At 40.0% G+C, this 72,089-nt stretch overlaps 4 protein-coding genes across 6 annotated transcripts in view; 2 read left to right on the forward strand and 2 right to left on the reverse strand.

The window, feature by feature from the left end:
- Window positions 1-3,119: 3,119 nt before the first annotated feature.
- On the reverse strand, window positions 3,120-4,293 carry si:dkeyp-59c12.1 (Ras-related and estrogen-regulated growth inhibitor-like protein). Its single transcript, XM_068602547.1, has 4 exons — window positions 4,245-4,293; window positions 4,107-4,160; window positions 3,955-4,022; window positions 3,120-3,545 (listed from the first exon to the last, which is right to left on the reverse strand). Exons 1-4 carry the CDS (start codon window positions 4,291-4,293, stop codon window positions 3,120-3,122), a joined length of 597 nt encoding a protein of 198 aa, XP_068458648.1.
- An 18,524-nt stretch (window positions 4,294-22,817) lies between these two features.
- slco3a1a (solute carrier organic anion transporter family member 3A1a) lies at window positions 22,818-53,953 on the forward strand. 2 transcript variants are annotated; one of them, XM_068603592.1, is made up of 11 exons: window positions 22,818-23,092; window positions 23,238-23,406; window positions 28,394-28,850; window positions 46,403-46,501; window positions 46,592-46,864; window positions 47,346-47,510; window positions 47,632-47,830; window positions 50,054-50,222; window positions 50,651-50,823; window positions 50,940-51,004; window positions 51,818-53,953. In XM_068603592.1, exons 2-11 carry the CDS (start codon window positions 23,248-23,250, stop codon window positions 52,168-52,170), a joined length of 2,112 nt encoding a protein of 703 aa, XP_068459693.1. In that variant the 5' UTR covers window positions 22,818-23,092; window positions 23,238-23,247; the 3' UTR covers window positions 52,171-53,953. The 2 variants fall into 2 exon arrangements, with proteins under 2 accessions (XP_068459693.1, XP_068459692.1); XM_068603591.1 differs by having other exon boundaries at window positions 22,818-23,406.
- A 6,724-nt stretch (window positions 53,954-60,677) lies between these two features.
- Window positions 60,678-71,902, forward strand: st8sia2 (ST8 alpha-N-acetyl-neuraminide alpha-2,8-sialyltransferase 2). 2 transcript variants are annotated; one of them, XM_068602841.1, is made up of 6 exons: window positions 60,678-61,302; window positions 62,698-62,754; window positions 63,638-63,778; window positions 63,875-64,132; window positions 66,252-66,545; window positions 68,670-71,902. In XM_068602841.1, the coding sequence occupies exons 1-6, from the start codon at window positions 61,205-61,207 to the stop codon at window positions 68,980-68,982; spliced, it is 1,161 nt and encodes a 386-aa protein (XP_068458942.1). In that variant the 5' UTR covers window positions 60,678-61,204; the 3' UTR covers window positions 68,983-71,902. The 2 variants fall into 2 exon arrangements, with proteins under 2 accessions (XP_068458942.1, XP_068458943.1); XM_068602842.1 differs by lacking the exon at window positions 62,698-62,754.
- fam174b (family with sequence similarity 174 member B) overlaps window positions 70,920-72,089 on the reverse strand; it is a 24,642-nt gene continuing 23,472 nt past the window's right edge. Inside the window, exon 4 of the mRNA XM_068602843.1 lies at window positions 70,920-72,089. This exon is cut by the window's right edge and continues 1,099 nt beyond it. The gene's annotated coding sequence lies outside the window, so the exon portion shown is untranslated.

The raw sequence follows: 72,089 nt of genomic DNA on the forward strand, positions 1-72,089 counted from the left end.
TGAGAAAAGGCTGTTTTAAAGTGAGCTTCTAGGGTCCGAGATCTTCAAGCTTCAATGTTTAAAGGAATCCTCTGGCGGAAAGGTGAATTCAGTAAAGCAACGTGAGCAGATGCATTGTATTCACGACAGTGAACCACACACAAGCGTGTTGTGCTCACAATGCATTGTCATGACACTTGGCTGGCACTTAGGGTTGAGTTTGGCAGGGTTTTGCTGTGCTGTGCCAGGCGACTTTGGCCAATCACAGGTAATTTCATCGAGAGGGTGTTTTTTTGGCTTTTCTACAAAATGCACATGCACAGTCGGTCCGACAGAAAACTGCAAAAAATCCTGCTTATTTAGCATTGCAATGCAAGCCAAAAAAAGAAGACAGACTTAGCAATAAAAAAAAGAGTCTGACAATATCTGCTTTGTGCTACCTGTCGCTAAAGCTCATGGCTCCATTTTGGTATCAGTGTAGCCTTAAAGTTTCTTGTGTCAGAGGTCTTAATGCTGTCTAAAAGCCTCTATTATTTCAAAACTTACAATGCACGGCTTACTGCAAATGTATATATGTTCATACAATATCGTAATTTAATCATAATTATTCCAAATGCATTGTTTTCATTCAGTATCATTAAAATGGAAACCCATCTTGTGAAAGTGAACTGATTATTTTCGTCTCAATCTGAAAAGTGGTTTGCAAATGTCTTGGATGCCTACAGTGTCATTGTAGCAGCACATGGAGACACATGAAGGCAGCTCTTGCAGGTAAAACATGTCAGGCTGCAGTATATTCTGGGTCGTGTTGTGAAGTGACCGCAGACTGTGACAAGGACCTGCAGGGGCCGGACCGCCCCGTCTTACTTTGTTAACCCGTGCCTTGTTCCTGTCAGATTCCTCTTAAACAAGAATAGACAAGAGGGGGAGCCGGCACCAGCATACCTGCCATTTGCCCTCCCAATCTGCTGCCTGAGCCACACAGATGGACATCTTCCTGACACTTAGCGACAGAGGTTGAAGGGATTAAAAAAAGAATAGGGATGTCTGCCGCCTAATGTTGAGGGTCACATCAAGTTTACTGGAGATGGCCAGACATAAATTAGAGGGATTTTTCACAAAATATAAACCCCACAGCGGCTGTTGCCACTAACTCACATATTACATCAAAGGTCACATCAGAGATTAACAGTCTCAAACTGCAGAAACGTTCTCGCACACCTAACTGAAGGTCGAAGGTCCTCAGTGAACACTAAACAATGAATCACCACAAGCATGTTGGCCGTTAGCATGTTAGCTCAACCCACCATCTTTGTTATCAATAACTAACCATCAAACTGAACATGATATTAATAATATTCAGCGGGGCTTTAGCAAACTCTCTCGATTATGTTTCCTAGTTAGCGCTAAGACCCAAATTTGATATGCCTCTGTAGATCTGGGCCTTTGTAGAAACTGTTTGTGAATTAACTTATTTGGCATTTGCAATTTGTTTAGCAAGCGTAAGATAGCAAAGCTCCGTTGAGACGTCCATTCAGGCATATATTTATTTCCGCAGTGTCACCAACAAACCAATAAAAGGAGGGGTTCTTTACTTCACATTGCCAAGCCCTTAGTATTCTACATGTATCTGATTGTAGAGCATCTTTGTTATCAACAACTAACCATCAAACATGAAGCATTTACAATTTGTTTAGCAAGCGTAAGCTAGCAATGCTCTGTTGAGACATCCTATAAGACCATTATATCGCTGAGGCAAACTGCAAGGTATTAGTGTCCGGTCATGTCCTATTTAAGGATATTTATCGAACTATCACAGAAACCATCATTCAACATCACATAAGGTAAAACACATATATTGTTTATAGGGGAACTTCCCTTCACCTTTAGTATCACTGCAGAGTACCTCTGCCTCTGATTGGGTACTTACCTTTGCATCTGGAGACGGACCTTTGCCGTCTTGCGCCTGCAGACACACCAGCAGCTTTTTTTCCTAATGCGGACTAATCTCTTTTCTTCTGTTCCAGACTCAGAAGTTTATCAGGACATTTTCATGTGGCTTTTGTTATACTCTGTAACTTGAAATGTAGCAAAGTACAATACTTGTCAGTAAATTATCGCTGTTGCTTCCAACCTTGATTTCATGCAGGACATGCATTCTCTAAAACTCCAGTATTCAGTGGACATTTTCAGGTCTTTAAACCTTCATTTGCAAACTGTTTTATGCAACACATTGAATCTTGCAGGGAGAGAACGTTAAGAAATGTGTTGTAGCTGTTTGGACAGACGAAGTAGATGCAGAAAATGTAACGTAGAGTTAGTTTTGGGATTGTTGGATGATGTAATCGGTAAAGAAACCATCCTTCATCCAGTCAATTAGCATTCAGCCAGTGTAAGATCCTTTAAAGCAGATCCCTGAATTTCCACAAAATCCAGCCATAATGATCTGAACTTCACCCATCATCATCACTCCTTGCAAGGAGTGAGTATTAGCTTGGGCATCAAAGAGTAATAATGTTACTGAAAATTTTGAATTTGATACAAATAAAAAAGATGATCACATTGTATACTTTATTCAGAACCTTGCAAAACAAGGTTCAAAACAATACATTTAAGTTCATAACACAATTTAATAAAAAAAGAAATGTAAGAGCTTATAAATATAAAACACTTTTTAGACTTTAATAAATACAAATGTGTTTTACTTTAAGATTTAATTACATAATTGAGCAGGACCTTTTTGTATATTTTTCCAGTTTCACTTTTGAGCTTTTTTTCAGTCTTTGGTCATCATTTTGATAAACCTCATTGCACACAACCATGTCTTACATGTCAACTAGTTGTCTAACAAACAAGTCTCCTGTTACTTGAAGTGTAGTTAGCCTCAACCGGTCACCCCAAAAAAACCATCACATTGTTTTGTCTCCATGTTTTTCCTCCCTGGAGTCTTTCCTCACTTTTAATAGAAAAGCAGCTCCCATCTCCGCAGCGTCTCGGCCTCAGGGGACTTCATTGTTAACTTTGGCACAGTAACATGGTTATTTCTTACCAACTGTAATCCATCCAGTCAAATACACACAATGTGTAACCTCTCTTTTGAAGATTTATAGAAAAATCCTTCCTCTTCCATCATTGTCTCACTAAAAGGAGTCAGTCCGTCTCCTGGCAAACACTGCCGACATGCTTTTCACTATGCCTCTGAACCCCAGAGGCCTCTTTGAGGTCAGCTTGGCGTCCTTCATCCTGTCCACCAGTCCGTGAAACACCATGAGCACGCTGTGGTAGTTCTCAGCCGCCGACACCTCATAGAAGTGGCAGTCCGTGTTGAGAGCCAGCAGCCGGCCTTCCTCGCTCAGAACTGTCCGCCTGTGGTGCAGGTCCTTCTTGTTTCCCACAATCACTATGGGCACTTTATCTGCACTCAGGTAGTCTTTCGTGGACTTGATGGTCTGAATGAGCCTGCTGACGGCGTTGAAACTGGCCCTGTCGCAGATGCTGTAGACAAGAACGTAGCCGTCTGCCCATTGGACCTGCTTCTCAAAGAGTGAGGTCATCACAGACAAATCCTGCAAAAATAAGATCATTTGAGTACATGGTGGAAAGTAACATTATACATTTCTCCAAAAACTGATCTTAAATACAAAGATACCTGGAGTTTACGTAAGTTTTTACATTTGTACTTCTACACCACTACATTTCACAAATATTGTACTTTTACTGCACTACAGCTTTAATTATTAGTTAATTTGCAGATTAGGACAGACACACAATTGTATGATCATCTTCTAAATGATGGAAGATTATTTTATACAAAACTACCCAAAAGTATAGTTAAACATCATATAACACAATGAAATTAATGTAAATTTATATTTAAATAAAATTTCACAAAAGGAAAAAAAAACACTTTTAATGGAGTATTTTACAACTTTTACTCAATTTAAGGACTACTTAATTTTGCGACTCTCTCCTCACCTCAGAATAAGGCGAATCCCAAATATTGAGAGTGAATTCCCTCCCAAAACTGTGACTGTAGATGGATTCTGCAAAATAAAAGTTCAGTCAATGGAAAGTTAGATGAAGCAAAAATGCTGCATTGCATCCATGTTAGGAAAACAGACACTTACCAATTTCTCCATACTCTCCGATGAATCTCCGAGTTAAGAGACGCACAGTAATCGCTGGAAAACAACAATATTTAACGCCTGTGCACCAGAAAAGTCTCTCTATCTCTAACTATTTCTCTGCTGCAGACATGTTCTTACCTGATTTCCCGACGCTTTCTGTCCCCATAACAACAATGTTGGCATCCATGTTTAGTGAGACAGCTGTGTGGAGCCGCTGAGCTCAATGTGAGCTTTCTTATAGGACACGCAGGTGGGCGGAGTAAAGAAAAAACACCCACAGCAAGAAGCAGAAACAGAAGCAACTATTTCACTCACGTGTGGCCTCGCACACGCGCCTGTCTGTGGCAGAAACCCGCTGCAGGTGAATGAACATTGAAAAAGATTTATGAATGGAATACACGTTACAGGCTTGATTTTGTTATATTTTATGAAAATTAGCGATGGAATATACTTAAGTACATCTACTCAAGTAAGCTGACTTGTACTTTATTCAATACTCATTGTACTTCTAAATTTTAAAGGGAAAAAATGCACTTTTTACATTTGTTTTGACATATATATGACACAATATGATTTTAAGCGCAAATGCATATAATAACACATTTTGATCAATTAAATTACCCAGAAGTGTATAAAATAACTGCACCTCAATCAACTACAACATTGCCGCTTATACCTGAATGCATCAGTAATGATATTGATCATATACTCACATGGGTCTTTTTTATTGATTTAATTGACTTTTACTTAAGTAATACGTTCAATGCTGGACTTTTTACTTGTAAATGAGTATATATCTTCTGTCCACTGTTACAGGGTTCGGCCAACATCTGTTTTGCCTCTCGCTGAAGCTTTCACAAAAAAAACACATAAAAACGTCACATCCTTTTACGTCGCTGTCGAGCGCTAATCATTTGGCGCCTGCATTGTTGCTGCAGCATCAACAGCAACCACCAGGGGGAACCGGAGTGCTATACATCATGTCTTCCACGAACAGATGACTTTATTTTTCCCCAGAAAAGGCTGAGGAGTCCGGCTGGACACCGATTGGCTGTGTGTGCGTGTGCGTGTGTGTGCGTGTGCGGGCTACACTTTCCTTTTTTAATCAGATGTTTTCCCAGTAATCTGGTTTATTGTATATATATATACATGTACAAGTTGTGCGTGATTGCTAAAACTTCTGTGTATCAATCATCAAAGACCAAATCAGGTATCATTTTAAGGTAAGTCTTTACTAATCATGTTGTTTTCTTTTATATACCACTGATTTCTTCCACATTTTATATTGCTGGAGTAAGAAAAGCTCTTTGGCAACACTAGCCACTTATTTCACAGCAGTAAAACCAGATCATAGAAACCTTTCATATCATCTCTGATATCATGTCCTCTCGCTTATCTTGTAGAAATAATATTATTCCGGGACTGGAAGCTCCAGGAAGATGTACTGAAATATTTGGCCGTTTCCATTCTATATATGATGGTTATGGCTGATTTCCGGGCATATATTTTGAATACATAATATGTGGAATAGCTTGAGCTTTACCCTTAGAGGTTTTGTTGGAGTTCACTGCAAACACTGCAGTGTTCAGTGTGTCATAAAATAAAGTGCTCATTATTTATTTAGCATGTATGTTAATTAGAAATATCTTGACATGTATTTATATTTATACATAGCTAAATGTTTTTGCGTTACCTCTGTTGTACTTCGTTGTCTGTGTTTGTTTGTTTTTTGTTCATTTATTGTGTGCCAATAAAGCTGATTCTGATTCTGATTTTGAGTAATCGTAATAATATCCTTGTATCCTTGTTTGTTGGTGCACTAACTGTGAACGTAGTTTTAATACAGAACCCGATCAAGTTGAAGTAGTAGTTCACATGGCTTTCAATTGCCCATATGTATCATTATGACAATATCATTTCAAACAAGGTAAATAAAGCCATAATGTACAAAATTGTGCTCACAAAGTATATATATATCAGTCAGAATCAGCTTTTGTGGCCATGTATGGGCATACAGACAAGGAATGTTCCATTGCTCTCAATGTACATACACAGGAATAGACAAAAAACAAGGACAACAAACTATTCATGAGAGAATGTCATGTTCTAGTGAAGTCACGTTGGTTTGTAATGCTTCGAATGTCCTTACATCAATGACTTTTACCATCTTGACATGTCTGTGTGACATTCATCACAGACATCAGAACATTACATTTCCTGGCAAGAGAAGGTGCCACATTCATGAAAATTCATAGTTGTGCAGCTGCAGCCATACTAGAGTGGTGAGATAGACATAGGTTATAACCAAAACAGAAAAATGAAATGCATATATATATATATATATATATATATATATATATATATATATATATATATATATATATATATACACACACACACACACACACACATGCACAACACAACAGACATTTTTTACTTCCTTATAGCTGTGTAACTGTTGTTTTTCCACTGCTCTTCTCAAATGGCCCTCAGCCAAAAAATTAAAATCGTTTAAAACAACAAACTTCACTGACATTTCATTAAGTCACTGGAAATAATTAATCCAAATGTGCTTAAGTACTGGTGAGGGTGCTCACACTTCTGTTAGTGAGTTATGTGTCAGCAACCTGAACTTTAACTTCATCCTGTCAAACTGTATAACCATTTCCAGCATGCCATGTGTAAATGAACATGAACGACACAACATCAAACACTATTTTCAAGAGTGGCATATAAGGATTTAATTAAGCAAAACATCTTTATCTGGCATGTTCCATAATTCATTTACATCCTCCAGTGACTTTCAAAAGAGAGACATTTGGCGGTTTAGTCATTTTAAAGGACTGAGGTATCACTGTAGGTATTAACGTTATCATCAAACATATTTATTAGTACTTTGAAATGCATATTTTTATAATAACTTAGATGAATAAAGACACAAACCTCTGCAATACTCAGAAGTGCAGTACTTATATACTCCCAACAAGGTCTTATTTTATCAAAAGACGTTTCACAGGAAGCTGCTTTGGCTGTGTGTGCTTATGCAAATGAATCGTCTTAGGGACTTAACTCACTCTCACTGTATCTTTGTGATAATTCCACTTTTCCCTGTTTAAGGGCTGCGATAAGGAAATAAACTAAACACTATCCTCCCGATTAAAGACGTCAGATGGCAGGCCTTATTTAAATTTACACTTGATTTGCAATTCCGTTTGAAATGTGCCACTTTAAATGGAGAAGGATGAAACTGAACATGCAGTAGTACAATGTTCAGCTTGTCAGAGATGTGCACACATTAAATTCACATTCATGTTCAGCCCATACAACTATGAAGGAATATAAGTGTTATACTAAAAGACAATCAGATTTTAGTGCTCAGTGTTTCTTACCTGTATCGGTTTAGTTGTAATATGGCTGCATGCACTCAATCCATGCAAGTCATGTATTTGTGTATTCACTTGTCATCACACACATATGATTGCAGTCAATAGATTTGACATATTGTTACTTTATAAAGTTGTCAAATGTGTCAGAAATCATGAACCTTCATTTGGAGTTGTGTTTTTGGTCACCTGATGAACATTCAACCTCTTTTTAGTCCTACTTTGATCCACGCCAAACCCCCAAAAGGGAACAATTTGACTCTTCAACTGCTAAACACTCCACTATGTTTACCAGTTGCTAACTGTGGTAGTCCGCTGTTGGCGGCTAAGCAGGAAGTGTACAGCGGGTTTCTCAGAGTTTTATTGCTAAAAGGAGTTTCCTGCTAAACTATACAATTACAGGCTATAAAACCAAAACAAGAAGCTGCACGACCTTAAAATGTTTGTAGGGCTTATGGGAACTTCAGAGTTCCAACACGACAGGTGACCCCTTTCACATTGCACAGTCAGTGAATCCTTGTTGGTAAAACAAAACTATGAGTCTCTAGCATGCTAGCAGCTCTGTGATGTTGTGGTCAGGCACAGCAGTGCTTTTAGATAAATACTAACATTTACTATTCAATAAACACTACAGCGCAACTAAGGCTGATGGAAATGTCATTGGTTTCACATGTATTTGGAATATGTTAAATTATAATTATTTATCCTGAAGGGAACATGAATAAACCAAATGTTATGGGAATCCACCCAGTAGTTTGTTGAGACATTTCACTCACAATCACAAATGTCAACCTGGTGGTTATGAAAGAAAATACAGAGGCTCGCCAAACGCCAGATGGGTTCATCTCCTGTGATCCATGAATGTCTGTAAAAGAAAAAAACAATGACGCAATCCATCAGACGATTTTTGAGATGTTTTATTTTGGACCAAAGTGGCGGACTGACTGTCAGACAGTCATTGCTAGCATGCCTAAAAAAAAAACAACTTTAAATATGTGCACACTGGACGAATTAAACTTAAAAATGCATTTTTTTTTAAATTTGCATTTTGTTAAACAATTACATTTTAAATGAGATATGTCTATCCCGATGAGAATGCGGAAGATACATCTATGTTTAAACATCTTCAGAAAAAGGCAGATTAAGAGTTTCGTCCAAAGCAAAAGGATCATTTCTTCAGAGCTAATCAGTTGCTTGCAGCTGATGAAACTCAAGGCATTCATCATCAGCAGCCACTTATACGCTGATGCTCTCATTAGACAGCTGTGATACAGGGCTAGAGAAGAGGGAAGAGCAGGTCATTAGCACGCCATTTCCCAGACAGGAAGGAAGCTTCCAGACTCGCACTGTCAGAATTACAGGATGAGGAAGAAGACCAGAGCACACTAGCCTTTATACAGAGACTCAAATAATTATTCCTCACCTCCTGCCAGCGTTGGCAGCGACATAGGAAGAAAGAGGCCTCTCCGAACAAAATCTAGCAAATACATAGAGCCTCGGTTAAGACCTATTGTAAAAGCCTTAACAATGTCCTCTAACTCTGTGTTTTGCTTGCTTCTCATTGAAAATATAACACATTTGAGTTGTTGCCCGTGCAAATATGATCCTACTTAATCATATTAAATATGGGATTTAATGGCACACACGTACAGCACTGACTAGTTTGCCAACGTCCCCAACGAAAGAAAAAAATGTTTCCAGGCAGCTGTCCCACTGCGGCTGAGTTTTTCAAGCGACCATATGTTTACATGTTGCTTTTAGTTTGGTTGCATTTGACTTCAATAAGGGGTTGTGTGCTTACTGGGAAAAGTGCTGCTTGAATATTTCATGATATAAATATGGTAAGTGGTTTGTAGTAGTTGTCCCTGGAGCCTCTTCAGAATTCCACATAATGTCCTCGTCCTTTCTCCCATGTTTCCTCTCACTGTGCCCCAGGGCAAGAGAGCTGCTGAATGTTTTCTACACCTAAACCACTTTTTTGTTGAAAATATGTACAGATGGGACAGCACAAGGTTCAGCAAAACACTCACTATATTAACATTAGTGCACCTAAAAGCATGAAGATTGATCAAATAATGATTTTTGGCGATAGGAAAAAACAAAATGTTTGAGCTGCCCTAATCAATATTTTTCAAATTTCAATGGAAAGGTTAATCTGTAACGTGAAGGGGGTTGCTTGTTGTGACAAACTTGCATGTAATAGTCTAAAATCTCCATAAGCTCTCGCAGTGTTTTGACATCTTTTAACCCATTGTTTTGGTTTTACAGCCAGCATCTTTACCGACTTGATTCCCTCTCACAGCTCTCATTAGCATAATTTCAAGCAGCAGGCAGCTGTTTTCCGCCAAAGTGCTCTATTCACTGCATGCCGCAAGACACAACTGGTAGGACTTAGTGGAGCAGTTCGTAGCTAAAGAGGTAGGTGGAGACCAAAACAAAGCTAAAAGTGTAATAACAGTAACAAAAAGTAATCTAGTGGCAAAATGCACAACCCTAAATAAATGATAACATTGCTCCAGATGTTTAACTAAACAAAATATGCTTTGTTTACTATAACAACAGCTTGCTGTTCTGCTCAATAGTGGCCAAATCATAACGCAGAGCAACTTTTTGTGTAGATCAAAGCAGAATTTCAGAGACAGGGAGGTTCCTGCACATTAAGTAGCTCTTGTTTATTTACATACATATACTGTATGCAAATGTACAACAACAGACTGGAGCATCGTTACTAACCCATGACTCTTTTCACTTATGGTCTGTATTTGGTCATGTTCTGAGGCAGGATTGCAGAAAATATTTTTTAGTCTAGTCTTGAAATATTTTTTTTTTTGCTGATTAGTGATAATAGCAATATTACATATTCAAATGCTGCATACTATCTGACGAAGCTGACACTACACTGATACTAGATGTACCACTGAGGCCAGGAAAGTCACATGAATATCTTGTGCTGTGCTGAGCAAAATGTGTAAGTGAATTATCTCTTCAATTGCATGAAATCATCCTAACTCTGGACAGCCTCCAGTGACAGAGAGCCTTTTGGATGTGGTGCCCAATTAGTCAGCTTTTCAACATGAATTATCAGCCCACCACATGCCAAACACTGACAATCAAAATGTCAGCGACTAAAATATCTCCCTTGCAAAAGGATCGATGAAATCTGCTGAGTGAACGGATGAAGCCTACAAAACGGCTTCGCTGTTACTGTGAACTGTTTTGAGCAAAAAGTTTGCTAAGACCATACTGCAGAGGAATGTGCTGGTAACTGTTTCTCATCAGGGTGACTGTCAGGTCCCACCATATGCATAACCACACCCATCTTAAACAAAGCTTTGCTTAAACTTCCCCTTTAAGTGCAGAATGGCGACATTTGATTTAGGAGTCTTTTCCTTCGTAGTTGCCAGTTGTAGCTCAGCCACAGAAAGAAGGCTTTAATTAAAGGGATTATAGGCCTGCGGTAAGAAGTCACATGACAAAACATATACTTCACTGCACTAAAAGCTTTTTACCCATAACCCTCTATTGTTAAAAGACCATTGTGAAGCATGTTGAGAGATCTATAAGCACAAATGCAATATAATATTCATTTATGTTTTTAATAGTGTATAATCACCTGAAAGGCTTTTCGTTAGCTTAGAATGAGCCTTTCATGTCTACATAAGAATTGTGTCTTCTTCATGGAGTCCGCAATGTTGCTACAGTAGCCCAGAGCAAATAAACCAAACACTGGATCTAGTGAGAGTCTTTCATGTTTTTACATTACCTGAAGGCCACCATAGATCTCCAACACACTTGTGAAACTGCATAACAGAACTAACTGGAGTTTTGACCTCTTCAAACTGGTTCATTCTATACCACCAGACATGAATACATGAAAAACACCAAGATTTATAATTAAAAAAAATTTAAAATCCCATAAAAACATGCTGACTGTGCATGTGTCCCCTGAGGGCATGCAAAATGTGTTTAGGCTCAACTGTAGTACATTGTGGTAAGAACATGATCCAGAGGCATGTGATCGCTCCTTCAGCCTTTTTTCTTCTTTTTAACACAATAGACACAGTGTAGAATATTCTTATGATAAGCTGTTTAACGAACTCTGAATGTTAGGGTTGGATCTGTTTACTTTCAGCCTTGTGACACCTCAATTTGCATAGCAAGCATAGGATTATTCTGTGACAATACACTTAAGAGTATTCTCAGGGTACATTTGTATATTTCGGCATCACATCATTACAAAGCAAAACAAAAATGATATCATAAGGTGACTCATGAGGTCATACAAGCTTTACATGAATCAACAAAGTCTCAGTACAGTCGCTCCAGGTTGTACATGTTCATGACCTCATGGTGGCTCAGCTCTGTGGTTTTTGGCTTTGGGAGCAAGTTGTTCCTGTTTGCAAATATTGTTTTGACAGACAAATACAGGCCGATGTGAAAAAAAGAGACTCAGATTCTGACTGAAATGTCCTCTTGATGGTTCCCCAGGGCTATCTGTCCTTCCTTTGTTTCCATCTCACCCCATTTGTAACTCAAAACTTTGTTCTGTGCATTCCCATGCTCAGCCAACTCCCAGTGCTTCTTCATCGCTCGCTCTTTGTTTAAATGCCATTAGACTCTCTGGTTCTAGCAGCTTTGCATTTTTCCTCCCAGTGAATGCATTCTTGTGTCACTCCTGTGAAGCAGGTTGGACCGGTGTTATAAAGTCCATCACATGAGATGTGAACAAATATGTGCTTTTGAGAGTGACACCTTGGCTGGCTGGAGTAGTTTCTGCTGCTCTAATGTGGTTTTATTATCTCATGTTCCAAGGTAAGATTTAGATGATTGGCTAAGTGAATAGCAGTTTCATGAGGCGAGGTTGCGCATGGAAATAAACATGTTTTTTTTTACACAGAGGAGAAGACTGGTCCATGTTGTTTTTTCCTTGCTTTGGTTCAAATCCTATATCCAGCAGCAGACAGTATTACTCTATTTTAAAACCACAAGCTGCCCTCTCTGTTGATATTGGTGTAAAAATAGACAGCAGAGCAGCGGCATGAAATGGTTTAAAATCTAGAACAGACAGCAGCATGCTATATTTAGACAGGACACAATCGAAAAGAAAGTGCTGCGTGACATTTTAGTAGCTCACCATTGAAGCTGCAAATGCCATTTCACTGTCCTTTAGTTCATGCAGTATGTATGTGCCCCTTAAGATATCTGCTGATATCTGAGGAGAACATTGACTTTGAGGTGTTATTTCACTTCTGGTCACTGCGAGTGACTGCAAGCAAATGGACTATGGCACAAAATATTGGTCGGCCCTCCTAGAGTCTGACCACTTCATTACTCTTCCTCTTGTCAGTGTTATGAGCAATGAGGGGGGATGAAAGCTAATTGAGAGCAGAACATGGGCACAAAGTCTATCAAGTGCTGCAATGTTAAAAAGCAGATCAAAGACTGAACACAAATTACAATACATTTTTACATTACATGTCTGTTAGCTGACACTTTTATCTATAGAAACTTACAAAATAACAAAAATAATCAGGAAAGTACAATTTCTTCAAGAAAGCCAAACTACAAAGTGCTAGTAAGTAAGTGGCATTTAAGCGCTTCTAAAGTGCTAATTATATATGGGTTTTTTTGGCTGTGCACTTTATTTTAATTTTATATTATTGTATTGTAAATTTAAATTGTAAATGTCATGCTTTTATTTATTTTTGCCCTGTGTTTAACTTTATGCATCACTTGCCAAGACAAATTCATTGTACGTGAAACCATACATAGTTGGTTCTGATTTTTATTTTCATTACATGGCATCATTCCAGCAGATGAAGTAGCATTTTTAAAAAATGAATATTTAAGTCAACAGCGGAATTCCTATTCTTCCTTCTGCAGGCGATTTTTGAAAGCTCGGGCCACAGAATTATCTATCGCTCTTTCCAGATCCAAGTGTTCGTAAACACAAAAACAGTCTATTGCTCATTCAGCGAGGTTGGGACCGTTACCAAGGTTGTTTCGGGTACCAAAATTGTTACCTCCTGCAGCAATGGAAGTACGCACTGTGAAGGTGTGTGGGGCAATATTTATAGCCTTAATGTCATGTCACAGAGTACTCTGTGGTTCCAGTAGGCCAAGCAGCCACCTTTTGGTGCTGTAGACATTAGGGAAAAGGGGAGATTTAAGGCTGCTGATCCCCAGGACCCTCCGACAATGAAAAGGATTTAAAAACTGCGCTGATCTACAGTTTGAAAAACAAACTAAGCAAGATGGAGAAATATAAGATCCAATCTGAGATCCAAAAGTGGATTTTGGAGTTTTTCCGCAGAGTACACCCAGGGGAACTTAAAACAGGCCACCTGGAGAGGAGTCAATAGCTCACTGAGAAGGTATTGACAAATGTGCTGAATCTTCAGGAGCACAAAGACACGGAAGATGGTAAACCTACTACAGGAGGTAAAGATGGACACTGAGCAATGCAGCAACCAACTTACAACGAGATGGTTGCAAAGTTTGAAAAACCACCAAAGACCTTGGCAAAAATAACTAAATCTTGGGAGTCCAGTAAACAAGCTTTTGAACTTTACTTAGCTGGCTGACTAAAATTAAAACGCTGATGAAGACAGAATGACAGAGGTAGAGAAGATGATTCTCTTCCTTTGCCTTCATTTTCCTCATCTTTTTTTCTGAAAAAGAAAGAGTGAAAAAATACCATCGGGAGGAGAAATTCCCAGAAAGACACCACATGATGGCTATGGACAGCTGGAGGAGGCTGCAGCTAATGTTGGACTCCCTCATTCCTCCATCTTCCTCCCTCACATCATCCACCCAACCTTCCTTCACCCCTTTCATGTCGGGTGTACTATAAATAAAATTATCAATGTAATAAAATAAGCATTTTAGTTTACGACAGGAGCTGGTTCTGTAATGAACGTTGATATTCAACAGTTACAAACATGCGACCTGCATCACTGACGGGTTTATGGACATTTTTAATACTCACATTATTTACCGCTATTATGATTGAATTACTAGTTGAACCTGTTTTCTTTGTGAATGTCAACCACTGGTTTCTGTGTTCTGTGTTGATACATGAAGCTGGACTAGCAGAGAGACGATCAGGCATCTTCCCTGGTTGTAGAAGTTGTATGTCACTTCAGTTGATGACCCTCAGGAAACCATCCAAGTTTTCAAAATTTGACTGAACATAAATAACTTAGGTTTGAAAATAACATTGATCCTGAGGTAAATTTGTATTATGATTCTAAATCAAATTCTGAATATTATACTGAATGTATAATATTATATCGGTATAATATAAGTGGAGGAGTATATCTAGAGTTGAAAGCCTTGGTCATCTCCCTCCAGTTAAATTATTTTTGTAAAAGTGTGTTCGTGGAACCAGCAGCTTAACAACAACTTATAACACAAAAGTATAATCACACGGCTGCTCCTTTATAACTTTGTATTAAACAACTCGTTATACACTGACAGACATATTATTTGTTGTAAATCCCTTTGGACTCCAGTTTTGAGAACAATCTACAAGAAGTTCCCAATTCCATTCTCTGAAAGAAAAAAAAAAGGAGATGACTGGGCATCTGTCTGATGGAGACAGCTTTGCGCTTTCATTCTCTGCAACTAGTGAATAAACCTTTCTTATCAATTCACATCTTGTCACTTTCCTGCATTTGAGTGCCGGCTGATTGCCAGCAGTGCATTTTTAACATTTGAATACTCGTCTCTCTCCTTTTAGCGACTTATCACTTAAATCTAACAGTTGTTTTTTTTGTATCACATTGTTAGTTCTGATAACGTTAGCTACCATATGTTAACTGAGCAGCTAGCAATAGCTTCTTTCTCTACCTCTCCTGCTCTCTCTTGCTCAGTATGTTACATATTTAGCTATTCCCCCTGCCTCACAGTACATGTAATAAATGTAGTTTATTTGCCATGTTGGAGGCAAGTCTCTGTGCGTCAGATGCACAGTGCCACACCATTGAAGTTCAGACGTTAGCTAGGTTAGCCGGCACCTCCCCATAGTCGGTGTGGACCAACTAGCTTTAGCTTCTGCTAGTTGTTTCCTGGTAGCTAAGGATAAGCTTAATACAGTAAGATTGTAATACACATTGGCTGTAACGACTGCCAAATTCGCCGCTCAGAAGTCACTAAAATTAATGTAGAACCGGTGTGTACATACACCAAAACAATGTTCGACTCTGTAGTTTTCTCTGGCCGTCTCCCAAATTTGTTCAATGAGATGTATAGCCTGTGTCGTTATTCCACCGCTGTTTGTTGAGGTAGTGTACAGCAAAAAATGTGGACTTCGTAGATAATTGGCAGACTTTCTGGGCAAATCCTGGTCTGATTAGGAGAGACGGCATTCATCCCACTTTGGAAAATATGACCACGTTCAATTAAATTAAATTCAGTTCATTTTGTATCGCCCAAAATCACAAATTAGCTTTTGGAGGACTTTACAATCTGTACACATACGACATCCCTGTCCTGGGACTTCATCAGATCAGGAAAAAAACAAAACAAACCCTTTCACAGGTAAAATGCAGGAAAAAGTTGAATAGCGGATGACAGCGCTGAGTTCACACCCAGAAGCAGAGTTGTTGTCTTACACCCTTTTCTGTGTTTCCTTTAGGTCAGTTTCCCACCTTAAAGTCTCGAGACTGTCTCTTGTAACAGCCACCTAAATTAATTAAATCAAATATAACCAGAAGAGCCGTTTTAGAACATAACCTCATAAAAATCTACACCACTATTGCAACTATGCAACACAATAGGATAATTAAATTTGGACTCCTAAATATTAGATCTCTGTCTTCTCTGTCTTGCCTGTAACCAAGGTAGAGGGCAGGGATCTTGGGCTTCAAAAGGTTGGTGACCACACATCTTAATGACATGAGGCAGTAGTGCCCATGGGAAAATGCATTCTTAATTCAATTCAACAATACTGCTTTTGTCCACAGGGGCCACCAATATCAACACAAAATAATAAAAAATCCTGTCGTTGCTTTAAAATGACAGGTAAAGTTGAACTTGTGTGTTTTTTAAAGCATTTTACATCTTTGTGTGTCATAAGGACAGATCTGCAGATGTTCCCAGTCAAAGTCAAATTTGATTTGTGCTTTAGGTTTCAGTTGAAGAGACAGAGACTGAAACCACTGTTGACAGCTGCAAGTAAGTAGAAACTGTCCTGAGCCTTTTACTGCAGGTGGAACCCTGTGTGGGACCAAAAGGGCAGTGAACCTCAAAAAAATCTGACACAGTGTTGCTTTGTGGAAGTAATGGGTTATGGCTCTTTTGCACAGGAACTGTACTGTTCATAAAGGAAATAAAAAAGGTTCCAGTCAATTCAGTTTATTTTGTACAGCCCCAAATCACAAATACAATTTTAGTAATTTCTACTGAGGTCTGTAGGAATACACGGCTCGACATCGATGTGACTCTCTGTGAGCCTGGCCACATTGCTAAAGAGAAACCTGGGGTTGTGCTTGTCTTGTTTTTCTGATGAGTAATAGGCTCCTCTGACATTATGGAGGACCTTCCTATATGTTCTCAGACTATGCCGCCAAACCAACCAGGACTCCTCCAGACCGTTGGAACGGGATATGCCCTCAAGCTTCCGTGATGCTTCAATATGCGGGTCTGAGGGTTATACCATGGAGCCAGGTTCTGTGGAAAGACTATAAAATGTTCTATGTTAATGACATATGCAAGAACAAGGTGAAGGGTGTGGTTACAACAGTGAGTCGGTTCCTGAACTCTCTGACAGAAGCCAATTGAATCCAACAATGAGATAAATGCAGCACTAAGGCTATCATTGCCGACATCCACATGAATATTAAAATAACCTACAATACTAATCAAATATTTTTTTAGGACCAAACTTGACAAAAACTCAGAAAATTCAGATAGAAATTCTGAATACGGACTAGGTGCCCGCCTGGTACACCACAACAAACATAATTGGCTTCACTGTTTTTAAGGTTGGACGTAAAAGACTAAGAACAAGGATTTCAAATTAGTTGCAGTTCAATGCAGGTTTAGGACCCATTAATACATCCGAGTCAAAGATGGCAGCAACTCCTCGGCCAGTGCCTCGAGGAATGTGAGTATTTATATGACTTGGAGGAGTAGGTTCATTTAGGTTGACATATTTTTCGTGTCTCAGCCAGATTTCAGTAAGACAGAATGAATCAATGTGATTGTCTTATGTTAATTAATGTACTTATACAGTTTTAGAAGACAAAGATCTAATATTTAGGAGTCCACACTTAATTATCCTATTGTTTTGCACTGTTGCAATAGTGGTGTTAACGTGTAAGGTTATTTTCTATAACTCCTCATCTGGTTTAATTTAAGTGGCCGTGGGACAGACACAGTCTCTATAGAGTCAGTCTCTACAGTGCCAACACTTGTAAATACTGAACTCATTCAGGGCCATAACATGTAAACACCCTCAGAATATGACCGAAAAATTCCACCTCTATACTCAATTTTTTCAAAACAATAGTCAGTGAATACTAGCTCAGTTGATGTTTCTAAGTATACAGGATCTAGTTTCTTAAATGCCATATAATATGAACCATAATGTTGTAAAAGCAATACTGAGAATGTTTTTAGCATATTGTAGACCTAGTGTGGAGGAGTGCAACATAAACATCACCTCATGTGCTTCATGACATGAAAGACTTTTACAAAAAAGTTGACTAAAAAAAAAGAGATTTTATTTGTTTAAGCAGTAAAAGTTGCCTCGCAGCAGCATTGTTTCTACTCTCAGTTATGCCTCAGACTTCTCCCATTTCCCAGTTTCTCCCAGTAGACAGGCTGGGCTTCTTTTCCACAGTCAAATCCTATAAATAGCAGCTATTTCATAAGGCAGAACAATAGTCTGCAGGGTTTTCTATTCATACATTCCTGGCACTGGTCTGAGGCGTCTCCACCCACTGCCTGTTACTACCTGACTCATGTCCATGCACGTCTTCTGTATGTAAACAGTGCTGCAAACACACACACTGACTTTATGATCTCACACATACTGTACATTTCTGCTCTAAATTTTCCATTTTACAATTATTTTTTTTTCTGAAATGTTAACTGATGTGAAAAAACTAACTTATTACAATAATAGGAGAACTGTATAAATATATTCAGCTACCACAATGAACTTTAATGTAATGTTTCTGAGCACCATAGTCTCTTTAGAAAACTTCTCAATTCACTATATCAGAACTGGGGTTGTTGTAGTGGTATGGTATACCTCTCAACCACTCGGCCACCAGCACAACTCAACAAAACATTTCTGTTCAACAAATTGTATTAATGAATTAATTTTTACATTTTACCTTTAATTTCCATTTTTACTTGTGAAATACCAGGAACTTGCTTCAAACTGATCTATGAAACTAGAATTACCACTTTGTGGTTGATTGCTTTTATCATGTTGCAGTTTACATCCATGTCAGTCCAAAATACCCATCATTTTATGCTATTAGCCATTTGTGGGAAATTGTTATAATTAGCTAAATAATTCTTAAGTTACAAAAGAAAATGTGTTTGTGAGGTCACAGTGGCCTTTGACCTCTAAAATGTAACCAATTTGTGCCAAATTTCCTCACGGTGTTTCTGAAATATTGCACTAACAAGAATGAGTTGGACAAGTGTTCACATTGACCTTGACCTTTAACTTCCAAAACTTGAAGGACCATTTATTTTCAAAATTTGAAGGAATTCCCTCTAGGTGTTGCTGAGATATTGCATTCACTATAATGGACCTGATAAACAATCCTAAATTACAATGTCTTAGGCCATGTTAGGCTATCAACATGTGATAGGGTCTTGCGCTGCACTGATTCATTTTAAAGCTTCCACACACATGTGAACCAGCGACACAGGTGTTTTCACTTGGACCTTGATCCCCTCAGGACTGTGTGGCTGCATACAGACTGTTTGATTGCCATCTCCCTGATTTTCTCTGAGTCCAGTGAGTTTTTATGGTTTTGTATACCGTATATATATTGTGTCTGTTAACACGCAGTGAGTCCAGTGACTTTTACGGTTATAAAAAACATTTTCAGACTGAACTTGTATACCATTATTGTTATGAGTTCTTTGAACTTTCATTTTACAGATGTCCAGTCTCAGATTTTTCATTGTGCACTGCACTTTTGGTCCCATACAGGGTACCACCTACAGGCTCAGTATCGTCTCTCATTGTCTGTCTGTCTGTCTGTCTGTCTGTCTGTCTGTCTGTCTGTCTGTCTGTCTGTCTTTCTGTTACCTGCAAAAGTGTTTGTGTCTGGCTCACAAATTCAAACTTGACGTGAGAACATCTGCAGCTCTGTCTTTATTTAACTCACTGAGGATGTTTCCACACCACTCAGCCAACCAGCTACAAATTGCCTCCAGGTCTAATCAGGCAGTGTAATTGAAAACACCTGTGTAGTAAAAGTATAACTGCCTTCAGACACACAGAAGTTACTATTGCAGGTTACAGGGTATTTTAACTAATAATCTTAGGTTGGTTTCAAACAATTTAAAACTACACTAAATCACTAGATTTACATGTATCATGAGGCTGTTCCTTTAGATTCCAATATTTACATACTTCAGCTTTGGCACATCAGTGCTCAGTGGGATTTTAAAAACTGTCAGCTTGACAGTCAACATGTTGCATCTCCCTGCAGGATGAACGTTGGGAGCAGCAAGCAAAAGCGTATGAAGAATTTCTGTGTGGGAGTGTGCGCTAGTGCTGGTCGAGAGGGAGGCAGCGTCTACGATTGATGACCATTTTGCATTGGACACATGCCAAAAACACAGTCTGAGAATGAAGGGGCCACCCTGAATCACAGTTGACTGTTGAATCATGCAGTGATCATTTCTCGTTTTTGTCATGGGTTCATTGGTTGTTTTAATCTAAGACTGTTTCAGGTCCTCTGGTTTACTATGATAGTGGAACTGTGTGTCGAATGGACAACATTAATCTCAGAGTTATATTGCAGAATCCTCTTGATAAAAGATTGTTTTTACTACGGTTGTCACTCAATCCATGTTTTGTGATTTATGAGAGGAAAATGTTGTGTATCAGAAAATATTGTTCTCATGTATTTAAGATCTCATGTGTCTTGATTAACTAAACTAACTCAAATGGCAAATAAATATGAAAATAGATATAACTTCGAGACTAACCTCTTGACAATTTTATTAATTGCATTACTTATGAAGGTATTTGAGTATCTTCACAGGTTGAACAAGTCAAAATAAAATAATGGTAACCAAGGAATAGTGATGATGATGTAATGGATATTAATGTATAAAATGTCAGAAAATACTGAAAAATGTGCATCACAATTACCCAGAGTCCATCGTGGTATCCCCATTTGTCTTGATTTGTTCAAAACCCCATAATATAGTTTACAACTATATATATATATATATATATATATATATATATATATATATATATATATATATATAAAGCTAACCATTATATAATGCTTGTAAAATTAAGTAAGCAGTTGCCACTGAATATTCTGTCAACTAAGTTGTTCATCAACACCTCTAATAGCCTTGATCTGAAATATCCAAACATAACCTTATAAACCGTCTTGCATGTTAAGTTTTTGTTTTGACCATGTTTTTAAATGTTCAGTTTGGTTCAAAAAATTTCACAGTTCATCAATTACCAGCTCATCTCCTTGACCTTTACATGTCCTCATGCTGCTGCTGCTGTTTTCAAAACAGAGCCAACCCTCGCAGCCTTTACACAAGATTTGTTTATCATCCTGAGCAGTTCCACCCCATCATCATCATTAAATTATGTGGTTTCATTACATCATAACCACCGCAATACCTCATCCCAGACATGCCGACAACAAGATAATCCCATAATAAACGTTGGAAACATATCGTGCAAACATCACATCTTCTGCTACAACTTCACCATCGTGCTGTTAAAGGACAAGAGCTGCGTTTATAATTCGATTGTTTAGCAACTACTTTCATAAATTGATTGTTTTTAAAAAATCATTTGGAGAAATAGTACTACTCATTCTCTTTTTTGCCAGTTTCGATGAGCTGATTGATACCACTTTCAAGTCTGTCCGATAAAAATAAAACTACAGCCAGCAGCAGCTGCTTAGCTTAGCTTAGCATAAAGACTTTCGCGCATTATGGCAATTATGATGATCATTTGGACAGAGCCGGGTTGCATCAAAAAAAGTAACATTAAGGCTACCAATGATAAAAAATTAGTCATTAAGTACAGTTATTGTCTGCACAACATATGTATTGTTCTCATGGATTGTCAAGTTTGACTTGTGAATGAAAATGCTCAGGGGTAATTTTAACAATATACAGTTTGAAAGACTTTATGGGAGGTGAAGTTGATAATCCAAAGATATTCCATTTACAATCAAATAAAACACTTACCTTTCTTCTGGATTCTTGCAATTTTCAGTCACCAAGTCATATATGAATTGAAAATCCATGTGGTCAGGTTTCAAGTATTGTTTATGTTCAGTAAACCAGAGCACGGACCAATTAGCGTCCTGTGAGGAGCTACTAGCAGCTACAGGTTGATTAAGAGTGTGTGACGAACCTGTTTTTTTCCAAACAACTATGGTGTTTTCTAAAGACATTAGTGTAGATAGATGCTGCAAAAAAAGTATCAGTTATATCAGAGAGAAGAGAGTACTTCATTAAAAGAAGAGCAAAAACAGCAATGTAGGCTTTTCTAAATGCAAAAGATGGTTTAGCCTCTTTTTTTTTTTTTTTTTACCAACAGATGGTTTATCAAATCACCTACCAAATATTAATTTAACAGTGCCTGCCCTTTTCCAAACTGTATTTGAGGGCTTCTCTGGTTGTTCTGTGTCAAACCACCTGGCAGGTTAGGTTAATGCTGCAAACTGGTGAAGTCTAAGCAACAGCATGTTTGCCATATTTCCTGGATAAATTACTTAACTGAAAAAGTGGTTATCAAAACAGTTGCCAAATAAGTTTGTGTCAAAAGCAAGTGATTGATTTAGCAACTACCCTCAGTTAAACTAGTCCCTGGGACTCAACAATCATCCCAATCACCACCACAGATACTAAATATATACTCACATAGATTTAATGTGGGCAAATCAGACATGAGAAAATAGCAGTGAGTCACTTTAAATACAACACTCACACGGGGCCGCATGGGACTACTGTAGTGATTTCTCAAGTCAGAGGCGAGTCGAGCAGACTTGTGATGCTGCCACGCAGCGCCTCTAGGGCCGGGCACGTGCTGACAGAGAGGGGGGGCGGGGGGAAGTGGGGGCGCAGACACGGAGAGCAGTCATTGTGCGTGAAGGACCGTGTCAGTCCGGAGCGACAGGAGTTAGAAGAGAAGAAGAGGAAGGACCCTTTAACCGGGACCCTTTTCCTGCACTTGAGACCCACAACCCCCCGCGACGGAAACATGCGATTTGACAGAAATTTGCGCGCTCGTACTTCACTTTTGCCATCGGTAACACCTTCAGGGAGTTCACATGTTCGTGCGCGTGGACGACGCGGCAATGTTTAGACGCAGACTACCGACAAAGCCCCGCGGAGTTTGGACGTGTGTTTTGTTGCGTGAGTGAAGCCGAATTAGCAACGAGGAGCACCGCGAATGTAGTCTTCAGGTGGGAAAGCGAAACGCTGTACCTGCCAGTGTCTTCCCCGACGGTGACCCGCCTCCTGTGTGTTTCGGTTTCTCGCGGTGCTGTGTGGGTGAAAGTGAGGCGAGGATGCAGGTGAAGAAACAGCGAAACTCGGACCGGAGCGGCGTTGACATGCTGGAAGGAGACGGCCCCCGCAAAAACTCCTCATGTTTCTCAAATATCAAGATATTCTTGATATCGGAATGCGCCCTCATGTTGGCGCAGGGCACCGTCGGAGCATACCTGGTGAGTGCAACGACAAGCCGAGCTCATCGTGCAGGACTCGGACTGTTACCGAGAGCCTGCCGCCGCTGCGGGTCCTAGTCAGACTCGTGTCATCCCAGGTCCGGCTTTGCGTTTGTAGTTTCTGCTGCTCTGCTCGCCTCGGACTGAGTGACACGTAGCAGGACATAGAAACCTCTCTCCTTTACTGTAACCCACAGTCTCAGGATATATTTCACGCCGCTCCAACTGTAATAGTACTATACTGTATGTAATAGTTGTGAGAAAATGCAATGCTGCTTCTTTGCAATGACAATGTATATGTATAGACTGTATAGCCCTTTTTCAATCAACCAGGCAGCAACAACTGAAGGCTGATCTCACAGCTCTGCTTAGCATTGCTATTGGCAGTGTTATCATATTCAAAAAGGCATCAATAGGCTAATTTTACCCAAAATGTCAATTCAAGGTCAAGGACCCCTTACCCTCCTTTTTACTTCCTATTTATTTGAGTTTCGTTTTTACTCATTCTTTAACTTACAATATTAATCACACGTATAACTAATCAGGGTGGTATTACAAATAAGGTCTTTAATATGTCCCGTGATCGTATAAAACCTCTAAATGTGTATTTTTGTTTTGCGGTGGCCGTGATAACATCAAAACGTAAAAATATCCTAACTTATCTTAACTCTAATATAGATTTTGTGGAACAAAGCTCCAAAGTGCTCCCAAATATTCCTCTAAGCATCCCAAAGGAGCTGCGCAACCTCAGGTGACCAGTGTGAATGTTGAGTTTTGATGTGTTTATTCTCCAAAGAATGATACCATTTCCTTGGCTTGCTAGCAATTGATAGACTAAACCGTGAATGCAGTAGCCATATTTGGAGTGGAACATCTTATCTTCTCTGTAAGTGGACCTGCTGAGCATCAAGCATCCCGCAGCTCAGAGCAGCGACAGCAACTCAGAGTCAGTTAGGATAAGTTCCTAAAGAGGACTTCCTCTTTATTGTTCATTTCCAAAAAGGCATTTGTTCTGCTTTTTTTATATTGCATTGGTTTTGGACACCTGTTCAACAGTTTGAACTATAAACCAGGTGATGCTTTTAATGATATACTAAAAACACATGATGCTTTCTGGCATGCCTTAGTTCGTCAACACAACAGAGCTAATTTACCTGGAGCTTTATTTACATGTTGAAGGTAGGACGTTGGATAACTGGTTTGTTAACTATCTGGTGAACTGGCGTTGCCCTACAGGGGCTATTTCTGATTGGATGATGGAAATTAAGAGTGCTTGCTGGCAGTGAAGGGACAAAACTCAGCTATCATGGCCCTCTTTGCTTTCTCTGAGCTGCTTACTGTACAAGACACTTAGCAGCATGCTGGGCGTCCTGATTTAGCAGCCTGACTGGAAATGAGCACACAGTCAACCTGCACGGGCAAATACCTCAGAAGTACAGATTTATTCATTGTTTCTAGCTTCATTTGGGGTTTTCTTCAGAAAGTCAATTCGCTATATTTTCAGTTAATGTGTAGGAGATGCTGAATTGAAGCATCTTGTGATTTAAATAAAATAAAATAATTTATAAAATAGAATAGGGATAAAATCCATTCACTATATCCTTTTTTTTCCAAACAGAAGTCTAAAACCAGAAGGTATTTGGTTTACTTAGATGTATGACTAAAACAGAAGTAAAAGAGAAATGTTCCTCTACTTGTACTTAAAGAATGACTGAAATGATTAATCAATTATTATAATAGTTGCAGATTATTTTCCAGTCGATCAACTATTTGATTGTCAGCATTTTCAGCTCACTTGGGCATAGTTTTTTTTTTAATTGCAGAAGGTACAACACGATCAAGCTATTCCTTTATTTACAGCTAGTATATTGATCACAGACCCATCATGCGATTTGATAAGGTTTACCAAGATTACAGTCTTCCACACTGTCTTGTTTTACCCAATAATAAAGCTACAGGGACAGATGTTTCCATCACACTTTTCTGCAGTAACTCCATCAGATTTTAATTGCAGTCTAAACTATCAATGATGTCTGGAGAAGCTTAATTTGTGACTTCTGTGTATGCTGGTTTATTTAACACCTCCCTGATTAGAACCAATTCTGACACGGCAGAGCTCGAGCTGGGAAGTGCAACTAACACCTGAACCTGAACTGTGTTCGTCTCCGCTGAGCAAATCTGTCAAACTGCGGTCGCACTGAACCAGCTGAGCTTTGTGAGAGAAGCCTCAAATAGTTTCAGGTCAAATATACAAACATCTATCACCCAGGTAATTTATTATTGCTATTTTAGCCTTTAGGCCATTGACAGAGTAGCTAGCGCCAGGTGCTGTTGAGAATGCGGTATATGTTTGAAAATCAAAAGGGCTGATTGCATTTTAAAAGCAGTCAGAATTATTTCGGTGTTAAATATCAGTAAATAGGCACTGAAGATAAAGAAAAGTATGACACTGAATGCACATGGCATGTATACACTATAGATGTAGCTTATTTTAGAAGCCAATAGAACAACTATTTTGCTTATTCAGAGCAGGTAAAACACCTTTAGCTGATGTTCTGTAGGTTTCACCTCATAAAACTGAATGCAAATGATTCTAGACAGCTGTTGTGCCTTCACAAATAGCACCGATCCAGCATTTTCATATCGGTGCTAAACCTTTAATGTGATTAAGTGAATGTTGGCATTTAGCTGCTTTTCAGCAGCTAGCTGGTAACACAGACCCTGTCAGTATATCCTGAAAAACAAAGTCTGATAAAGTGGGGAATCCTTGTATTTGGGTAAGACTCGTCCTTCTGTGTTCCACAACATGACAGTGTTTGTTGTGTTGCCATGGAACAGATTAAACATTTCCCCAGTTTAAGTTTTCTGGAGAAAATGTAGCTGTAACCACAGACCAGTATGCAATCCACTCGATTTTTCCTATGTAATTTGTTCTTGGTTTATTTCTCCTGGAAGGCGGTCTGTTTGAGTCAGAGTGGAAGAGCATAAACATGTTGAACCTGGAGACGAGGGCTTAGCTCCTCCAGAGTGTTTCCACTGCTCAGCTGATGGGATGTGCTTGGATTGCTCTGCTATAATTTTGCTGCAGTGTCACTGTCTGTGTCGATCCAAAGCCACAGTGTCAACAGGTTGTTCGGGGCAGGCATCATTTCTAAGAGCTGAATGATGAGATCGCAGCCCAGACAAGCGTAAATGCAACCTGTCCAGTATGTTCGCATTTAGTGGGAAAAAGCCACCCGTGGGGACATCATGACTCAGCCTGAAGTTTTCTATCAAGTCAACGTCATCAAAAGGACTTCTGCCTGAATGATCATCCCCCCCAGAGTCACTGCAGCTGTGTCCAGAGCAGCTGCAGAACGACCTGCTGTCATATTTGCTTCTCAAAAGTCACAGAAGACGACTCCTTTTTCACCTGTAATTACAAAGAAAACAGGCTGTACAGTGTTTGTTTCACTTACTCTCCTGTTGTGCGTTAAATATTGACCTTAAGTGGACATACTGTGAAGAACAGGGAGGAATGTTGGATAGCATTTGTAGAAACTGCTTAGGTTTTAACAGGTATCAATAGAGACGAAAGAGTAAAGGGTTTCCACTCTGCTTCAGGGTTGAGGATAAAAGAAATTGTAGCAAGATTTAATAGTAATGTGAAAGTAAAATTCAAATGTAGTTGCATGAAGAAAAATAGTTTTTTGATGAGTCACCACCACATTCGGCCTCCATGGAGCCTCAAAGGTCATTTCCTTTTTTAAACACACTCTGATCTAATCCACATCAACTGTGTACATTACGTTTACACAATTGAGCATTTGAAAGCATTTTCCAACAGCAGAACCACAAGTTGATTCATCAAGCACTGAATGAAAGGGATGTTTATGCTGGCCTTTTTTTAATTTTCGGTTGAGCTCAGTCAAATCTCTTTGACGGAGCCAGTGAGGAAATGGAAAATTGTGATGCCCTTTCAAGGGCAGTTTGGGACAGATCTGAAAATAGCTTCATAACTGTTTAAATGTGAAGCTGTGGTTCACATGGCACAGAGAGACTGTTCCCACACATCAGACAAGCCAACTCTGCTCCGCTATATAACAGATGGATTATAAAGTCTTTAACCTGGAATAATATGAATTTTGTGTTTTAACAAAGTTAATGTACTCACACACACACTGGAAAATCATATGATCGTGTGTGTATGTGTGTGTACATTTGCGTGTGTCTGTGTGACTCTGTGTCTGTCCACGGCTAATCTTGCATCCTTCTGCAGCAAACTGCATAATAATTTGGGTGCCAAGTTATGGCTGATATGTGAGTAGAAAACTTGGTAAGTTTAATTATGTCTTGGCAAGAATATCTTTTAATCACCAAATACAGCAGTGGTTGTTGCATTGTGTGGAGTTCTGAACTCTGATAAGTGCACCTTTTTCTAGTTTATACTGTGAAAACTACAGTTATCAAACAACTAGGTGCTGGGAGTTGCTGGTCGGCTCGAGCGTTTGTCTGAATGACAGCTGGTGAAGGAGAGTGAAGCTTGTGATGAGCTAAATGTTGCTGTGCCCGGCTAATCATAAACAGAGGTCTGTTTCCAAGGAGGAGCTGCTGTGTGGAACATCTGAACCGCTTGTTGTTCAAGAAATTCCAATGGAAACTAAAGTTTAGAACATATGAGGAACACATGCATGGCCTCTCCAAGAGTAAAGGCCCAGTGTTCCTGGCAGAGACATGAGCAGATGTGAACTGGCAGATCTGATCACGATCTGGTCACGATGTGTTTCTTTATCCAGATGATACATCCAGACACAGATTGCTTGTTAATGCTAGGTATGAATGGAGTCCTGGAGTTAAAATGCTTATGATACTCTATATTGATAAATCATATAATTTTATTGATATTTTATTTTTTCAGTTGGCGACGTTTGATTCCAACGTGCTTGGTTTTGTACTTGTGTTTGAGTGTTCATGACCCTGCTTTGATGTTGTGTCCTGTTGTTTTCAGGTGAGTGTGTTGACAACCCTGGAGCGGCGGTTCAACCTGCAAAGTGCGGACGTAGGAGTGATAGCCAGCAGCTTCGAGATAGGGAACCTGTCTCTAATCCTGTTTGTCAGCTACTTTGGGGCCAAAGCACATCGGCCCCGTCTGATCGGCTGCGGGGGCATCGTCATGGCGCTTGGCGCCCTCCTCTCAGCTCTGCCTGAATTTCTAACGAAGGAGTATGAGGTTGGGAAATTGCGGAGGACTGAGGTGGGTCGGGACGTTTGCTCCAACACCAGCATCGCTGAGGCCCAGAGGGCTGAAGACCTAGTATGCAGCAGCAGGACCAACACCAACATGATGTACCTGCTGCTGATTGGAGCCCAGGTCCTGCTGGGGATCGGAGCCACACCAGTGCAACCTCTCGGGGTGTCCTACATCGATGATCACGTTAAGAAGAAAGACTCATCACTCTATATAGGTGAGCCACATTCCTAAAACTGTGCAAACAAAATGTTAAAGACCCAGATTATACCTAATCTGTTGGAAAAAAGGTAACTATCAAAGTCAAATAACCAAAAGGCCTCTGCTGAAGGATGATTTAATAATCTTTAACTGAATTAGCTGTTCAAGATAAGCAGGGTTCAAGGAAACGGATAATTATCACACTGGAAATTAAAAATCTATTTGCTGCAGCACGCTGATTTCCCAGGGCAACGAAAACCGGTAAGGCGTAAAGACAGCCATGAATGTATTTGTTCGTCAGGTGCAATGTTTGCACACTTTGAGTCCACAAAGTATGTGTATGTGTGTGTGTGTATGCTCTTATGCTGCACACCAGATGCCTTTGTTCCAAGAACAAGCCTGATCACGTGAGTGCCAGGTGAGCAAATCTTGGAGGTTTTTAATCTCCATTACAGCAGTTTCAGTGGCCAGATGCAGGTTAAATGTCTCTGCTTTGCTCAATCCCATCTCAAAGGCAAGATGCTGCTGATGTAGCTTCTTAGAGGTTTAAAGGTGCATTCAAAGTGCTTTCTGTGCAAAGTTCTGAATACACAATGGCTGTTTAGGGGATGTATTTGCTGTGACATGTATATTTTTCAGTATGCAGAAGGAAGCTTTAATGCTTGGCTCATTAAGCCATATAGGATTTTCACTTCAGTAGCTTTTTCTGTGGCTCTATGTTGGATGTTAGGGGAACAACCACCCAGTGAAATGTGTCAATGCAATATATAGTCTGCATGGAGAAGGGCAACATCATTTGGGAAATGTGTTTATTTTCTTTCTTGCTGAGAAAAAATCGATACCACTCTCAAGACATGAGAGGGTATCAATCGTCTCATCTCGCTTTTGGCACAGAAGCAAATAATCATTTATATTGTCACAGCAGTTCAAACAGTAACTTTCGCAGGCTACCGTTCCTTTATAGTAAACCTTTTCCCTTTTTAATTTTGTTGAGTTCAGAAGTTAGCTGCGAAGCCGCAACCACAAATCCATGTAATAGTAGGTTTCCTTGTTTTGACGTGGACCTGCCTGTTTGTTGTCCAGACTGCCACATCAGCCTTTGATGGAGTGGATGAGATGTGTCTGCAACGTGTGTGCTGTTTGTTATCAGCGTGGAGCAGAGACAATGAGAGCCTGAATAGAGGATGAGTTCAGGCTGGCACTCACCCCTTCTCTGATACATTCACACAGTAGCATGCTGTGTGGCTGCCTTTTGTCACTCAAATACAGATGTGACCTGCGAACAAAGGTAGCAGTGTGCACTGTAATCTCAAACTCAAGGCGGATTTTCTTAATTGCTGTTCATTGTGTTTATTTGTCCCAAACATCAGCTGTTTTTTTTGTTGTTTTTTTTTTACAAAAAGAACCTCAAGCTTTGTTTGAAACAATAAATGGCCTAAAAAGTGCCACAAAAAGGCTTTGACATTTTGGCAGCACTGTAGTGGGTTGTAAGCAGTTTACAGTGGGATGTAGACTGCGAGTGATTGAAGTTTGGCTGGCATAAGGGAGGCGAGATTTGGTTCTGTCCTCCTCTGATAAGCTGCAAGGAGAGTTGGAGGAAAAACAAGCGGTGAGCAGCGAGGAACAATGTGGTATTGAGTCGCGCTCAGCTGATCGTCCTAATCCTTCTGCTGCAGGCATGTCATGTGCCCCCAGCTGCATGAATGGAGTAGATTGTCTGAAATTCTGTGAGATTTCCTTTCACATACTGATAATGTATTTGGAAATTCATCAGTTTGTCAACAAGTTCACATTGTTACAGCAGGTTTAGAACATTTTGTCTTTGTTTTGGACAAATATTGGCTTATTTCCTGTATGTTTTGCAACACGTTCTGTAGGCTTTGGCATTAGTCTTACTTTTATTTCACTATAAATTCTTCCGGGAATAAGTATCAAAGCATCTCATTGTTATCTAAATTACGGTAAGATAAGATTATTGTATCTTGATAGTGAGATACATGACAGTGAAGGTATCCATCAGCTTAGTCTTGTTATTTTGTCTCTGCAGACAGGTATTGAACAAGGTTTGAAGGGGAATTTTTTGAGCGGTTGGAAGAAGCTGTTGAAGCAAGATTAGAGAGGAGAACACCTTTGGAATCTGAGACCATGAACTTTAACTCGACATGCGTCTCAACAGCTGCAGACAGATGTGCTTTATGAGCATGTACAGTAAAACTTCCTTGAGGCTCTTATTTTCATACTACCAGATTACAAGTCTAAATATGCACACGTTTGGCATGTAGACTCTTGCACAGCTATAAGTGTTGACGCTTTTCCGCACACTGAATAGGAGATGGAATTGAAAGCAAGGTATTCACTTCGCTTTAATTCCTTTAATTATCTGATATCAAACAATATTAGATTCAGCCAAAGGTGAAGAACACAATGATTAACCCTGATGATACATAGCATCAAATGTAATTGAAATTGCTATTTTTCCTACAACAACTGTTGCCTGCTGTTGTTTACAGTGCACATTTTCGCCTGGTGATGTGCTATTGTTATAATTAGATAATGAGCCAAATAGCCAGGTGGAAAGTGTGTGCCTTTTGGCAGAGAAAAACCCCGCCCTTTAAGAGTATGGCGGTGCAGGGAGAGCCGAGCCGAGAGGCCTGGAGAAGAGCCATAATTACAGAGTGAGGCAGGAATGCCAACCAGCCAGCCATGAGGTGGGTCTGAGTGGGCCGGGCTGCACATGCATACCACACAGGCCTGTGAAAAACAGCTTGCCTTCGCTGTGTATACTACAGCAGACATAACTTACTGCTGTTTAAACAGCTGTAAAACACACTCAAGCTAAGTTGTCTCTGACTTTTTAGAGAGCTTTTCGTCTCCGTCCGGTTAAGACATGACATGTTCACTGTCATTCTTAACATTTTTTTAGGCGCCTGTACTGCTAAATGGTACATGTTGTTCTTAAGAGGAACAACTTCTGCATTTTAATGCCATCTCCAACTACAGTTAAACATAAACACATGTATTTTATGGCATGTTGCTGTTTTGGATCGTTTCCTGAGTCTCGACGTAGGCACTCGTCTTTGGCCAAAGGAAATAAATTTTGATTGGACGGATTACGTCAACAGGATCTCTATTCCCAATGCTCTCTGACCTTTTACTATCCACTGCTAATTCTGGCTCTTCCCACAGGACCCCTGCAAAAATATACTGTACAGGACACAGAAGGGTTTAGAGCTGGCCTCGTGTATCCAACAGCACAGACTCCACCCTCCTGCCTCCAGGTTTCAGAAGCTTTTAAACGGCCTGCGATTTTGTCATGAAAATGTAATGTACAGTACGTAGTGCCTGTGGTAAAGCACATATATGAGGGGGCTGAAAGTATGACATTAATTATTTCATCAGTGTCAATCCTTTTTTTGCAAAATCCCACAGATTTGGACCTGTGGACATTGCTTGTTAAATAAGAAATGTATGATCAGATTCTAATGGAGAAGCACATTTAATTTGCAATTTTCTATTTCAGCTTCTTTTACTGGCGAAAGTGACACAGTTGCTGAAGTTGTTTCAAGACAATTTTAAATCTGAATTTAATCCTTTGCACCAACAAATGTTGCCTGAAGCATCATGTTTTTAAGTTGTCCGTCCATATGGACAAACCAGACCCATGAACAAGATACTGTAGCTCAGGAATGCCTGGAGGGAATTGGACTCAAGGATAAAATGATCGGAATTTAGTGGTGAAAAGTCACTGTGACCTCACAAAACAAATTTGAGCATAACTCAAGAATTTGTCCGCTAATTACATTATGACAAATTCACACAAATGTAGAAGAGGATAAAACATATGAAGTGATATTTTGGACAGACCTGGATGTCAAGTGCAACTTGACTGGTTTGTGGAGGCGTACAATCATGAGGCGGTTGTCATTCTGCTACAGCTCAAACATTGTCCTGTAAGTTAAACGTCCTGTGCTCACTAGTCATTCTGGCTGCAAGGGAAGTCTGTATTTACACACTGGTGTTACATGCTAAATGCTAATGTTAGCAGGCTCAAAGGCTCATGATGGCAATGCTGGTTTGGAGCAAGTCAGTTTGACCATCTTAGTTTAACCTAAAAGCATTCTAACATTTTACGAATCAGCACTAAACAATGTGTCCATGTTTTCAGGGTAGTCTTTGCCTATAAGGAGCATTTATGATTGGCCAAAGAGCTTTTTTCACCGTTTATGTATTAAATACTTTTTAACAACAGAATTGAAAACAAATGTTTTCACTATGAAAAGGGGAGGATTTCACTTGATTTGGGCTCTCTCACTCTTACTGTCTCTCTCACTCTTACTGTTTCTTGTCTTTTTGTCATCACCCCCCCTCCCCCTCATTTTCTCTCTCTCTCTCTCTCTCTCTCTCTCTCTCTCTCTCTCTCTCTCTCTCTCTCTCTCTCTCTCTCTCTCTCTCTCTCTCTCTCTCTCTCTCTCTCTCTCTCTCTCTCAGCCACAAACTAGGAATGACACACTAGCTGTGGGGAAACACAAAGGGCTCTTTTTCCGTTGTAGTCTGAGACAAGATAACTACCTGGAGAGCAAACGCGTAAAAAAAATATATATTCCCTTCATATCTGTATTTTGCTACCAAACACTGATTTACATGACATTTTCAGGCCTTGGATTTGTGTATAATTTTTTACATATTCAAGCAATTTCCTCATGGTATATTGCTAAATTTTGTGTTCACTTCAGCTGTGTAGGGATAAATGTAGTTTCAGGTTTGTTTCGGAAAACCGATTGCAGTCGTCGCAGTGACAATGGTCTCTGAGGGATCCTCGAGGGACTTGTCAACATTCCTGTTAAAATGCTCTGCCTCCAAACGGTTGCTGCAGTAGGGCGTTTATATAAGCTACTTAAACTCGGCGCATGTTAATGTCATCTTGAAGGATTAGATTCTAAATGGGTTTTTCCGTTCCTGCCATAAGCTGCATGCTGAGTTTGCCTAGCAACACCAGTTTGTTTTATCTCAAGATGATAAACGGCGTTGCGGTAAACGTTCATCAGCCAGCCGCTGCTCCTCTGCATGACTCTAACAAACTGTGTGGGCTCGTCGTTCCACCACGTGTGACAGTAAGCTCAACAGTCTGCTGTGCTTTGAGCTGAATGACCCAGAGACGTTTACTGCGCGCTCCGCTTCAGGCCCGAGCGCCGCGGCCTCCCCCTGCTCTGTTACCTCGGGTTGGTCCTAGAGGGGAGAGAAGGCACTGAGATTATCTTGTATCCAACTGGTCAACAACATGCTGCTGCCGTCTTGAAGCTAATCAGTAATTATCCCTGAATACTCTTGAGTGTCATGTAAAGGTGTCCGAAAGGAACGAAGCTGAGCGTCTGCCATTCGGAAGACTTCAGCACTTCAAAGTGCTCTTGTTTTGGTAAACGGAAAGTAATTGTGTTTGATGAGTGGATGCCTGAAGTTAAAGTTTCATTAAATCGGAGCAGAGAAAGTTAATGGATTTGAATCTGCTGTCCTTCCTTGAATCTAATGAGGTAATCTCTCAGTCCGGCCTGTGGACAAGGCAAAACATACAAAGCTAATTTGTATGCAATTTGCAGATGAGAAGAGTTGATTGAAGACCTGTTTGTTTGGACGTCATTCTGATATCAATCAGATGGGTCGGGCGTGCAAAGCTATCTGGTGTTAACCTCAGATGGGTGTGGACTTAGTTGATTATGCCATGCCCACTTTGTGGTTACTGCTGTGTTGGGCTGCATAGTAGCCTCATAAGGACGCGTCGTCTGGCTGCTTGTCAGAAGTAAATCACCTCCCCCAGTCAATCTGCTGTTTTTGTGGAATAGTATTGCAGTGACACTGTAATTATGCCTGTGTATGTTTTACTACAGTCTGTACAGTCCTGTCTGTTGGACGTCTGGCTGGTCGGATCAGATCAGATAAACATCCAAAGGTTTTATAAAATCCCACATTTTGTTTTGGTTTTGACAGCTTACACACCAAATAGAGGAAAGCAGCTGAACATGTGTGAACCAATTTCTATTTTAATTGTTTCAAGGTCCAAATATACAATGGTAGAACCAAGAAAAGTTAGCTTGGGCGTAGGGCGGATAACTTATCAGGCTTAAAATAGGTTTTTATTTTTGTAAAACTGTCTAACTTGTATCCTACTAGCCTAAGAGCAGAAATCTGGACTTGCCCAACACACAACGTCCACTAAGATATCTTCAGGAAACTGGCCTCAGCTTGTCACATTTGGAAACTCTTCAAAGATGATTTTTAAAGTTCCACTGATGATGGTCCAACTTTTCAGACCTGCTGAACCTTTCATCCCTCAGCTGGACGATGAGAGAACTGAGAAAGTGTCAGTTTGGAAGGAAGTAAATGGGTCAAACCTCTGCAGGAAATGGATCAGTGTTGGATAACTGATATGAAACCCTCAGGCCGTCTCACCGGGGCCTGCAGAGCCGTATGTTGAAGCTCTTTGCTATTGCCATGAGCACGTTTCCTTTTTTTTCTTCCATCAGATTGCTATCTGCAGCAGTGGTGACGAGGCCCAGCAGCCTCAAAGGTACCACATGTGGCATCCTGCTGCATTGTGTCTGATATTTTTGGCCTAAACGTGGTTGTGGCACCTTTTCTCCTCCATCATGAATCCCTGGGGCTTCAGTAAACCTCACCATGCCACCATGCAGCCGCCTCTTGGCAATCTGGGTCAGGCTCTGTCACTGCTGATTAAAAAGGGGATTTTTTTTTTTGGTCACCCAGGGGTGGGGGAGGAGCGTGAGGATAAGAGGTGGGTGGAGAGACAGATCATAAACACAGTAGCATCAGCCAGCCGTTGCCACAGTGACAGTCAGTTGTTAGGCTGTTTTTTTTTTTTTTACGATCTTGATGCTCAGTCCTGCTGTGAAGGATGCAGCTGTCTCTCTGCTCTCCTGGTCTTCAAACCACACAGGAGCTGTGTTCCTAATCGCATCATTTTTCTTTTTACTTTTAGTAGATGCTGCCCTGACAAAGTGCATACAGTTGCATGCAATATGCTTTCAATTTGGGACATAGTACTTCCTCGTGACATAGCACCTTGAACTTTGACCCTCTTTGCCGCTTATTTGCTGCCCAAAGGATTGTGGCTAAGAATAGCCAGAAAATCATGCTGGCTTTTGTACTGCAAAATCTGACCAGACGCAGTAGAACATCCAAGTATATTTTTCACATTGCATTTGACACACTGTGTATTGAGACATACTTTTTGCAACGCACAAAGGGTTTGAAAATAACACAAGTGGCTTCTGGTCAGCTCCTGTCTTGGATGCATCTGCTCTGAAAAATGAGCAATTTGAACTGTATGGAAAAACCTGACCTTGGACAAGGACTTTGCTCAGGAAATAAAATTCATGCTGCGCTCGTGGCTTTGCCACAAATCCCAAGCCTCATTGATTGAGTGGTGTGTAAGTGGTTGCTCTCTGGGCTTCTAGGATTACTCAGAAGCATGTTCAGCACTTAATCCCCATATCACTGATGGCAAAGAGTGAGGGATAACAGTGCCTAATTAAATGGAGTCTGATCAATAGGTGGCCAGTAATTATAATTAACTGTTTGATTCAATCAACTTTTATTTAATCAATGTGTAAACAGAAGTTGGTCCTGTCAACATTTAAGTTAAGTTGTTTATGTGTTTCCATTCACATATTTTTCATCACATTTGTTTACATCATTCAGTAAAACTTAAAACTATAAAAAAAAAGTGATGGTTTTTGCCTTTTGCGCTAAATGGATTATGGAAACATATAGTCAAGTTTAATTGATCCAACCTAGTCAAACCTAACTTAAATTATCATAAACAGACAGGAGTCTGACTTCTGCATTGAACCCGTCCTAAGCATGAGAGCAGTGCGCTGCTGTGAAGCGCAATACAAGGTGCTACCTGGCCATCAGGATCTAATCTAATGCTCTTTTGCACACACACTTGCACACCAATTTAATAGCCTTTGTGAGCAATTTTGAATTCAGTGTCTTGCTCAAGTATACGTTGACATGTGGACTAAAGGAGAAGTAAGTCGGTCTGTCACTTTTGTCTGTCATCTTCCCCTTCTGAAATGACAAACTTCAGCTATAGCTCATGAAGGACAAAACTATGAAAAACCAAAAGGTCAAAATGAAAGTTTGGGCTGATTTGCCCTCTTTGATCTGGTGTGTGTTCTCTGTTTTGTTGGACATGGAAGCACGACTTTACAATTTCAAATTGACTGCTTTTGCAGAAGTTAAAAAAGACCAGTAGAGTGGTCTTATCGCAAAGGAAACCTAATATCACATCAGTCATCACATTCCTGCACTTTATGCATAACATGGAAATGATTGAAAGTTCTCTATGAACTTTTTTTAATTCTTGAAACGCCTCCCACCATCCTTCCCTATCGACTCTCCTCTTCCTCAGGGTGCAGCACAATTACTGCCCCCTTAGAATTGGCAGCACATATGATGTTGTACAATCGTCCGTTATTGTGCGCCTGCTTCTCACATGTTCCTGGAGAAAGGAGGGAAACGAGCTATTGGCATCTCTATCCTGATAATTAGGCCAAGCCACCTGCTGAAGAAGCTGTTACCAGCTGCTGTCAAAGAGTCCCCAACCTCTCCGTGGTCCTTGTCTTCAATAGAGCAGCTGCGCCTCTCCATCAGAGAGATGTACACGCTCTGGTCTTTTGCCCTTTCTCCTCCATGCCTCCATCCTACCACCCGACTGCCCAACAATGGAGACTGTGGGTCGCTGCGTCTCGGCTCCGAGCAAACATCAGAAGCAGGATTACAAACAGATCACTGTAGCAGGGCAGAAAGACAAGCCTCCGCTCTGTTACATTAACTCCTACCCGCCCCGTCTCTCCGTCCTTCTCGCCCCTCTGTCTCTGACTCTGCTGGCCCGGTGTTGACAGCGCTGGCAGTCTGTTTTCAGCCTTGTCTCACTGCCCTGTTTGAAAACATGCCCAGTCTGTTTATGTAATCTTATGGCACATAAAAGAACATAATTTGGTATTGTAACAGCAGTCAAAGCAGGCAATACTGTAATATTTCAAAACCGCTAGTCTTGCACAGAAAGGACCTGGCAGCGTTGATGCACATGAAAAAGCCGATCATTTTAATGACGTGTGCCGTTTACAAACAATGAAGATCATTTTGTTAATTAGGAGTGTGGAATTAAATCTGTTGGATGAAAACAAATGGACTTTCAGTTGGAGCGAACAAGTACTGATGCCATTCAGGTTAATGAGGGCTTTTACAGCTTCCTGGAATAGTTGGGCGTGTGATGACACAAGGTTAATGGGACTCAAAGATTAAGCTACTGCATGTCAGGTTAAAGTAGCCTAATGCCACTGATCTACAAGGTAGAAGAAGAGCCCGATTACAGGCCGCCTGAGCACAACGCAAATACACGGTGCATGTTTAAAATAGCTGCATTCATTTGACTAGAAAAGTAGAGTAAGAAACAATACAGCAACATTTTACAGCATTTATTTTCTCAATACAAATGGGGTCATACGCTGACAGTGAGACGGTATGCACAATACCAGGAACTTTAAATTTAAGCAGTTAAATCCAAACAAATTGCCTGAAAACAGCTGTTTCTCTTCTCAGGGCTGCAGGCAGGTACAGATGGTGCTTGAGTAACATCTCCTTGACTCTCCTATCAGACAGATTACACATCTATCATCCTAGTTGGTACACAGTCTGCTGGTAACATCAGGAGTGTTGAAGTCTTCATGAAGAATAACAGATAAAGGAAGTTCAGACAGGGAAACAGGACCACCTCCATATATTTTACAGACCTGTCTTGTATCTGTTTATTTTAACAAAATGCAATGGATGCTTTTAAAAACATAATTCCCAATTGTTTAATTTTCCCTCACATCTGTTTGTTGACTTTTCTCTGCTTTTATTATCAAGCTCAAAGTGTTACCCTACAGTATTGTACATAAGGAAACACACACAGGATATTTACACACACATACAGAGTTTATATTTACTAAAGTTTAATATGGCTTCAGTCTGTCTATAATGGAAGAGGACCGGATGTTGATTTTTCCAGATTAAAAAACATTTGTTTATATGACAAAAACCTTTTTCCCCTCTACTGTCCCGCTGCAGTGTGTTTTACTGAAGTGATTTTTCTCTGTATTGTCAAAGAGTCAAGGGATGTGGCAGTTTAGTCGTCGCATCATCTGAATTATAAAAGAGGACAGAGATCTGTGGGGCACAGCAGATCTTCAGTCTGCATTTAGTGTTGGTCTTTTTTTTCTTTTTACTTATGATTTAAAAAAACGGCTAAAATGAATATGAAAGAGATGCAAAATTTAAAAAAAAGTATTTGCATTATCAATTAATCAATTAGTCTCTGATATAAATCCAAGGTAAGCTCTTCAAATAACGGTCTAAAAAACACATTTAATTTACAATTGATGAATCAGCAAAAAACAGCAAATCCTCCACATTTAAAAAGTTGGGCACAGAAAATTACATTTACAGTATACTATATTTTTAATATAAGCTTAAAAAATGAATAATCCCTGATAAAAATAATTCCTGATTTTCTATCCAACGATAAATTGATCAATCGATCAAATAATTTTACCTCTTGGAAAATATTATCTTTCAACTAAGAATAACTATATTGAACATATATGTTAGGTTTGTAGTGTTTTTAAATCCATTATGGTTCAATTAAAATATAATTGATCTGTGTTTAGTCTTAATTTTCAAGATTCTCAGTCAAAGTTACTTGACTGTCCTGCTACTCAGGAATAATTTGGTTTTAAGTAGTCTAGACTCGTATCAGGAGTCTAGGTGTGACGTAGTGAAGCCTTCAGCGAGGCCTGACCTTGACCTCCCATTTCAGGCCGTGACCTCGGAGGCTTAGATTGAGCCAGAGCTCAGCTTAACGTGACAGGGTGTTGAGGGGAAGAGAGCCGCTGAGAAGCCGGTGTGTCGTCGGGTCGCAGCCCGGTCGCCACTCTGCAGTAAACCCGACTGCTTCCTCCTCAAGTTCAAATTACTAATAGTTAAAGACGTGTCCTCGGGCTGCACCTTTTTAACACAGCATCCACTTGGCATAAGGGAAACGCGTGTCTACTCAAGTTAGAAGTTGACTAGACGAGAAGACGATGTTTTGATATGCGCTCGCAGTCGGACGTAAACGGGGGGCTGGTTTAAATTTTTAGATGGTTTGACGTAAGCAGAAGTCCAAGCAGGATGATCCTGATGTAATGGCATTTGAATGTGAGTTGAGAGCCTACTTTAAGCTTTGGCTGGTTATTTAGGTCATTGCTGCGTAGAGCCAACAAGGTTACTATAGGGTAGGCCGACCAACAAACCATCTAGGGTTTTTTTCCTACTGCAACAATAAATTGAGGATTAGTCAGTCGATCAACAGAGAATCTATCAATATCTGTTTTGAAAAACTCTTCAAGAAATCTTCAAGCCAAAGTTCTGCTGTTTAATTCTCTTAAAAGTAAAGATTTGCTATAAATATACTCATCAATGATTAATACAACAAAAAGGAACCATTTGGATAACCTGAGAATACATTGCAAAGAAAATAGATATTATAAGACAGATAAGCTATATTCAATATTAACTTAATTTACTGTAATCTGTAAGATGTTTGTTTTGTAAACGTCCAGTACAACTCCCTGCCTTCAGTGTGAATAACGTTGATACTGAAAGCCACTCAGGTGGGCCGCGGCTTCACTTCCTGGGGTGAAAGCTGCTGTCTAATGCTGTTAGTACTAACTTATGGATCACTGAAGATTTAGTAGCTGTTAATATCCCCTGTACCTCATCTAAGTATACTTCACCTAAGAAGAGACTTTTGCATGACTTTTACTTATTTTTACTGAGTTTGTGTTTGCTGTTTGCAGGTCCACATCAGCAGAGTCACTGTGCAACAGTCTGCAGTATTAGGGTGTTAGTAGTGCCAAACAAAGACAAAAGGAAGTGGTGCTTCAGTAAGATAGTTTGGAACATGTAAGATATGAATTTAGTCAGTTCCCTTAAGATTTCCTAAAGACAAGTTACTTTCAGTTGGAGGTCAAATGTGACAGCAAAAAAAAGTGAAAAAGTACAAATGAAACACTTTCAAGAGCTGCACAGCCAACATCATGGCGGTGTTTAGCAGAGTCTTACTGTGTTATTAGCAGATAGAGTGGGCAGCAATGTGAGAGCCACTGATTATGTCATTGCATGCTTGAATAGCTTCTTACTTATGAATGAAGTACTAAGACCTGATATCTTATTGCACATTCTAATGATGTTTTAGTGAGAAACTGCGCTAGGTTGTGAGTGACGAGAAATGGGACACGAGCTGGTGAGGAAAAGTCTCTGTTGGACACACGATTTAATATTGACCTATTAAAATAAACCCACAGACCAACAAGGTACGAGACATCTCGGAACAATCTAAAGTCAGACCAGCACATACAACATCTTAACTGTTTAAAAATATATCAATTCATAATTTATGTGAATCCAACACCATTTCAGTCAGTTTGTTATATTGTTTTTTGTTAGTTTTTAAGGTTAACTTATTTCTTTGACCTTCACTGTTTGATTTATTATATTTATCACAGATGCTTTTTAGATGTTGAACTTTGCGATTGTACTACTGCAGATGTCCCCGCTGTGGGACAAATGAAGGATAATCCTTTTTTTATCTTTTCTTAAACACAGTCCAGAAAAAATCAAATATTGTGTAACGGCCGCATGCTGCCTTTGTGCAGTTGATGAGAGAAGAGCAAGCGAGTTGCCAGGAACACAAGGATAGTTGTTAGGTGTGGTGCATGACTTAATGTGTGTCTCAATCCTTTGTGTAACTGTCAATGTGAGTGATGCCACCCTACTTCAATGGACATGGAAACGGCCTGTGCTCAGTCCGACTTCTCTGGCCTGCTTTAAGTGTTTCTCCCGAGTCTCTTCAATCTTAAAAATGTCTTCTACACAGAGGATGTTATGGCCTGATGTACGGCTGAGGAGGAAGACAGGGCTTTTGTTTGAAAGCTCTTTAAATTGTGTGCTCTTAAAACTTTACAGTAACCTTGAAATGTTGTCTGCTTTATGCACTTCTTCCATCCCAAGACTCTTTGTGTTCCTGCTCCCAGTTGACCTTCTGACCTAAACTCACGTTTGGGCCCTAGAGATGGAGAGATGAGACACAGGCTTTACATTTTAGTAATCATTTAGCTTCACTCAGTTTCAGTCTGGCCCTTCGTACAAGTGGCACACGCTGTTGTTTGGCCTCCAACATCGCACTTCCCTCTGCTCTTATTTAGCTCAGGGGATTACTCAGCCAACTTGGTCAGGATTAATGGAAAAGAAGGAATTTCCTTTGTACAGTGAGAGCATGAAAGAAACTGAGGAGGGCACAGGTTTAATGTATCTGACATTTTGAATACCATGAGCGTTTCTCTTCAACCTCATGCTGCGCTGGATTACTATATCAATCCTGCTCTTGACGATCGCAAAAGAAATGTAACTTTGGGACAAGGGTTTTTTAAATGCCAATTATCTTTTGTAGAGGATCTTGTGTCTGTGTGGAGTGGCATTACATCGGCCTGTCGTGGTTATCATCCCTCTATTACGGCTTAATCTTAGCATGGTGTTTTGGCTGAGCCATTACAAAAGGCCAGAAGCTGGAGATGCTTGTATGTGGCCACATATTTAACAAAAAAAACTAAATGACCAGTGCGGTGTTCTTTGTAAACTCCTCCGTCCTTCCGGAGCGGCTGTGGCTCACTGGTAGAACAGAGTCGCCCTTCAATCAGAGGATCGGTGGTTCACCCCCCCGCCCCTCACACACACACACACACACACACACACACACACACACACACACACACACACACACACCTCCCTGCTGTGCTCATCCATGTTGATGTCACCGTGGGCAAGACACTTAACCTGCTGTCCCTGTGATGTATGAATGGTTATAGTCCTGACGGGCAGGTGGCACATTGCATGTTCCTGCCATCAGTGTATAAATGAGTGTAAATGTGTGAATGATGAATGACACGTCGTGTTAAAGTGCGGTTGAGTGGTCGGAAGACGAGAAAAGAGCAACACAAGTACAAGTCCAATTAGCATATTTCTGTGGGAACGCTCTTCAAGTGAAGATGCATAGTGTGACGTCAGGGACCTTCCACTTGTGCTAAACCACAAGGGCTTCATGTGAATTATCTACAGTTTGCACAAGATACGAAAGCGTCCCCTGCGTGGTATTTTCAATGGAATTCGTGGGTGTTTTTTATATTCAACTTTTACATTGAGTCAACTTCTCAAAGTATCAAGAATATGGGATGCATCTGTGGGTTAATGAATATCCGGAAAAGGACAAGCCCCATGACCAGTAGCTTTCCCAGCTTTTTCAATTGTTCTCTAAACAAATTAGAGGGAAACAAAAACAATGGAGTGGAGCTTTGTTATTGAATTACATCTGACATGCTCCCCTGAGAGTATAATTCACAGGATACTAAAAGGCTCGGGCGAACAGCAACATGAACAAATTAGTTTGTTTTGTACTTATCGTGTAACAGGACCGCTGGAAGGGAAAAGGGATTTTGAGGCATTTTAGAAAAGCAGCGTGTTACAAAGATTACCCACGGCTGTGGTCGTGTACGGTCCTTCATGGAGATTTAATGTACTTAACTTTTTTGCTTCAGCTTAATCCTGTCGGGACAAATATGAAATACGGCCCTTTCCGGATTGTACGGGTGCACAGTTGTCTTTTTATCTGTGACCTGAGATCAAAGGTTAGTTATTTAAAATATCATACAGAGAAAGAATCATTTCAGTACTTGTGGCCAGTAAGGAGTTTGTAATAACACAACCCAACTTATCGGTGTGTGACCATGTGAATCCTTCACAGTTAACGTCGGCTTTGTGGTCACAGGCTGTTTATCCCCTCAGCTCTGTCTGTACACAGAAGAATTTACCTTAAAATAATATTATGACATTTTGGGAAATAGAGTTGGCCTATTCTTTTAAGCCAAACTGAAGAATTTGACACAGACGGTCTGTCATTTAACATATAGCAGCTCTCAAAGAGTTAAAAATAAAGTTGTTTTTTTTATCTGGAGCACCTCACATTAAGAAGATTAGGCGCCGGTTGGGAAAGAAACAATACTGAAGCAATGTTGGACTTCTACCTTTGCTTGTGTTTTGACTACATGATCCAGTTCATGTTCATGCCAGTTTAATCCCAATGTGGGAGACTCGATTTACTGCATTCTTTCCCTCTGCTGGCTTTGACCTTAATAAAAAAAAACATATATAAATATTTAATTTGCAGATTATCATCAATTCAAGAATTGTGTACGCCTTGTTTCTTGTGCGGAAGCAACAGATTAATAAGCATGCATGGTTTCTCATAGATTAGTGATCTCCACCACGTGCGCTGTGCTATAATGTTATCATCAAGAAGCCAGCGCTTCTCAGAGAACCAGACGTTGGCACGGACGTCTCTGGAAGCATTTATACACTCGGTGGTCGTGGATCCGCAGGCCAGCTGAGCAGTCGTCTCCTGCAAGGTGATTTCACAAACTGAATTTCCTCTTTGAGGTTTCCTGTGGTGAAAGAAGTTCTGATGTTGTTGCATCGAGAAAAAAAACACTCAGTTTCTAAGGTAACACTCAACACTGAGAGTGCCGAGGCCTCATTTGCAGCACCACAGGCAAATTTGCTGTGCACACAGGGACTGCAGCCCTCCTTCCTGAAAGTGCTGGTAAACTGCACGGTTTCATTGGTGTCGAGTGAACACTCCCCAATGTGCCACAACGGCTTTTTCCTGTGTGTTTGTGGGTGTGAATCCCCCTTTCTGTTAAACACTTTTTATCTTGAGCTTAGTAGTTTTAAACTTTGATTTCAGACTTTAATTCGGACTGTAAGAAGAGGAAATTGTATTTATTTTCATACGACAAAGAAAGTACTGGCGCCTCAGACACATATTTGTATCTTTGTTCATTTCCGTCCTGACTGTCAACCACGAAGATGTTTCAGCTGAATGTTTATGAAAAGAAGAAAAATAAGCATTATGTTCCAATCCCAACATGAAAGCTCTTTTTCTTTTGTTTTACTCCTCGTCCTGCCTAAATTAGTCTGATGATACCACATTATAGGGAGGGAGCCGCACCTAATAAATTTGTGAGCCATTTCCTTTATGTGAAGAATAAACTATGGTGTGAATGAGGCGACAATGTGTGGACTCCCTTCCTATGTGGGTGGTCAAGGCAGGAAGCAGACCGTGCCTTCATTCTCAGCACTCGCAGAGTCCTACAGAGCTTAGTCACAGTTTCCGCGTTTATTCATTTAGTGGCTGCTCCCGGCATTCAAACATCTCGCTGGAGGCTCTGTGCTGATAGCAGAAATGCGCAGGCCAAGCTACAGCCAGTAAAACTGGATGTTTCTGATGCGTCGAGGCCAGAGGAGGAAGTGGAACAGCAGAGATGATTTTATGGTATTTGTTTATGCCTAATTTCTAGCTAGCATTGATGGGGTTTTCTTGTGAGTCGCAAATTAAGAACAAGATTGGTTTTGTCGCGTGCCATATACAGTCCAACAGTGCAGACTGATATTACCTTAGATCCCAGGACATGCAGTCAGAGAGACTGACTCTCCCAAATTGAGCTTTGAGTCTTCATTATCTGCCCGCAGTCACAGCGCCAGACTCTCACCCCGCTGACAGCGCTCTAATGAGGATTTTAAAATCAAGCCCCACGTTTTATCTCCAGCTGCCCGCTGGAGCAGATTGGGATGAAACAGCTGGTTTTAGTTGTCAGGTGTCGTCATCACAGTGTGGGCTCGTATCTGTTTGTGCAGTGCATTACCCTGCGAGGGTGAGAAGGCTGAGCCATGTGATCATAACGTGTACAGTCACTGCTTGCTGCAGCCGCTGCACTTGCCCTGTGCTTTTAACTGGCTGATTTGATCTTTCATGACAGCCAAAATGTTTCCCTGTGTGGTCTTGCTTCACACTGTACCTCCTGGAAAATGCCACATAAACATAAAGCTGAAATTAAGTTTAAAATATAAACACAACAAAACTCAATACAAATAGTAAACATCAGGCATTACATTTCATCAGAAATATACGGTATGTGCAAAAAGGTGATGCTATTTATGGAAATCACCCGTATGGGGACATTGATTGACAGCACGTTGTCCTTCAATCAATCCCCCTGTTTCTCCTGTCCACATGTCGACTTAGAGCAAGACTCTGAACCCCAAGTTGCTCCCCGAGCACTTCACGGCAACCCACTCCTCCTGATGCGTAGGATAGGCAAAGTTCAAATATTATCTATGTCATATATGTGACCTTTTTTTTTTTTTGTACAAAGGATCCATTATTTTGTTTTTTCAGGTGTTTTAAAAAGAGCTTCTCTAGATTTTGGCTGGTGACATACAGTTCAATATTCACAGCAGTTTTATTGAATCTGTACATTTGAGCTTGTTTTTGTCAAAATATCTGTCTGTCTTAAGTGTGAGTTGAATTAAATAAGACAAAACAAACCAGTAAAGTTGATGTTTGTTTCCGTGCAGGAATCCTCTTTTCTACTATGGTGTTCGGGCCTGCCTGTGGGTTCATCCTTGGCTCCCTCTGCACTAAGTTCTACGTTGATGCTATCTTCATTGACGTTCGTGAGTTCAAGTGTGTGTGTGTGTGTGTGTGTTGTGTGTGTGTGCGTGTGCGTGTGCGTGTGCCTTGACCTCTGCTGTTCCTTTCCACAGATAAGCTGGACATCACTCCAGAAGACCCGTGGTGGATCGGGGCCTGGTGGGCCGGCTTCCTCCTGTGTGGTGCCTTACTCTTCTGCTCAGCTCTCTTCATGTTTGGTTTCCCACAGTCACTTCCGACCAGCGAGAGAGAGGAGGGGGCTGACAGTGAGCAGGTTATGCTTCCTCCCTCTCCGAGTGCAGACTATGAGACTCCAAAGCCCAGCAATGGGGTTGCACGCAACCACGAGCCTGCAAACAGCCCCACCTGCTGTCAGCAACTCAGGGGTGAGTGTGCAAGATCCAGTGTAGCGCTGCAGTGCTGTAATGCAAGGAAAATAACTGACTCATATTGATTCATTTATTCCCTATGTTTGGAAATGTGAATAACACTTAAAATGTTAAACGGAGTGAAAAAAGTAATAATACTTTAGTATTTAGTAATACTAATAGTAGAAGTACTCCATCACAAATTAAGTACTGCCCGAGAAACATTACACAAGTAAAAGTACTATCAGCAAAATGTAAGTACTCACGATGCAGAGGGTCCAAAAGTAGCCAAGAAAAACATTGAATGTCTGAATTATCCATCAAGTTATTGGTCCACTATAATATTATATATTAGTATTATGTTATTTGATTGTTAAAATAATGTAATCATATTAGGTTAGCAGGTGCCAAAACAGACTCAAAGGCAACAAGAGGATCCTGTCTGTCCTGCTGACCAACATGCGAGTATATTTATTTCCATCCTTTATTTCTTTACTAGTGATCCCAAAGGTGACCAAGCACCTCCTGTCAAACCCTGTGTTCACCTGCATCGTCCTGGCGGCCTGTATGGAGATCGCAGTCGTGGCTGGCTTCGCAGCCTTTCTGGGGAAATACCTCGAGCAGCAGTTTAACCTCACCACATCCTCAGCGAATCAGCTGTTAGGTCGGTGTCCAGAGCAAACGGTCATGAGTGCACACATACTATGTGTAGTTCTCTAGCATAATACATATACTATGTGCATACTATGTGCAGCATAATAAACAGGTTCAACTTTATTTTCAAGGTATGACGGCCATTCCATGTGCGTGTCTGGGGATCTTCATGGGCGGCCTGCTGGTGAAGAAGCTGAACTTGTCGGCACTGGGAGCCATCCGCATGGCCATGCTGGTCAACATGATTTCCACAGCGTGCTACATCTCCTTCCTCTTCCTGGGCTGCGACACCGGCCCCGTCGCAGGAGTGACGGTCACATACGGCAACGAGTAAGAGAGAGGCCGACTAGATGGCAGCTATTTGTATTAAACGCTGCATACAGGTTGACGCAGTACACAGATATATCTGAGTGGTTGTGAGATGAGGAAAGCAGGAAAAACATTCATTATAATACATGTATTGCTAAATGTTGCTTACAAGACACATGACCAGTCATTTCATAGAGAAAATGTGAGAACATTCCTTTTCCGTAACAAGAAGATCTTATAATGCATATTGTGGTCACTGTCTTGTCTATGAATCTTGCTTAAAATTAAATTCTACAGTCAATTCAACACTTTACGTTGAAACGACTAACGCAAATCCAGATTTTTAAACTGGATTAGTTCGACAGATGATGCCTCTAAGGACCAGAGTGTAACTTAAAGTGGATTTATTCGCAGAAATTGAATATTTTATTCACAACTATGTTTCCATTAGTTTCCATAATGGGGGCTAATCAAGAATGGCTGTGTCTTCTTTCGTTCACAATGAGGCCTTCATATCCACATGTGGAGCAGGTCCCTTCTTCACCATGTTGCAATGTTTCTTCAGTTTAGCCACAATTTATTTTAACAACTGACCAATCACCTGCCGCTTGTATGTAAAATTAGATTCAACAGTTAATCCACCGGAGAAAGTTAGTTAAATTCATCTAGATTCAACAAAGTAAGATACATTTAGACTACATGTAAGCAGTAAACCATCGATAATGTAATTAGTTTATTATATTTCAGGGAGGTTTTAGAACCTAGATTGTAAATGTGTGTCCTAAAATGAGGACCCACTTATTCTAATAAATAAACATAAGCGGTAAACAACATTTTAGCAGTGAAAAGTAACACTGCAATTCACCTCCAATAAAGTCTTCTAACCTTGGCAGCAAAGGGTCTAAATGTATAAATATACATTGTTATTACTGAAGGTCATTGGAGCACTGTGGGCTTACTTTTTATTCAAATAACTTTGTCATCTAATGCAGTCCGGTAATATCGTTTCTATTCAGAAAGTGGCCTTGTGTTCTTCCGTGCTGCAGAGACTGAAAATGAATGCAACAGTTTTTCCTGAATCAGTCACATGATCGAGCTGACATGTTATGCAACAGGACATATCATTCGCTTTCATATTCATGAGTCATAAAGAATTATACTTATTGTTGCCTGTTCTTGTCGAGAGCTAGAAATTGTTTGAAATGTTCTAATTAGTGGTTAATACCTGATGCAGATACCAAAAAAGAAAATGGGAAGAATTCTTTGGTTCTAGTTGATACTAAAGTATTGAACAGGGTTTTCGCAATCTTCAATTAAAATACACATAATGTATTCAGGATTTCGACTGTTGGAGGAAATACAAAAAAGATATTAAAGGCATTTTGCATTGATTTTTATGCTAAATCAGTTGATCTAGAAGATAATGAAAAGATTAATTGGTAATGAAAATGATTGTTAGCTGCGCCCATTATCACGCTTAACATAATATTATCACTGTATCAAACACCGTAGGCCTGAGCTGGAGGATGGAAGGAGAAGAGGAAGTACAACTAAGAGAATAACTGATGCTTTACACAGTGTATATATATCCTAAAAGGACACATTTTACACACATGCATACATTATCACTCAATTACTATCGCAAAGTACAGAACTACTTGGTTTTTGTGTTCCATGGAAACGTCTTGGACCAGTGGATAAGTGATTAACAAGAGGCTGTTATAGATTAATTTTATTCTTGCACTGAGCCTCTCCTTTTTCCATTGTGTTAGTGGGAGGTCTTCATGGGCCCAGGGTGAATAATATGCATTTTCTTTCCAGTAAGTAATATGTCCCATAGTTAAGATCTACATTAGGTCTCTTTTTTAGAATGACTGCCCTAATAAAAACACACTTAACTGGTTTTGATGCACACATTTTGGTCTATTCTCAAAAATACGCAGCCACACAGTTGCTTTTATGTCTTGTTATTTCCATGTGGAAGCAGTATTTCTGTCTGTGTAGTGGGCTTGTAGAAGTGCTGACTTTAGGACTTCACTACTCTTCGATCCAGTAGTCTGAACCCAGACTGCTCAAGAGCCGGTTATCTGTGCCGTGCAGTTTCCATGGAGATGTTAAAAGTGAACCATAGTGTCAGTAATGAAAGAAAAAAAACGCTTCTTCCATTTAGTTTGTGCCACATACAGAAATGGTTGGCTCTCACTGTTGGAGTGGATGCTCAGGTTTCTCTCTGTCACTGTCCAGGACACTACGGGTGGGCGAGAAACCAAACGCTTCGTGCATCAGTCACTGCAACTGCTTCACCTCCTCCATCGGCCCCGTGTGCGGCTCCAACGGGGTCACCTACCTGTCAGCCTGCTTGGCCGGCTGCAACCAGACGGGCAGCAGTCAGACCTCGTCCAACATCTCCAAGGTTTTACCCTTTTTAAGTCTTGTGGTAGCGATTAGTAACGGTAATCTTCAAAGTGTAATAGCAAATGAATTACATATGATGAAAATGTTGTTTTGAACCTCTTTAACTGTGCTTTGATTTTAAAGTTCAAGAAAATAAAAGTACTTGTGTTTTACTCTCCTGTCGTCAGGTATTGCATGTGATTTTCAACAGATGAGAATAGTGTCTTTTAATAGATTTAAAATGCATGCAGAAGAGACTTGATGCTGCAGCACTACTTTTATTTTTTTATGTGGAGATATAAGGTACAGTTCCCTTAATTGTACTGAACTAATACCGGCGTCCCCTGACAATTGTGAAAAAGCATCCATATGTTTTCCCTGTAATTTGATTTCCATGTTCTTTTTTAAATAGTTATTTAATGAAGCTTTGCATTCTTCTCTTCCCAGAACCTGACGGGATGCACTTGTGTCTCCTCCAAGAGTGAACTGGCCACAGCCGTGCCGGGAAAATGTCCAATGCCGGGCTGCCAGGAGTCTTTCCTCATCTTCCTTTGTGTGATCTGTGCCTGTAGCCTGATCGGCGCCATGGCCCAGACGCCCTCTGTTATCATCCTAATCAGGTATGTTTGATATAAACGTATGAGTGTGTGTGCAGCCTTTGTGGATATGTGTGTTCTTCCATCAAATCTAGTAGCAACAACAAAACTGTGTTTTATTCTATTTGCTTCCCGTGTAGGACTGTGAGCCCTGAGCTGAAATCGTATGCACTTGGAGTGTTGTTTCTCTTGCTGCGGCTCCTCGGTAAGAGCTTTTATCAGATAACACATTCATTTCAGATACTGTGCTATACTATGTCTCAATACTCACACTTGGCTGATTTGCCGCATTACCCGTTGAGTGCGTCTAGGTTTCAGAGAGCTCACTGGGACGTGCTCAGATAGCCTCGTCACTCCCATCAACACGCGCCTCAATCGACCTGAACATGCATTTGTTTTTCTAGTGCCATCAACTCCAATGCTGCTCGGTTGATCTGATTTGTCTCTGTGTGGGAATAATACCAGCAATGCAGTTCAGGTCAATCGAGGCCTGTTTTAGTGGGAGGAGTAATGGAATTAAGGAGGACTAAATCAAGTTATCTAGAAACACGCAGGTCTACTACAGATCATAAAAGAGATGTTATCTTTTACTGTCTTTGTGTTTTAAGATGTGGAAGGAACGTAGTTCTCAATATATTGCAAAAAAAATGATATCACATATTTGTGTTAAATATAACATTAACCGACCCAAATTTCCCTATTTTCCAAACTTTCTTTTGCATCTGTTGGAGGAATTTGGGATTTGAGAGAAACTTGAGAAAAGATTTACTTTCAAAAAGAGCCAGTGGTACCAATCTTATCTGAATTTCTATGTAGCAAAGTGAATAAATATATCCCCGCCCCCAAAGACACTTTTCTTTTAAAATAATTTGTCTTTTTCAATAAACATTGAACAAGACAAATCCAGAAAAGAGAGGAAAAAGGCCACCTAGTTATTTTATATTGACCCAAATTGCTCATAAATTGTTTTTTCCTGTGAAAACACCATGTGGGCTCAGTCCGTGTTTCTGTTGAACAGGATTCATCCCCCCTCCTCTGATATTTGGTGCTGGGATCGACTCCACTTGCCTGTTCTGGAGTTCAGAATGCGGCAAACGGGGCGCTTGCCTGCTGTACGACAACGTGGCTTACCGGCATCTGTACGTGAGCCTCGCCATCATCCTCAAGGGCGTCGCCTTCCTCCTCTACGCCACCACGTGGTATTGCTTACGCAGGAACTACAAGAAGTACATCAAAAGTAACGAGGGCTACATGACGCCCACTGAGTTTTACCCCTCTCTCACAGACGGCCCCAAACCAGTAGACCGGACAAAGTTTATATACAACCTAGAGAACCACGAGTTTTGTGAAAATATGGAGTCAGTTTTATAGTTTGTTACGCAAGAAAAGGACAATGTGGACATTCATATTCTCTCAAAGGAATATTTTATTTAAATGTTCTTGAAAGGATCAAACAAATTTGTTTTTGGAGCAAGGCAATCTATTTAACGGCCCGTCACAGGTGGCGTTGCTCTCCACTGCGATCCGTGTCCTCGGTAAACTTTCAAGGGTCCATTTTAGTCGTTTACGTATCAGCGAGGTGTTGTCCAGTGTTACCGGTGAATTCCTGTGTTGACTCGGTGGTAGAGGACAGACTAAAGTACTGTCAGGCTCAGTCCTAGCTGATTAGTAGTGAATGGACATGATGCTATTATAACTAGTTGCCATATTGTTTTAGGCCTGTCATGATTCCAGTGTTCTGTGTGAATAATGACAGTTTCCTTTCAGTCAGTGCACTGTGTGTTCTGTCTGTCACTCTCTCAAAAATGAGATTTATATGATAAGAAAAACTAAAGTTGGACTGTTCTTCAGTTATTCATATTTAAAAGTTGCCAAGTGTTTACAAACTAATAGTTACGTTAATGCATTTGACTTCAATGCAGGAAGGTTTTCTGCAAGAAGAGAACAGAAGCACCCTGACTGGGTTATTATAGTGGCCTACTAGATGTTTTACCTGTCAAAGAGTTCAGTCTAGTACCTTACAGCAAGGTGGTGTTTATGTCATCGTGCACTGTTCAGTTCCTCGTTCTCTTGCTGGAACACAGCCACTGTTTTTGATACTGTTGAGACAAGACTGTGAAGTCTGGTCTCGTAGATGCAAATGTGCAATTCAGAAATGATACATGTTTATTACTAGTTTTGTTTCAGACTGCAGGTTTGTTTTTCATTATAGCGGTTTGTTTTATTTCCATTTCTATTATTTGTTTTTACATCTGCAGAGTTTATCCAGCCTAACACGTCTTAATAAGGGATTATTCAAATAAGAATGTTAATTATATTTTCTTTTGACCTTTGCACCTTGTGAAAGAGCTAACAAGAGTTTGGGACATTCAAGTATAAGAGATTGGGAGTAATATATTAGTTTAATTAGGCCCAGAATGTTTTCTTAGATTATTTTTGAAAGGACAGTATAAATTATATCTAATCTAATTGTCTGAGATGTGTGTGTCTGATGTCACAGAAGATTTGGGACAATTCATAGCGATGAAAATAGTATGTTGCATTGTTGGGGCAAAGAAAAAAAACAACCTAGGACCATAATGTCTGGAATAGGGCTGCACAATTTTATCCAAATTCTAATATGGCTACAATATCCACACAATATTTGTAAGTGTCAAAATACAATTTCAGATTGAATATTGTTGGCCTGCAGAGATGTATCCTATTCTACAGACTTAAGAAAACCTCATGGTTTGGTACAGAGCCCCGCAAAAAGCACGCCATAAATCATTTTATTGTGTTTTTCAGGACAGACAGGAATGATGATGTTAAAAAAATATAATTCCCAATAATATCACAAATCTTATCGCAAATGCAATATCTGCCAAAGTCATTGGATTTATTTTTTTAAATTGTGCAACCCTCTTCTGGGATAAGAACATACAGAAATACTACAGCGGGGTTTGTGTGTGCAAGGTCACAACACACTGAACACACTGAATCTATTCCTGGACGTGTATTTGAAGAACTCTTTAACGCAACTCGGCACACACTGTACGACCTGTTACTCTACTGATCGCTCTGCATTTCAAGTTTTGTCCCTTTTCTTACACTTTTTGTATGGCAACATATCATTTATTTTACTCTGGAAATAAATTATTTTTCAGAAAAGAAATTCAAATGTGAGTGTTTTTGCAGTCTTTTTGACACTTTATTTATTTCAGAGACCTGCTTTGTCCAGTGTTTGGTTTCTTTTGGCTTTGTATGTCATGAACCCACACAACTAACGCATGTACACAAAAAAAGATCGCAACAAAAGACACAAATTCTGTCCAATCAGGGTAATGGACATGGCAGAAACAAAACAAGATTAATTTGAGTAAAGAACACTATAAATACAAAATAAACGAGGTGTTATGCATAAACTACAAGGTACATTTTATGATGAATACTCAACTTTAATCTATTCTACATTGTATCGAATTCTTTATTTTTTGTCAGACCCTCATTAACCTTTTAAAAAAGTGTTGAGGCGAGAGCATAAAGGGAAGACCACATAGTTCAGTCTATTCACGGCTCATCACACCCGAGGCGTCTCTAAGATTTTGACACATACAGAGCTTAGTCTTGAAAAGTCTAGCAGATGCGCGCGCCAAAATTTTTAGGCATAGAAACACTCTCCACATACCCTACAGGTACCTGCTCTTCTAGACTGAATTGAATTGAGGCATTTCATGAAAAAGAAAATAAACAAGATGGTTGGACGTTATACCCTCACATTAACTTTAGCTACTTTCCCGTCCAGAAGAAGCCCAAGCTTCATTATTTGTAGGTACACAATTCTCACACACTACAATTGCATTTACAGACAGATGCTAATAATAACAGAACGTTTTTTCCCATGTAATATCAACTAGCAGCTACTTACCTCTAGTAGTTCCAGCTGCAACACTCTTTTCGAAATTATACATTTTTAAATCATTTCTATTCCCATTACCTCTTTAATTCCTGACCACCTTTGGGAGGAAAATATCGAAATCTTTTTTTGTGAAATCTTGTTGTGCTACTACCCAAAGACAGCAGCTAGCTGTTGTGAAGTGTGCCTGCTGCCTCACGCTGTTTTGGGTGAATGACGTCTCGTGCGACCTGGAGGTGTTAGTGTCAAAGCCAAAGTAGTGGCTTTTAAAAATATATATATTTATAATTGTTACTCAAACCTGTCCAAAAACACTGTGGAAGCATCCACATGAGATTACCATAATTTGAGGATGTGATCTTTAAAAAAAGAAAAAAGGTTGTTTGTTAGCCGAGGGACGCCACTGCATCACACATTCTCAATATTGTACTAAGTGCTCACTCTGTAAGATGAAATATTGACTTGGAAAAAAAGATAGGAGCTCACAGACTTCTGATGTTTTGATTCACATTGAAAGCTTCTATGGAATCTTTTATCATTCACTCACTTTTTAGAAAGGAGCCTGTGAGAATATTGAGAGGTTGTAAAAGATCCATCTAATCCACCTGGTTTCTAATTTCTAATGCCTTGTTTCAGACTGCTACTCTTTAAATGAAAACTGCTGAACTTCAAACAGCTTTTAACATACAAATAAATAAATAATGTATATATGTGTGTGTGTGTGTGTGTGTGTGTGTGTGTGTGTGTGTGTATATATATATATATAATGTATATGTGTGTGTGTGTGTATATATATAAATATATATACATATATATATGTGTGTGTGTGTGTGTGTGTGTGTTCATTCTGTCAGGGTCATACTGTAAGTATTTGGACTGCGACACAATTGTTCTTTTTTTCCTCTTTACACAGATTTTGAATATGACAGTGTAGACTTTAAGCTTTAATTCAATGGATAGAATAAAACTATTGCATTAACCGTTCATGAATTACAACCCTCTTTACAGTCCCCACATTTTCAGAGGTAATTGGACAAGTATCTTACAAATGGTTTGATGACAGGTGTGGCCTGTTCCCTCATTATTTCATGACAAAGTAGGCCCCGTTTACACAGGGGAAAAACGCATATATGTATTCATGCGGTTTGGCCTTTCATTTACAAAAAACGGAGGTTTTCTAACGGAAAACGATCGTTTCTAAAAACTCCGTCCGAACTGGAGTTCTATGAAAACTCTGTTTTCGTGTGCTCTAGGTCAAACGGAGTCACCGTATGAACTGAAAATGCATCACGTCATATATATATATACAAGCGTCCTCTGTTAATCGTTTGCTTACTGATTGGTGGCGTATTTATGTGGGTTCACGTAAATAGAAACTTTTTGGAAAACGATCTTGTGTGTACGACGTTATTTCTGAAAACGGAGGGGCAGGAATATTTGTTTCTGTAAATACCTGGCTATGTGTAAATGTGGCCTTAAGCAGATAAAAAGTTTATAATATAATTTTAATTAAAAGGCTGACAAACTACACAAACCTATCAGGCAGATAGCAGAAACATGAGGATTGACCAAATCAACAGTTTGGTACCTCCCTAAAAATAAGGAATGTACTGGCAAGCTCACCAACACCAAAAGGTCCAAAAGACGCAGCAGCAGAATTATTTCCTTGGTGTAGAAAAACCCTTCATAATATGAATACTGAGCTCAATAATACTCTGGAGGAGAAAGGCGTGTCTTTGTCAAAGTCTTCAATCAAGAGACGCCTTCATTAATCTGAAAACAGAAGGTTTAAAATCAGGTGCAAACCACTGGGAACACTGAAAAACAGCTCGGCCAGATCAAACTTCTCCAGAAAACATCTGAAGAAGACTGATCAGTTTGAGACAAAGGTTCTTTGAAAGATGAAACCAAGATAAACTTGTACTAGAAGGATGGCAAGAAAAAAGTGTAGAGAAAGAAAGGAACGACTCCTGATCAAACCGCATCATCTGGTTAACACGGTGGAGGCAGTGCTGTGGCATGGGCTAGCTTCTCAACTGAACTGGGTCACTGATGATTAATGATGTCTCAGCTGATAGAAGTTTTAAAGTGTTTCGGGCTTTACAAACTATTTAGATTCAGCCAAATGCAGCAAAACTGATTGGATGACCCTTCTCAGTCCAGATGAACCCAAAACGTACTGTGAAAACCGCCCAAGAGCTTCGCAAGGCACATAAATAGAATAATCTTCAATGGCCAAGTCAGTCACCTAATCTCAACCTAAGTGAGCATCCTTTTCATTTACTTCAGATAGAACTGAAAGCAGAAAGCAGGAAGCACCTGAAGGAGGCGGCAGTAAAGACCTGCAAAGCATCTCAAGGGAAGAAACTCAGCGTTTGGTGACTATGGGTGGAAGGATTTTCCTCCAAGTATTAAAAATAATCATTGTGTTCACTGTTATGTTATTTTGTCCAATTACTTCTGAACCTCTGAATGAAAATTGTTGTAAATCCGTTAATGTAAAGTTTTGTTATGTCCATTGAATAAAGCTGAAAGTCTACACCTCAACCACATATTGACATTTCAACTCCATTGTAGTTGAGTAAATAGATTTTCTGACAAACAGGAAGCCAGTGTTAAGATCTGAGAACTGGACTACTCTTGGGCTTAGGGATCTGGATCAGCTGCAGCTGTCTGATCGACCTGTGAAAATAACATGACAATCGATGCATCCAAATATATTGTCGACCCTTTCTAGGCAAAAAATAAAGCCTGAAACAGTGTATTGACAAGCAAATTAAATTTCCTGTCAGCTGCTGTGTTACCTAATGGAAGCTTTGTGGTTGTACTTAATGAATCATCTTTTTTTTTTTTTAGATCGTTTTTTGCCTTTTTGCTTCTGCACCTGATATCATGGGCGGTCTTACACTACCTTATACACAGCCTTGACTGTAACATTTTGTCCATATAATAAGAGATGACATTTCTTTGTAGCCACATTCCCAAAATATTTCAAAGGTCACCCTCAATGTTTGAACAAAGAACCTGTCACACCTGCACTCAGCCAACTAGAGGCTGACCTGAGTCACAGCTGCAGAGGCTCAGCGCGGGTTTGGTTTATTGTGCTTGCTGCTGTTACACAGTGCACATTTTATCTACTGGGAATTTAAAGGCTGATCCGAGAAATGTGTACTTGAAATGTTTTAATGAATCAGAAATCATGAAATCTGAAGCCCCTCTGCAGCTCTAAGCAACTGAGCCAAAACTAAGTCTTTTGTTTCAGTGCCGAACATGCGTCAAGGCCCTTTTTTCCTATTATCTCTTATTTTTGCTTATTATGAAATACACCAAAACACAGTCTGCTGGACCGGATAAATCACATAGTTTCATTAAATCAAAAGTCTTAGTGGGATAAACTAAATAAGTGATTCCATGTAAACAATAAATAATGAATCAAAGCTTTATTAAAAAGGTTAATGTTTGGCTTCACAACATGCCATAGTTACAATTTCTAAGTTCTTGTGAATTCAAATGTGACACACTTTCAAAAAGAAGAGTGCAGTGTGTTCTTGTGGTTGTAATGTCTAATAATAGCACAATGGCTCTCTTCAGCAAGACAAAAAGCTGGTGTATGACAACTGCTACAGTATCAGCAGCATCTGCCTCAATGAGCATCTCTCTCTGATACACATCTCTCTCCTGACACTCGTCACATCAAAGACACACAAAATGCGACTACGAGATTCCGGGAAAAGTGTCCTTGTTGAGAGTCAAAATGCACCAAAAGAAAAGGGAAGCAAGCTCTAAATAGAAGCTGCTGCAGGCAAGAGTATTCTCCTTCAATCAAGCAGCGCCAATTAGTCTAATGGGTGCTTCAGTAAGACGAACTGTGCACAACAAACCCAGCAGAAAAAAAACAAAGCAATAAATTGTCCGTGAAGAACTTTGACATGTTTTTTTTTTTTCTCAGACTGTTGAGGGATATACTGTTTATGTTTCAGGGAATATAAATCTAGTGAAGTGAGGTAGTTCAGCCTGCTGGATGCTGAATTTTCTACAAGATCACAAACTGCAAATTGAGAATGAAAATGTGAGATTTTACATGTCACATCCCTTCAGTGTGCTACAGAAATACAAAACGTATGAATTAGTATTAGATATTATTAGCAGGGTGAATATGAGTCATGTCATTATGCTCAGTGTAAGGCTCAGCTGCACTTTTCACTTTATGTAAATTAGCCCTTTACCCGTGTCTATAAAATGTAATTGTGTAGCTAATATATATGCATATAATTTGAGGAAGCCCGAGCTAACATTTTACATTTGCTTTAACTGATTAACGCTTCATTTGCAACTAAAACTAAACAAAACATGTGACAACCCCTGTGGTTCAGCTCAAAATCTGAGTTCATTTTAAGCAACTATGAAGTCTAACAAGCAAGACTGGAGATTGGAGGAGGATCAGCAGGACAGAGAGAAAGTCTGAAGGATGATGATGATGATGAACAAAGGTCCAATGTGATCTGTAGCTACTTTAAATAGGACATGCTCTGAAAACTGCATTATTGTTGTTTCTTTAAGTTATCCATGACGTGAGTATTGACACAAAAACTGTTAGAATGTTTCTCACGTGCTTTAGTTAACTGTTGGCTTCCAGTGTAGTTCATATATATATATATTTATATATATATATATATATATATATATATATATATATATATATATATATATATATATATATATTTAAAGTGGCCATTATGCTCAAATGTGTTTACCTTATATATAATTCAAATCTTAACATGTGTTCATACACAATGCTTAATCATTCGTTAATTAAGCCACTTAGTTAATGTACATTGTTGCTCTCAGGGAAAGTTAAGTGTAACTCCACCATTAACACTTATGAGCCCGAGGTGAAGCAAACATTGAAGCAGGAAACTGCAAGAAAACATGCCCAGCTAGCTTTTTTCAGGATAACATAGGCTTTTAGAAAATATAGATGAAAAAAAAAATTGTAGACACAGCAAAGCCGGTCATAGTGACGGTAATGCGAAGATAAATGGTCTGATGCATTTATTTATCCAAGATCAGCAGTCCTGCAAAAGGAACAGGAATACCCTGAGCAGTGTGAATAGAGGCTTCAGAAACATTTTTTAATGATAGTGGTGTCCTGCATTAATTTCTTTGTATGAAAAAAAAGAAGAATTACTTCCTCCAAACTGTTAAATGCACCAAAAACCATCAGTTTGGAAGAAGTATTTATAATGCTCAACAACAACAGTGTAAATATACAAAAGTAAAAGTCCTTCATTAAAAATCCTACCTCAGCACATAATGATCAAGTATTGTTGCAGCTGCTAGAGGGGGAGCTAGTTTTAACTACTTTAAATTCAGTCCAGTGGTTCTCAATATAGGGGTCAGACCCCATCCATCGGGTCACATGACACATCTGAAAGGTCATTAGTGATTGATTAGATTGGAAAGAAGAAGAAACATAAATTGCACCGTAAACATTTCTATTTACTTTCCTTTAATTTATGCTATTTAGAGATAATTTGACATTGTTAGGTCTTGAACCGCTCTTTCAATTAAACCATCTGATAAGTTTAGAGGTAAAACCAGCCTTTGGTGGAACTACTGGAGACAACAGACGTCAAGTGCTGTTTTTTAAGGGTTACGAGCAAAAAAGAGCTTGGGATTTACGACTGTAACATACATAGTTTAAGAACAACATAAAAGTAACTAATATCTACAACTGTCAGACAAATGTAGTGGAGTAATAAATAGCATGTAATATAGTAGAAGCACAACATATATTTAAAAGAAACAAGTCCTGGATCAAATGAGGGCATCTTTTATTAGCTCTGTTCACCAGTGCTGGAGAGTAATAATTAGACACGTTCATGTTGAGCTTCGTTTCCACCACTGGTGACCAGAGCTATTAAAAGATGCCCCCATTAGAGCCACTAGTCTGATTGGGGCTCACTCTCTGTGTTTGGTGGCCACGTGAGCTTCAACGACGCTTTGACCTCTATTTCCAAATGTAGGCTATCCTCCTCCACCGGACGCGAGCCTACTACTTTTGGTGCAACCCTGCCGGTCCCGCTACACTGCGGTGTTTCCACCTTGTCTCGCGGTGAGCCGACACACACCTGGAGAGGGAACCAGAGAGATGGAGTCGCGGGCCGCTGCGCCTTTAAGACCGCGTGTGGTCTCCGTCTCGCGGCTCCCACGGCAGGCTGCTGTGGAGGTGCACGCTTTCAAAGTTTGACTGGGGAGTAGGGGGGAGCAGCGGAGACGGCAGCAGCGTCGCCCCGCCGGGAAGCCGACACGAGCAGCCCTTCCTCTGGAGAGGAGAAAGCACCGCCGCTCGCCTGGGAGTGTCCGACTCCGGAGATAAGAACAATGGAAGAGATGGCTGAGCGGATTTTGGATTTATAAATGGGAAACACAAGAAGGTTAATGTACCTCAGTGTTTGCTGAAAGAGGGACTCCCGGCGGCAGCCTCCCCCCCTCCCTCCCCCCTCAGCCATGCCGCTGATATTCCGCGGGCTGTTGTTCGGTTTCGTAACGCTGCTGGTTGTGGTTTTGATAATTGATGATATCGCAGAAGTGGAGAAAGAAACTGCGTAAGTAGCACCCTGTAATGTGCATGCATTGTATACGTGTGTGTGTGTGTGTGTCCGCGCGTGTGCGCCTGTCTCCATTGTTTTCTTGTCCGGCAGGTTTATTCCCTAACTGGATTGAATCTGTGAAGTGGTTGAGGTGGGTGGGAAAGAATACAGGAGTGAAATGAGAGCGGTTGCCGTTATTGAATAGAAGTTTAGAGTTGGATTTGGACAATGTGGGGTTTGTTTCTATTTGTAACACTTGGGTGCAGCAGCAGCAGCTGTTCCGACAGCAGCCTGCCAAGGGTCTCCAAGGATTAGGCTATTTGTCTTGCAGCAGCCTGCATGCGAGATGGGATACATTTACACTATAAGAGTAGAGTGTGCGCGCGCGCGTGTGTGTGAGGGGGGAAGAGAAAGACAGACAGAGGTGAAGGGGAGGGGAAGGGGGGCGGGAGGGTACAACAGATTGGAAACAAACGAGGCTTTTCTCTTTTTTCTTTTTCATTTTCAGTCCTTGAGACGTTGAGCAGTGCAGCAGACATCTTTCAAGCCGCGCTCATGCCCCACTTATGTTTGACCTGCACAAAAGACATTCTTAATTTAGGACTAAAACAAATCTGTCACATATAAAAGCAGCCAGACCTCAACAGTGTAACATCCCTCTCCCCCTCTCATCATTATCATCCCCGCTTTAAAGATGCTCTGCCACCTAAATGGCTTTTTGTATTCCTCTGTGAAGCTTTTGGATTCGCACATCTGCCTTTCAGCGAGAACATTTTGCTTTGAATGCAATTATTCGGCTGTGGCTCACGTTGTAATGAGGTCATATTGGTTTGTTATTAGCTGCTAGTGAAGAACCAGAACTGATTCCACTTCTGCATGAATGCAGCTTAACACAATCATTAAAAAAAAAATAGCTCTGAGGAGCACCCTTCGGTTTCAGTTTCTGACTCCTTCAAGACAAGCTGGCAGCTTGTCATCATTTTATCACATGTGAACAAAGTCATGATTGAAAAATAGGCCGATATTGTATGACTGTAAGTGCATATTGGTAGCATGGTGTATTTAACACCCCTTAAAAAGATTGCATCCTTGCCTGGAGAAAAGAACACCTCCTTTCAGTACAATGGGCCCCCATTAAGGCCCCATTTCTCCTCATTACATCAGCAAATGGGCCCACAGTGGATTGCTTAAAAAAATTTTTTTAAACTATATGCGCACTCAACACCTATATTCTGTCTTGAAAGATGGAAGCACATGCCCGGGTTGAGTACAGTGGGTGCATTATTGTTACAGGATATGATTACAGGAAGGACTTGAAACGTCAATCCATTATCAACCAAGCCTTCATGCTGCAATATGTGATTCATAATGCAATCTAAAGCATATTTATTCCACCCCCCCCCCTCATAGAAATACTGGACATTCAAAGAAGATGAACTTACATCGACTCATCCCTAAACCGCACAGGTCTGAAATCCAATTATCTCCACACACACACACACACCTACGCGCACACACGCACATGTATATGCGTGTGTATGCAAATGCATGTATAGAGGTAGACCAACAGTGGGGGTCTTACTGGTCTTCAGATATAATTTGTATAGTTGGCATTGGGCATTTGATTCCTTTGCAGCCTTGACTGTGAGTCATTCACAGAGAGCGTCTCATTACTTTTTACAGCGAGAAGGCAGCTGCTATAAATACCCATCCGTGCGGTGGTATCTACATGATAACAAAAACATCTGCCATAAGAATAACGCTGAATAAAATCAACTTTATTGCATTTAAATTACTCTAAGCCTCATTGCAGCCAAGTCAGCGGTGGAGTAATAATTTAGCCTTGATGAAGTTAGCGAAGTGAAATTAGTAATGTCAAATACTCCATTACAATTTAATTCCTAGATTATAAGCTACATAAGTGTTAACATGTATTTAGAGTACCAACATTACTCATGTTATATTGTGATCTTTGTATGTAAAATCGTACTGTTCAATGTAGTTATTAGCTAAAGCTGTTAAATACATTTAATCAAAGGTACAATAAATATAGTGGAGTAAAAGTATCAAGCAGAAGAAAAGAGTAAAGCTGAGCAAGTACCAACATGTGTTTGTGAGTAAAGGTTACGATTCATTACTCAGAGGGCTTCCTAATCTTATATTATATTAACCCCTCTGTTCCTACACCCTCGCTTCAGAAAGGAACAATAATAACCCTTAAATTGGAGGGAAAAAGAGGTATAATATAAAGACCAAATACCAGCAAGGCTTTGTTTTTTCATTGATCATAACTCTAAATATCAACAATAGTGTGCCAATAACACTCTGTTCACTCTCCGTTCTCATTTAGAAAGGCTGCAGCACACGTGGATCCGACTGCTTTGACGAGACCGAGCAACGACGTAAACCATCACAGTCCGAGCTACAATACCACCGTCAAGCTCTCGTCAAACAACTGGACCTTCAACAAGACGCTCTCCAACCTCATCAGGCATCAGACTCACCGCTCTGCAATTAACCCGACATCGTTTCACACTCCGCTCAGCAGAGCCTTTCACAACTAAGCATGTGCTTTCTATTTTCACAGAAAGAATATTCTGAGGTTTCTCGATCCAGAGCGGGACATCTCTATTCTAAAGGGCACACTGAAACCAGGAGATATCATCCACTATGTGTTTGATCGCCACAGCACCACCAACATCTCAGAAAATCTCTACCGTCTCCTGCCAACTAAATCCCCCATGAAGAACCAACATCACAGGCGTTGCGCCATTGTGGGAAACTCTGGGATTCTGCTCAACAGCAGCTGCGGCCCCGACATCGACTCTCACGACTTTGTTATCAGGTATTCATTTTTCTCTCCGAAATTGCATAAGTGATGATGGGGTTGGAAGGCTTCCACTTGAAATGAATCATAACACACGCGAGTCAAAGTGGACCCTGATTGAAATAGATTATTACATTAGTTTCAGTTTTATGTTTATCTCACTTAACTGAGAGTATCACAATTTTATTTTCTCGGTTTAATTCAGGTTTAGAGTTGGTGCTCCAGCAGTTGGGAATATAGTAAGTGCACTTTTGAAAAAGATGTCAAAGCTTTTTTAATGAGTTAAAATGGGAAATGAGCTGCCAGACTAACAGCAATTCATTGTATGATTATACATTAGACTGACATTTTGAAAGGCCTCTGCATCCAGCAGCTCTTGGTAGAGGAACACCGTTGCTCTCATTTAACAATGAGTTGTGTTATTTATCATTATTCACTTGTTATTAGAGGAAAATAAATCTGTCTGAGTTTGTGTTATAATGGAAGATGCAAAACAGAATATATATATATATATATATATATATATATATATATATATATATATATATATATACATATATATATATATATATATATATATATATATATATATATATATATATATTCTTGTTGAGATTCTGAGCACAGCTGAACAATCAAAATATGCACTCACTGCAGAGGTAACTACTGCGAGAACCAGCCTCTAATAAATCAATTACTCTAATGTTGCTGTATCAATAGAGCAGGAAGTAGCTGTCTGTGGTAGCACCTCATAGAGCTAATTGATCGGTGGCTGAATAGGCCTCAAAATCCTTTTTGTGTCCCTTTTTATTCTGCAAATTGATTCTGTTGTCAGTGAATCTTGTCTTCTCTAAGTGCTGCAATGTTTTGCTGACGAGGAGAGGTCATGATTTCTAGACCACAGCAGCATGATAATAACACCGGGGCATGGCGGTATTAGTTGGCCCACGGTGGACAACAGGGAATGTGCCATTTTGAGAAGCTGAGGAATTTACTCCGCCATCCACATATCTGATACATAGATGGATAATGCCTCAGCTAAGTATAGTTCTCTGCTCCACGCTGGGTTTCCACAAAGTAGGTTGACAGTATTTTTGGGTGAGAGATCATTTTAGTGTTGTGATGGAATAATTTAGTGTACTTGAGCATAGAATCAGCTGATGGTGCATATATGTCATGTTTACCTCCTGCATGAAACTGTTTTCTAAAGCAGGTGCATCAGCTGTCTCAGTTATATTGATGGCGATCATTAAGCTGTAATGGTCAGTTACTGTCCAGAGAAAATCATGCATCTACCCCTGATGGTTTGGAATGTTTTCAATGAAACTAAAATAAATTTAATTTAATGAATTGTGTTGTTAATATTTTGGAGGTTTTACATCAGAAGATGTTCAGTTATTAAAAACATGCACTCCTGTTTTTTTTTTTCCTTCCACATTGTCGAGAATAGAGTTCCTTTGCCGGGAAGATAATTGCTGTCTTTGTGTTTTCTAGTATTTACTCTGAAGCCGAGGTTCACGGCAATAAACAAAATGCCACGCTGCTTTTCTGCTGAATTTCACTTGGATTTCTGCTGTTTCACTCCTGGTAGAGATGTCTGCCTTGCAAATGGTCTGACTAGCTTGAGGACACAAACAGAGGGATGGTAGATTTAAGTAAAGCGTCTTAGTAATGTGTGAGCTGCCGGAAGATTACGATTTTTGAAAAGGTACATGTCTGAAGTTAATTAACCTTTGCAGAGTAGCAGTCACCGTAATCGGCTCATGAAATTAAAGACCTATCAAAACTGGTCCATCATGGACATGTATGATTGAAGTGTATATTTGTGGCTTTCATTTCAGCTCACTTGTGAGTCTGGTGACTAGAGATCATAACATATGAATCATTTTCACATTTATCAAACCCTTCAGTGAGCCTTCACATCCTGCATTAGTTAAATCAAATCATTTTCATATTCTTATAACAGGCGGGGTTGAAGCTGTGCTGCTCAGCATGGTTCCACGTTTTAAGAAACTTTGCTTTATCTCAGCAGATGTGCGGGGTAGAGACATGTAAATCAAAGAACAAAGAAACAAAGGAAGTCCTTTCACATTGGCTGACAGTGAAATGGAGTGATGTGTGCTTGGCTTGTTCTCAGGTGTAACCTGGCACCGGTGGAGGAGTACTCTCGGGATGTGGGGTGGCGGACCAACTTGGTGACCATGAACCCTTCGGTGGTGCAGCGGGCTTTCCAGGACCTGGTCAGCGAAGAGTGGAGGGATCGCTTCCTGCAGCGGCTTCAGAGCCTCAGCGGCAGCGTGCTGTGGATCCCGGCCTTCATGGCCAAGGGCGGGGAGGAGCGCGTGGAATGGGCCCTTCGTCTCATCCTGTTGCACACGGTGGACGTCCGCACCGCCTTCCCCTCGCTGCGCCTCCTCCACGCTGTCAGGGGGTAAGAGGCAGCACATTGGCTTATTAGCACCTAACACAAAGTGAGACCGAGGCTTCTGGGAATGCCGTTAGTGTTGCCGGTATTTGCTCATGACATACACAAAAAGGTAGAGACATAAATGTCTGAATTAAACATCATAACGATCCATGACATTTCACTCAAAACCACAATTGTCAACCTCACGGTCGTGCAAGACATAAAGTCAGAGGAGCGCGACAGTGAGGAGGGTTCGTCATTTAACTTTCTGCAAGAAAGCAAATAATAGCGTTTCTGAAAATATCAAGAATATCGCTTAATTGTTTGGTCTAAATGGTGTTTTTTTTAGATGATATAAGTAAGATATGCTATTAAGCTGTGATATGATAGGACATTTATAATTTAATTATTTGTTTATTTTAGAACTGGAGTTTTCTTATTAGCAGATATATGAAATACAGCCTCCACTGCTTTCTGGCTGTTATAAAACCCATTGTGCATTTTGTGTTGCTGCTCTTGCTTCTCTCTCATCACAATCAGACTCTGCTCTGGATCTTTTCTGCTTTGTTAAAAGCCTAACAACCTCTGGTCAGTGACTAAATTATTCCATTTTGTATGCCCCGACTAACACTCTAATTACAAAAGGTTAGAACTGGGCCATTATTTTTGTCGTCTGTTTGGTCAGTGTTTTCCAAGAGAGAATAATCTCCCTGAAATCTCTTCATCGATGAATCCGTTGCCTTTGTTCTTTTTAAAGTGCTGCTGGATAAACGCTCCCCCTGACCTTGTCATTTTCTCAGTAAGACTGAACTTTACCTCCTCGTCATGTGCCTCAAGGACAGACACTGATAATTAGGCCGTCTCCTCTGCTTTTTAAAATGCTGATCATCCGCTGGTATCTACTTTAAATAGTACAACCTCTGCATCTCAACGTGACCTTCCACACTAACCGCAGCGTGCACTGCCAGAGGAGGCAGCAGTAGCCTCGAGGCTGGAGAAATGGGCGAGTGACTGGAAAGGAAAATGAAGTTGGGCCAAGCTAACGTCTGACCGGCTGTCCCTGAAGCTGCTCCTAAGGGCAGTGGCTGACATGTCCCTGTCATAGCTGCTTCTAGGTCACCTGAAGAAGAAGATTGCAATTGTGCAGAGCAACGGCAGTGTTTGCAGTTTATTTTACTTTTTTTTTAAGCATACTGCAAAATATATCCTCCTGAACAAGTAATTATAAAATATTAACCAAAGAAACATGCAGTAAAAGCTTTGTCAATGGGGTGAGATCATTTTTCACTTCCATTATTGCATGTTTTTTGCCAGATCCAAGACAAATATATATTATTTGTTTCCTGTGCAGATGGCTGCACTACATTCAAGGGTTTTTGGCCAGGAAATGTGTGGAATAACCCAGTTTTACTGTGTTAAGAATAGAGCTGCAAGGAACCATTATTTTTATTATCAATCTGTACTGATGGAAGAAAAATCGGCACACTTAGATCTATCATCTTTATCATCTTCTGATAGCTTATTTTGTCCAATTTACAGTAAAAAAAAAAAAGACCAAAGACGTTTATTCTACGAATATGTAAAAGAGACAAAAGGTAGCAAATTCACACATTTTAGAAGCTGGAACCAGAGAATATGTATTACATAGATGATTCGTTTTCTCTAAATTTATCAACCAGCTTCATTCAAAATGAAGATTTTTTAAAATGACTTAAGAGGGATATTTTTGCAGTGCATCCACTGAAGAAATAGAAGAAGGGGCAAAAAGCTCATTTATTGATTATCTGTGAGCCAAGTAGTCCTTGAAGGGGCCGCTTGGTGGTCCACAACGGAGAAACATATCCAGCAGGCTCTACATTTTTACTTGAGTAACTTCTTAGGATTCAGCTGCACGCTGTGTGCTCCACACTATATATATATATATATATATATATATATATATATATATATATATATATATATATATATATATATATATATATATATATATAAACTCAGAGGAAGCTTTTACCGAAGGAGAAGTGTTGCCTGCTAATGAATACTGACTTACTACTGAGAGAGTATATTCTTCCTTTCGCTGTATTTCAAGGTGGCAGTTATTACCTTATTGGATGCAGGCAATCACACACTTTATGTATTTCTCAACAGGTATTGGCTCACCAACAACGTCCACATAAAGCGTCCGACCACTGGGCTCCTCATGTACACGATGGCCACTCGCTTCTGTGATGAGATCCATCTTTACGGCTTCTGGCCCTTCCCTCTCGACCCGCAGGGCAAACCAGTCAAATACCACTACTACGACACTCTAAAGTACGAGTACACATCCAGCTCCAGTCCTCACACCATGCCTTTGGAGTTCAGGACCCTGAGTGCGTTGCACAGACAGGGGGCGCTCCGGCTCCACACCGGGACCTGTGACGCAGGGAGGAGACCACAGAAGGAGCTGCAGAGCAAATAGCTCAGAGGATGGAAACCAGTTTGAGCGGACTCCCTTCAAACAGTTTTCTTGTCAGTGTACTTTTATGAAACTTGAATTAACTTATTTTCAGTCATTGGAATGAACGTTTTCTATTTCAGGCTCTTTTTGGTGACGCGTTTCACCGTTGTTTGACCTTTAATGAGATTTCTAATGCAGCCTTTAAAACGTTAAGACCGTTTTGTACAGGTGTTCATGGAGATACCGTCACCTGTTCGCCCCTTGTTTTTCCGAAACAGACCATTTTAAAAGTCCATCCAGGTTTACAGAATGACTATAAGTCACACTATTAAGGAGTCAGGACATATTTTTAGATCCCATTCATTCATGATTAATAGGGCTCCATTACAGGTGTGTTGTAATTCACCGAGCATGCCAACATCATGAGGAGCTGCTGAATTATTGGCTCCTGTGAGACACTTTTTGGGCCACAAGATACTGCACTTAATAATCAGGGAGAACAATGATGACAAAACATGTTGGTCCATACTGTTTGTTGAACATTTTATGCTTTTGTAGCTTCTTATAAAGTGACAGTGTACAAACGGTGTAAAACAGGTTATTCATAAGCAAAAAATTCCAAAATTCAAGTCAACCAGAGCTGCCAAGTAATAACGTTGGGGTTACCTTGCGAGCGGAACGAAGGAACGGAGGCATGTTGAATTGTATTGAGCTTCTGTGGGCATAAAGGAGGAGTCAGCTGTTCACATAAGAATGTTTGCACAGACTTGGGCGGCGGTAAACTCACAATGTGAACTTTTCTGGAGAACACCAGCTCTCTTTCTGCACTGCACTTGTTGGTAGTGAGGTCTGGCTGTAGCTGTGTATTGGTAGGAAGAAAAGCTTAGCTTTTTCTAAATGAATGTATTGGTGATATTCTTACAAATGCTGTAAGAAATGAACCTCATAATGTGCTTTAAATAAATTCATAGTTAAAGTTAGCAGCAGTTTCAGTGAAATAACACTGAGAGGAGTACGAACTGATAACGTGTATGCCTTTGTTCATATTAAAGGATGTATGAGTTATATTTGTAAAGACTTGAAAAGGTTTGGCTTAGTATTTCAACCAATATAGGTTGATACAAATATTTGTGGATTTTATTAAAGTTGCCAGTATTTTGTGCCTGTAGTAATAATACTAATATTCAATAAATTTGACCGTTGGATCATTCTTCAAGGCCAGAAATAAAACTGGGTTTATCCAAGTTATTCTGAACAGAATGTGAAAGGTGGGAAAAAGGTGACATCACTGTCTTTAATAAGGTCACACTCACTTCTAAAATCTAGATATGAATAAACATGCAAAAAATGTTTAAGGCCATGTCTGCCTGATTTATCAAATCAATACAGATTTGTCTAATTTGTGTAAAGAAATAAAATGTATCTTTCAAAAACACTTAACAGAACAATTGTAATCTTTACAAGAGCTCTGCAGCGTAACACGGAGCCTTTCACGCGCTTCCAGCATGTGATTTGTCCATATCATTTTTGACAAGATGCCAGTTGACTATTAAAGTTCAGAATAGACACTGAAGTTGTACTAGGCGTGAGCAGTCTGAGGCAATGAAACCTTAATGGTGAAAGCTCCCTGAGCTCGGCAAAAATGTTGAAATTATTTCATTAACACAGAATCTACTTTCTACTGATGTAGTTTCTGTGAAAAAACGTATGGGATTGTGCTTTATATGTTTACTCAAATTCCCACAAAGAAAGGTTTTGCATTCTTTTTCTTGTCTTGATACATACAACATGAGTATATTTCATTTTTTTTAGTTCTGAAAATATTCAGTATGACTGAAGGACTCTTTAATTGTGCAGTTATGACAAGGTGAATGTACTTTTCTGAGTTAGAACACACAAAAGAGCAGAGTGGAGAAAAAACTACAACACCCCTTTAAAAAGATTTAACACTTCAAAGAAAGCAGTTTTATTCTTAGTAGTGTTTTAAAGAAATAGAAACCAAGGAAACAGCTGTGGGTACACATAACATCTCAGTGTCAAAATAATTAAACAGGGACTTTGTTTTTTGTCAATAAACTTCCAAAACAGTTTTTGGTTTAGATGTGGGATTAGGGAAATTAGCTACAGTCCTGAAATAGCTACCACGATGACTTTAATTAATTTTACAACAGGAACTGTCTGCAGCAGATGATTCCGATACTAAAAAAAAAGCCTAGAATCAGCCTCTGTAGATGAGAAGGGTTTTTCCACAATTTCACTCACAACTAAAGATCAAATAAAAGACGTCTGTCTCCACGATGGAAGACACTGCTCTGTGACAGATTCAGCAGAGACACAAAAAGAAACTGCACTTCTCTGCACATACAGTCCAAAACTCAAATGAAACATGAATACACAATACTGACATCTGAACAGTCAGATGGATAACACAGGAAATAGGCAGCAGCCTGCTAAAGATCATTATATCAAAAACGTGGGATAGTTGGATTCACATTGATTCAAAAACTCGATCAGACATTCACACACATCGCTTGTGTATCCAACAGATAACAAAACATGTATCCAATCTTCTGTGGATGTCGATGACTTTGTTTATAGCACACTGTTCCTCCTCCTGGAAAGAAAGAGTTGTACAAGTTGGGCCTTACGATCTTTTCTGCTCGAGATGGTAGTCATACAGAAACAGCTGTCGACCACGGTGCACTTTATCAAATGGTCAATCGGTTTGGATTAAAACAGAAGGTCACCTACAACACAAGCCCTCCCTTTATTGCAGAAACCTTATCTTGGTGTATTCTGCAATATTAGTTTACTTTTATTACATTTAGGGTGCAGACAGAGACATGGAAAGTTTGTGAACTACTCTGTTATTTCTTCTGTGTACTTTCTATCAGACTTTTGGTTGATTATACATTCTGTATTTGAATAAAGATATAACTATTTGAGCAAACCAGTTATGCGTTTAGTTTTTCTCTTTTATTTATCTAATGAGCCAAATGGTTTGAGGACATATTTACGATTAAAGTAAAAGTAAAGTGAAGTAAAACTTTCATTTTCAACCCAAAGTCAAAACATTTCCAACAACACTCACAGCTGGCGTTGCTACTTAAAGCGATGGCGACACTTTC

Source organism: Clinocottus analis, unplaced genomic scaffold (genome assembly GCF_023055335.1).
Source record: "Clinocottus analis isolate CAN_PGR_092001 unplaced genomic scaffold, fCliAna1.0.p SCAF_6, whole genome shotgun sequence".
NCBI classification, from domain to species: Eukaryota; Metazoa; Chordata; class Actinopteri; order Perciformes; family Cottidae; genus Clinocottus; species Clinocottus analis.

Bases quoted from the DNA above. Each gene is read 5' to 3' on its own strand.
- si:dkeyp-59c12.1 (XM_068602547.1), bottom strand. From the start codon at position 4,293: ATGGATGCCAACATTGTTGTTATGGGGACAGAAAGCGTCGGGAAATCA. The intron at 4,161-4,244 runs GTAAGAACATGT...GTTGTTTTCCAG, and splicing joins AGAAAGCGTCGGGAAATCAG to CGATTACTGTGCGTCTCTTA. The intron at 4,023-4,106 runs GTAAGTGTCTGT...TTTATTTTGCAG, and splicing joins CGGAGAGTATGGAGAAATTG to AATCCATCTACAGTCACAGT.
- slco3a1a (XM_068603591.1), top strand. From the start codon at position 23,248: ATGCAGGTGAAGAAACAGCGAAACTCGGACCGGAGCGGCGTTGACATG. The intron at 50,223-50,650 runs GTTTTACCCTTT...TTCTCTTCCCAG, and splicing joins CCTCGTCCAACATCTCCAAG to AACCTGACGGGATGCACTTG. The intron at 51,005-51,817 runs GTAAGAGCTTTT...TCTGTTGAACAG, and splicing joins TCTCTTGCTGCGGCTCCTCG to GATTCATCCCCCCTCCTCTG.
- st8sia2 (XM_068602841.1), top strand. From the start codon at position 61,205: ATGCCGCTGATATTCCGCGGGCTGTTGTTCGGTTTCGTAACGCTGCTG. The intron at 61,303-62,697 runs GTAAGTAGCACC...CCCCCCTCATAG, and splicing joins GAAGTGGAGAAAGAAACTGC to AAATACTGGACATTCAAAGA. The intron at 63,779-63,874 runs GCATCAGACTCA...CTATTTTCACAG, and splicing joins ACGCTCTCCAACCTCATCAG to AAAGAATATTCTGAGGTTTC.